The following is a 72,089-nucleotide window of genomic DNA, read 5'->3' on the forward strand; positions in this document are numbered from 1 at the left end:
ATTCAACAAATGTGCAATTTCAAGAAGAAATTTTCTATTTTTTTCTTACCAATATAATTATTTAGTTTCATTGCCTTTAAAAATTGCAAGGAGTTTTTTAAATACTTAGAATTTCAAAAAAAAATTAATTTACCTCTTATCATTAAATACCTGTTTTCTCATTTTGAAATAGAATCTTAGTAATTCATGTGTCTTAAAAATAAGATCCCCTATACAAATTATGCATAATATAATCAAATAACTTTTATATTGAGTAATATAAATATGATAATTCTGTTTCTTCAGTATTAGAAATATAGATATTGCTTTAAATAAGACGGTTGCTTCAATATTTACTGCAGATCAGAAAATTAATAAGCATGTGGAATAGCTGTATTGGTGTTAAATACTTTCATGAACTCGAGTCAACACTTCAAAAATTTCAATAATCTCATAGGAACTAAGTTTTTTGAGTATATGATATAAATATGCATAACAATCTAGATAAAAAGATAAAATATAATGTACACCAAAATCAAACGTGAGTTTGTGTCAATAACTCACATTACGAAGCTGACAATTAGGTTTTGACAGAGTACTTAAGAGTACTCTGTCAAATTAAGAGGCATGATCAATTCATGATGATTCATCACTTCTGGAAGAGATATTTAAGATTTTAAAAGGCTTATTTTAAAGGACCACCCTGTTTCAGAAGATAAATTTAAAACTTTCTTGGATTTTATTATTATAATGACAGAAACACTTTAATAGATTTCATTAATCAATATAATTTTATGGTTGATTATATAGTTTTGAAAATCAAGGCTAATTTTAATTGTAATTAGATCCAAAAAACTCTACTTTTTTCTCTACATTCATTCAAATAAGATCATTATCAAGCTTCATGATTATCACTCAGCTTTAAAAGAAAGGTGCACAGCTCCTGATTTCTCAAAAGTCATTGAACAATTTCATCCATTCAACAAATATTTATTGAGCTTCAAATATGCACTGGGTGGTATATGAGAATTGCTAGAAATAAGAAACATTTATTTTCTTTAAAAGTATACTATTTATTCTGAAGATGAAGAGGCTCCCCACAGAAATCTGCCAGAGTTGCAAAGCTAGTAAACATCTAAATGTACACAAACCTAATAAAGCAGTTGATATAAACCATGAGAAATCTTTATCTTGGCTTATTTGAATAGCATCCCAGTAATTCCAAAGTGACCTAACCATCCAACTCTTTAATCCAACCACATAGATTCGAAAACTCACATGGCTTCCTAGGAAGAATTTCTACTCCCTACTATCTAAAGGATTTAAAGACCTGATTGGGCTCTGGCTACACTACAACACAGTCAGACTGACTAACTGGATCAAAAATAGACCCTAAAGCCAGAAGGGGTGTAACCAAAGGCCTGCAACATGATCCCACACATTGGAGTGTGCTTTACAAGAAGCGATTTTTTTCAAAGCCTTTATATATCAAGGGATCTGCTCATCCTAGTAAATAAGCTCAGATATCAGCCTATCATTTGTTGCCTGTCTTAATAATTCAGTGTCAGTGTTGATACATAGCATGCCAGAGTATAACAGACTGTTATCTATGTCTGATAAAATTTTCTTCAAACCATAAAGATTGTACAAGATGCAAGATTCATGTACAATTGAATCTGTACACTGGCAAACTGAAGAGCATGAAATGATCCCTCTCCACCTCAGCTTTCTTCTAAATAGAGGTCACTAAGTTTACTCAATTGTAAACTCTAACAGCATTGTAATGGGGGTATGAAAGAATGCCTTCAATTGCTGCAGGATGTCAAGTGTGCCATTTTAACTGTTACAATTATCTAGTGTGCATTCAAACAGAAATCCATGTAAAGAGAAAGAAAGATTTACATATTTAGGAGGGCTCAAAAGGAGATTCAAATTATAAGGCTGATTGCAACTGGTCTCGTTGATTATGGATAAGGATGGATTTAAATAAAACACCGTCTATGCTAACTCCTGTCCTGAGATCTTTATCAAGGCATGGATGAGCAATTTTTCAGGCAAAGCTCATTATTTAAAAACCAGTATGTGGTCACTTGCTATATAACAAAGGCATGAGAACAATGATAAATCCTTGCAGGTTTGACATTCATTTCTAAATGAGCACTCTGACACATGAACTTGATCTAAATGAGTAATGGATACATGATCACTGTATTATAATGAGGCTCATATTTTACAATTCTATATACTTTACCAGTGGTGAGTTTCTAAATTGGCTGAGTTCCATTATTGGAGAGTGTTGTTGAGCACCAACTGGATTTATAGAAAATAGAAACAATTTCCAAAACAAGTTGCACCTACATCTGTTATGCCTGCAGCAATATAAGTACAATGGACTTGAGTTTGGCATCAATGACCACTACTGGGTGCCAAGCCTAGCCATGCACACCTGCATCTCAGCACTTACAGGCACTGTCTTTGTCAAATATTTGGCCCAATAAATCTCTGAAAAGCAAAAATGGAAACTGTTTGGGGTAATATACAACATCTGAATTGAGAACACAGGGAGGTTCAAAACAAAGTTGTTGAAAATGAGAAAGGTTTAATGATTCAAATGAAAAGCTCAATTACTTTTCAATGCACAGACCTTGCTTTTCAAGGTGAAATTTTGGCATTTTTTTTTTGTATTTGAAGTAACATGTCTGGTTTTTTTACTGATGAAAGCTTAAATCACATCAAGATGAGAGAGAATGAGAAAGTGCTGTCTTTTAAGTTCAAACTTTATGTTGCTTTCCCAGAGAGGACTAAATTTGGTTCAGAATGGTGATATTAGATAATTCTTTTAAAATTTTCATGCCTTGTCAAAAGGGGGCCTCTCCTACTTCCATGTAAGCAACCAAATCATAAATTATGATTTGAAAACCGAGAACACCAAATAAAGCCCACTGGAAAATCGCACAATGGTACAATGTAATATGAATATGTATGGGGTTTGAAGTCTAGTTTGCCATTCCAACTACACTATGCTCTATGAACATTTTGTGTTATTATGTGTGCCCTTAGACATCCTGAATTGCAATCAAAATGGTAACCAAATAAAGTTTTCTGTTTGGTGCTTTCCAGTTGAAAAAAATTACAAAATTAAGAAAATAACCCATAGTGTGTTTTGCACAGTCCAGTTTTGCTGATACCATCAGCAAAATCTTTAGAATAGTAATTAAAATTCCAAATGCTTCAAACAACTGAACATATCTTGGTTTAGTTATTTTCTAATTATGAATGTAACAAGTGTAAGATAATTGAAAGATGACCCTTAGGTTTAGCTTGAACACAGTATTTCTCAGGGGACTTGATAGATTTTAATGCTTCAATGAAACTGATGACCCCTATATAATGAAAAGGGAAAACTGACCAATACCAAGAGTAAAGTCTTTCAACTTACATCCTAAATGGGCATTAAACACTTCCAAAGGCTGGCTGGCAACCAAGAATAAAATGACTAGAGTAGTTTGAACTTTCCCAGTCTGTAATGTAAGTCTGCCCACTCTTGTGAGGTATCATCCTGATGAGTACTACTGTCAAACGAATTTCCTTGACTCTTGCAAAATACTGAGCATAATCTTCAGTAAACTGAGCATTCTGGTTTGGTGACTCAACTTGCATTTCACTAAGGAATAACTGGAAAAAATATATATGTTTATGTCCCCTTATGTGCTTCCCTCATGATGCTCAGCAAAAGAATACTTTGATTAAAATAATACATCTCCAAAAGACTCTTTATAATTGAGTGAGTCTAAGAGGCCGAGATTAACTCTTTAATAATTTCAACAAAAATCACCTGGGAAATGTTTTCTTCCTGGTGTATCTGGACTCTCCAATACTTAAGGTATTAAGCATTATTAGTGCAAAAGAAAATGACAATAGTTATAAACATACAGTTTATACATATACACTGTTTGATTTTTTCAAGTATTATTCTTAAACACTAGGTGGATTTTCCTGTATAATTATACTATTATCCTCATTTTATGGTGAGAAGGCAGATTATCATAGTAGAAAAAGTGTGCATAGTCAATCAGGCTATGGTTCATATTTAATGCTTACTAACTGGGTGAATTTGGGCAAGAAAAATTAATCTTTCAGAGATTATGTTTCTTCATTTATGAAACAGGATTTCTATGTGAAAAATATATTCAATCATGGAAACAATGATAATAACCATATTAATTACATGACTCCACTACACCAATCACTGTGCCTAGACAATTTGGGATATAATGTATTAATTGGGAGAATAGTATTTGGAGTTAGATCTGATTTCAATTCCTAATTCTACTACCTGCTAGATGTGTAATACTGGGCATATTACTTGTCTTCGCTGAGCTGCAATTTCCTCAGCAACAATATGAGAACACAAATGCTTATCTCATAAGGAGGTTGTTTTTATGATCAAATAGAGTGCTTAAATTGTAATCTTTCACCTTCCTATCACTGTTTATTCTCTCAACCTGCTTTTACTTTTTCTTCATAGCATTTGTCATTATTTGATGTTATATCACATATTTTCTTATTTGTTCATTTTATTTTCTCCCACTAGCATATAAGCTTTGGGAAGAAAGGGACTTGTTCTGTATCACCATTTCAACAGCATCATGGTTTAGCTCATGAAAGGTATTCAAATATTTATCATATGAATAAATTCAGAGGTTTGGTACCCCTATATCAAGAAATAAGAATTCAATAACTGTTCAATGTTTTATATACATGAAGAAGGTGTCTTGTGTAAGGATGCACATATCCTCAGTGACTGAAATAGATTAGGATGAAGATTTATCTTTTTCTGGTCCTTCTTTATACTATTCCAGGGGTTCTTCAAGTACATTTCCTGGGCAATCAACATCACTATCACCTTGGAACTGTGTTTAGCAACAAAATTCTCAGGATCCAACTGATACCTATTGAATTAGAAATACTTAGGTCTGGGTCAAACAATGTTTGTTTTAGTAAGCACTCTTAATAATTCTGATTCATGCTAAAGTTTGATAACCACTGTATGTATAAACTCCGACACTTTCCAACACCCTGGCTGCTTTCTAATAACAAACCTTCTTCAATGCTAAATGGAAAAAGTGATTATCATTAAGTTTAGAGCAAAGATTTATTACTTGTTATAAATGTTAATTTATTTAACTTTAAATAATTTTTTTCTATTGGCACCAAACAAAAAGAGGTCTAATTTTAGCTAATCCTTGGTTTCAGCAAAGCCAGAGAGTAAACTTCTGCAAGACTATCCCACATAGATTTGGCCTTTAAAGTTGATTTAGAAGTCCTTCCACAATTCAAGATAAATACCATAAATCATGAGAATCAATTTATTTTTAGATCCTACTTAATCAGATATTCCATCTGGATTCAATATTTTTAAAGACCTTCTCATGTAAATAATTTACAAGAACTACCTTGGTTTAGCTTCTCTGCTCAATGATTCCTAGATTTTGGGTTGGTTTTGTTTCATCTTGTTTTTTCTTTAAAGATAAAAAAGCAGCCTGAGGATCTTAAAATGTCAAAAGGTAAGAAAAAACACACTTACTGATTGATTGTCAGCTCTGATTCTATGGGGGAAAATAAATATTTTACTATATCTTATTCTTCAATTAATTGTGCTGTAAAAATTGGTTGTGCTATATTATTCTTGAAAATATTAAATAACAAGAAAGCAAGGTAAAATTTAGAATATTTTCTCTTTCTGAAGATAATTCAAGCCTTCATTTATTAGGCTTTTTATCCTTTTTCCTTCATAAATCTTTATCTTACATTGACATCATAGCGTGTTGCAGAAATTCAACAATGAATTTTCCACTTTCTTGCAATTAAGAATACCACCATGTTGGAGAGCATAGTTTTTATTCTAGAGACCAAAAAAAGAGAATAATATTTTTGTCTGTGTAGTTAATGCTTTCAATAATGGAAAGTTACAATTTACAATTTTCTCCTTGAACAACAAAGTGTATTTATTTTTATTGGAACAATTTCCTTTCATGTAAAGGCTGAATCAGTTTGTTCTTTGGGACGTGTAAAGCAGATTATAAAAATTACGTGAAGAAAGTCAGATAATTCAGGTTCTCAACCTAGAGATCAATAGAAGAAAATATCTTAATTAAATCTGAATTAATACCTCTTCATTCTTGATGGGCATGGTGGCTCATACCTGTAATCTCAGCAAATTGGGAGGTTGAAGTGGAAGGATCACTCGAGGCCAGAAATTTCACACCACTCGAGGCAACATAGTAAGACCCTGTCTCTACAAAAATTTTAAAACTTAGTTGGGTGTGGTGGTGCACACCTATAGTTCTTGCTACTTGGGAGACTGAAGTGAACTAGACGGCAGGAGTTCAAGGCTGCAGTAAGCTTTGATTGTGCAACTGCACTCGGGCCCAGGCAACAGAGCAAGACCATGTCACTAAAGAAATTAATAATAAATAAATAATAAAATACCTCTTCATTCATGATAATGGGACACTCCAACATAGTATATTATAGATTTCTGTGTTCACGCAACCTCAAGTATCAGTGTCAACTCTGCATTTGCTAGGTCAAGGTAAATGTGGCCTATTTTAAGTACAGAAGATTTCCAGAGATGATGATAATCTAAGCAGCTTGTTAGCATGAATGATTTGGTAATAGTAAGAATTTACCATTCCAGGTTTCTTGCACAAGCAATTAATTATCTTTGTATGCTAATCCACAATAAATCCTACCCCCTATAAACAATGAAAATATTTCTTCAACATGGTTGGCAACAGAGAAAAGCATGTAAATTTAAGACATTTATATCACTGAGGACCTTATTTTAAATTAAAAGCATCACTGAGAGGGGTAAGACATTAGGCTGGAGCAGTCACTCAGGAATACCCTAGTGAATGTTAGCCTTCTATGAGTATTACCTTTCCAGTGAGCTAGAAGAGAGGTGAAAAGGAAGAACTAGTGATAGCAGTAAGATTGCTTGGTAAATTTAAATCGATAGTAGTTGTTTGTGATGAAATATCAAATATGAGTTATGAAATTGCCATAATGTTGAGAAAATAAGGAGTACCTAGGGAAAAGTGGGCTTTGAATATTTCCATACATGAACAGTAGTAGTCCTCAGGAGACAGTTATTGCATAATATGCATATAGATAAGTGCCTGGGCTGACAGGAATTCTTGCCTAAATGCCATTGTGCTTTGGGAGCTTGGGAGAAATACCATAGAGGAGTTAGAAATAAATAATATCGCCTCTGCCCTCATTTAATGCTTTGTTTCCAGATGGAGAAGGGACAATCAGCTCATTGCTGTAGTTGGCCAAACAAGATCAGTAAAATGTCATCTGGTTTACACCAGATCGATGCTATCATGGTGACCTCTGCTGTGGGAAATGTTAAAAAAAAAAAAAAAAAGTGAATCCAAATTTCAATCCCTGCACTTTACCCTTTTAGTTATCTCAGATCAATAACCATTCATTGGCTACTGTGATTCTCACATGGAGGAGGGAGCTGCACATTTTTCCTAATGACAGCAACCATTAAAATTTAGCTGTAAACAAGTTAGTGTGATGGAAAAAGAACATTACAGCACCACAAAACATTTCAACATTGTATTGTATGTCTTTGTGACACTACTATATTAAAACTTGCTTACATTTTATGATAAGAACAGTGGTAATAACATGTTGCAAGATGTTTTTCTAAAAAGGAGAAATAAATATGCATTTTATTTTTTAAATCTCTTTGTCCTATGACAAGTCTCAAATTCAGAAAGTGAAGAAATTGGTATTCCAACACCGGTACTGTCCTCTAATAGTTATTCAGTTGCATTTTGTTTAGTAGGTAAAATCAGAAGGAATGGAAGAGGGAATATCTTGTCCTTTTAAATCATTAAATACCTGGCTTTATGTCTTTCCTAATTCTATTAATATATTCCTAGGTGGTTTGGAAAAACGACTTGCAAAACAAAATTTAAATGATTCATTTTTTACTAAATAAGGAGAGGAAGGTATAAAAGGAGATTGAGTAACATAGTGGTATACATACATGCTCTCTATTCAGACTTAACCTCTGATGTCTCAGAAACTCAGAATACCTGAATTTACACTTACTTTACTAGCTAATTCAATGTCCAATTGTGTATATGGAGTAACTGATTTCTCAACTTCTACATATTTGCATGTAGTTCTTACAACAAACAAAAACTAGATGATCAGTACTATTTTTTTCTTTTCCATGACACAAAATTCTAATATGGCGATTCAGTTATTGTACAATGAGAACAGAGAAGATGTATCAAGTTATTTTTGTACAAGGTTCTCCAATTATTATATTCACTTCTGGTGGTGTGGTGTGATGTGTAGTGGTATATAATAGAGTGGTGAGTTTATTGGTCCATTTTGTTTGAGTAAAAGAATAGTTTTAAAAGATCTAGCAAGAGGTATAAACTAAACATGGTTGACAAATGAAATGGTAATAAATGAGACTGATCTAGTAAACAAAGAATTAAGTCATGAGGGAGGTGAAATTAAAGAAAGATAATTTAGAGGAGTGAGATGATTCATGTTATTGGATGACAAGTAGGGCATCATTATAATGTAGTGGAGAAAGCACAGGGGATTTGAAATGAAAGGGATCTGTGTTTGAATCCTGACTTTTTTCATTTTACTAGCTGTGTCAATGACAATATACAAAACTTCTACTGCTTCAATTACAAAGTGGCGAGAATAATCATTACCATGGGTGATTGTTGTGATATTGATGGCTGTTATATACAAAGTGACTTATTCATAGGAGATTTTCAGTAAATGGTACCAACTATTGCTGTTATGTGACAAAATTTGGAGCAAAATTTCCAAATGGGTGAGTGCTTAGCATAAATCATGGATGTTTCCTTGTTGTCAAGGAAAAGGCAACCCTCAGGATGTGTGGTTAGAAACCTTAGGTTAAATAATTATATTATATAAATTGGACATCATTATTTTGAATTTTCTGATAGAAAATGGATAGTTATGCAAAATGCCACATTATTCTGGCAGATCTGTGGAAGATAAACTTATAATAATCTTGTAAGGAATTTGAAGCAATTAAAAAAAATCTTGGTTTTGCAGATGCTGGCAAGGTTGCCGAGAAAAAGGAAGGCTTATATACTGTTGGTGGGTGTGTAAATTAGTTAAAGCATGGTAGAAATCAGTGTGGCAATTCTTTAAAACCAAAAAAAATCATTGGACCCAGCAATCCCATTACTGGGTATATACCCAAAGGAATAAAAATTATTTTATTATAAAGACACACACACGTATGTTTATTGCAGCACCAGTCACAGTAGCAAAGACATGGAATCAACCTAAATGCCCATCAATAGTAGACTGAATAAAGAAATTGTGGTACACATAAACAATGAAACATTATGCAAACATACCAAAGAATGAGATCATGTCCTTTGCAGCACCATGGATGGAGCTGGAGGCCATTATCCTTAGCAAACTAGTGTAGGAAAAGAAAACCAAATACCACATGTTCTCACTTATAAGTGGGAGCTAAATGGTGAGAACACATAGACACACAGAGGGAAACAACACACATTGAGGCCTTTCTAGGGTGGAGGGTGGGAGGAGGGAATGGATAAGGAAAAATAACTAATGGATACTAGGCTTAACACTGGGTGATGAAATATTTTGTACAACAAACCCCCATGACACAAGTTTACTTATATAACAAACTTTCTTTTTTTTATCATTATTATTATACTTTAAGTTTTAGGGTACATGTGCACAATGTGCAGGTTAGTTACATATGTATACATGTGCCATGCTGGTGTGCTGCACCCACTAACTCGTCATTTAACATTAGGTATATCTCCTAATGCTATCCCTCCCCCCTCCCCCCACCCCACAACAGTCCTCAGAGTGTGATGTTCCCCTTCCTGTGTCCATGTGTTCTCATTGTTCAATCATTCTCAGTAAACTATCGCAAGGACAAAAAAACCAAACACTGCATGTTCTCACTCATAGATGGGAATTGAACAATGAGAACAAACTTTCATATGTATCCCTGAACCTAAAAGTTAAAAAATGACACTTGGTTTTGGAGACCAGGGAGATGGGTTTGTATTCAACATTTACAAGCTTAATTGTTAAGTCTCTGTAAGCCTCAAATACTCCATTTTAAAAGTGGCAATATGGTACTTGTAAAGAATCAATGAAATAGCATAATAAAGCACCCAATAGAATGTCTGATATATAGCATATTCACAATAACTGTTGATTTCTACTCTCACGCCCTAACATCATCACGTTTCTACGAAATCACAATGTATGCCCAGGAACTATGTATTAAATATAGCTAATTTTAACGTACCTTGATAATTGAAATATCCATGACCAACAGAAACTCCTGAGACTAGAATAGGAGACATATTTAAGAGTCCAACAATAGCATCAGAACTACTAATGGGGAAAATAATTTGTTTCTGTTGTGTAGAACACAGAAAATCCATCAAGTTATCTTCGTGTTTCTGACTATTTATTTATTTATTTATTTATTTATTTTTATTTTGAGATGGGGGTCTCACTCTTTCGCCCAGGCTGGAGTGCAGTGGCGAGATCTGGGCTCATTGCAACCTCTTCCTCCCGGGTTCAAGCGATTCTTCTGCCTCAGCCTACTGAGTAGCTGGGACTACAGGCGCGTGCCACCGCGCCTGGCTAATTTTTGTATTCTTAGTAGAGACGGGGTTTCACCATATTGGCCAGGCTGGTCTCAAACTCCTGACCTAGTGATCCACCCGCCTCGGCCTCCCAGTGACTTTTTATATAAAGGGTAAAATGACATGACAGTGTTTAAAAAATTGGATTCTGGATATCTAATACAGTAGATATTAGCTGAAAAGTAACAAAGGCTGGAAAGCTAAAATAAAAGAGTGTGGCACCCTAAGATAATTTGAGAAGGTTTCTTTACTTGGCAAGAAAAAAAGCGTGTTAGTTCATTTTCATACTGCTATGAAGAAATACCCAAGACTAGGTAATTTATAAACAAAAAAGGTTTAATTGGCTCACACTTCCACATGGCTGGGTTGGTCTCAGGAAATCTACAATCATGGTGGAAGATACCTCTTCACAGGGAGGCAGGAGAGAGAATGAGTGCAAGCAGGGGAAATGCCAGATGTTTATAAAACCATGAGATCTTGTGAGACTCACTCATTATCACAAGAACGGCATGGGGTAAACTGCCCACATCATTCAATTACCTCCACCTGGTCCTGCCCTTGACATGTGGGGATTATGTGGATTGCAATTCAAGCTGAAATTTGGGTAAGGACACGGAGCCAAACCATATCAAGAAGGAAGACTTTCTACAAAAGTAGAACTCTAGAAAGGCAGAATATCCAACTGAATGCCATAGAACGAGAGTCATGGAAACAGAACTTTTACATTAGTGTCCTTTTGTTCTCACTACAGGTTCAAATCTGAAGGCAAATTTTATTTGATTTTTAAATTTTATTTTCAAATTGTATTCCTAAGAATGGATGACAACAATCTATAATCATTCAGAGAAAAACAATGTCAACCTACAAACATACTTTCTCTCCTAGGTTATGTTATTTGTGGAAAATAATTTGCCGAGCACAAAAAATTGAACCATTTATTTATCACTTCGTGTATCTTCAGTTTTAGGTTTCAGAAAATCAAATTCAAACTGGTTTAGGGTTTAGATGGAAATTTATAACACTAAATTCCTTTTTAGAATAGTAGAAAGGGAGAAAAGAAGGAACAAGATGGCAGAATAGAAAACTCCACAGATCACCCTCCACGCAACCCCTGGCAAGGACACAAAGTTTACAACTAACTGTACAGAAAAAAATACCTTCATAAGAACCAAAAGTCCAGTGAGCATCCACTGTACCTGGTTTTAACTTCATATCACTTAAAGAGGCACTGAAGAGATAGAAAAAACAGTCCTGAATCTCTGATGCCACCCCTCCTCTCCCCTCACCTGTGACAGAGTAGTGCAGAGAACATCTCTGGGTGCTGAGGGAGGGAAAGCATAGCAATTGTGATGCACTGAACTCGCTACTCTTTTGTTAGAGCAGAGAGAAGAACTGGACAAAACTCAGCTGACACTCATCCTTGGAGGAAGCATTTAAACCAGCCCTAGTCAGAGGGGAATCACCAATCTTAGCGGTCAGAACTTGAGTGCCTGCAAACCTTGCCACAGAGGACTACAGTACTCTATATCTTCAAATAAACTTGAAGAGCAGTCTAGACCATAAGGACTGCAACTCTTAGGCAAGTCCTAGGGCTGAACTAAGCCCAGAGACAGTGGACAGGGGAGACACGCAACCTACTAAGAAACCAGTTGAGACAGCCAAGGGAGTGCTGGAATTGCCCCTCCACACTGCAGACTGCACAGCTCGCTGCTCCAAAAAAAGACAATTTCTTTCCACTTGAAGAGAGGAGAAGGAAGAGTGGGGTGGACTTTGTCTATTATATTAAATACTAGCTTATCCACAACATGATAGGATACCAGTCAGAGTAGTGAGACCCCTGTCCCAGGTCTTAGCTCCCAGATGACATTTGTAGACACATCCTGGACCAGAGGGGAAACTGCTGCCTTGAAGGAAAGGTCCCAGTCATGGCAGCATTCATCGCCTGCTAACGAAAGACCCCTTGGGCCCTGAATAATCAGCAGTGATACCTAGGTACTACATTGATGCCCTTGGCTGAGCCTCTGAGACTTGCTGGCTTTAGGTGAGACTCTGTAAATTACCAGCTGTGCTGGCTGCATGAAGAAACTCCATCTGCTTGAGAAAAGTAGAGGGAAAAGTAAAGGTGACTTTGTCTTGCACCTTAGGTACAAGCGTGGCCACAGAAGGGTAGAGCATCAAAAGATTACTTGGAGTTCCTGATTCCAGGACTTGATACTTGGATGGCATTTCGGGACCTTCCCTAGGCCAGAGGGGAGCCAGCCGCCCTGAAGGGTGAGTCCCAGGCCAGGCAGCATTTATTACAAGCTGACTTAAGAGACCTTAGGCCTTAAGGGAACATTGGCTAGTAGTCTGGCAGTATTCCTCATGAACTGGAGTGGCAGTGGTTATAGGGTGAGGCTCCTCTCCTTTTGGAGAGGACAGAAGAGTGGTAAGGGATGCCTCTTAGGTTTTGAGTGTCAGCTCTGCCTCAATACAATAGAATATCATATAGACTTCTATGGGTTTTGAATCTAGTCCCTGACTCCCAGACAGTACCTCTGGACTCACCTAGGGCATGGGAAACCTTGCCTTCCTGAAGGGAAGGACACAGGCCTCGCTGGCTCTGCCACATGCTGATCGTAAAGCCACAGGGCCTTGAGTGAACATAGGCAATAGCCTGTGAGTGGTTATAATAAGCTTTGGGTGAGACCCAGTGCTGTGCTGGCTTCAGATCTGATCCAGTGGTGTCATAGTGGTGGTGGCCACCGGGGTGCTTGTGTAACCCCACTCCCAGCTTGAGGTGGGAGAAAGTAAGGGAAGAAAACAAGACTCTCTGCCTGGTAATCCAGATAATTCTCCCAGACTGTATTCAAGACCGTCAAGGCAATACCTCTGCAAGTCTGCAAGAAACAAAGCATTATTGGGCTTGAGGTGCCCCCTAAAGCAGATGCAGCTTAGATCACCACAACCAAGTCCTTTCAAATATCTGGAAAGCCTTCCCAAGTAGGGTGGGTAAAAACAAGCTCAGACAGTGAAGACTACAATAAATACCAAACTCTTCAATGCCCAGACTCAAACAAACATCAAGATAAGCCAGGAAAACATGACCTCATCAAATGAACTAAATAAGCCACCAGAGACGAATCCTGGAGAAATGGAGACATGTTACCTTTTAAACAGAGATTTCAAAATAGCTGTGTAGAGGAAATTCAAAGAAACTCACGATAACAAAGAGAAGGAATTCGTAATTCTATCATCAGATACATTTAACAAAGAGATTAAAATAATTAAAAAGAATCAACAGAAATTTTGGAGCTGAAAAATGCAGTAGGTATACTAAAGAATGAATCAGAATCTTTTTATAGAAGAATGGATCAAGCAGAAGAAAACGTTAGTGAGCTTGAAAATAGGCTACTTAAAAACATAGAGTCGGAGAAGGCAAAATAAAAAAGAATAAAAAACAATAAAGCACTGGCTCACGCCTGTAATCCCAACACTTTGGGAGGCCCAGGTGGGCAGATCACGAAGTCAGGAGATTGAGGCCATCCTAGCCAACATGGTGAAACCGCGTCTCTACTAAAAATACAAAAAAATTAGCTGGGCATGGTGGCACATGCCTGTATTCCCAGCTACTCGAGAGGCTGAGGCAGGACAATCTCTTGAACCCAGGAGGCAGAGGTTGCAGTGAGCCGAGATTGTGCCACTGCACTGCAGTCTGGGCGACAGAGCAAGACTCCGTCTCAAAAAGTAAATAAATAAATAAATAAATAAATAAATAAATAAATAAATAAAGCACACAAAAAAGTGTCTAGAAAATAGTGTCAAAGGGGCAGATCTAAAAGTTATTGGCCTTAAAGAGGTGGTAGAGAAAGAGATAGGGGTAGAAAATTTATTTCAAAGGGATAATGACAGCGAACTTCCCAAACTTAGAGAAAGATATCAATTTCCAAGTACAAGAAGGCTTTTGAACACTAAGCAGATTTAACCAAAAGAAGACTACATTAAAGAATTTAATAATCAAAATTCCAAAAGTCAAGGATAAAGAAAGAATTCTAAGAGCAGCAAGAGAAAGGAAACAAATAACTTAAAATGGAACTCCAACACATCTGGCAGCAGATTTTTCAGCAGAAACTTTATAGGCCAAAAGAGAGGGGCATGACATATTAAAGTGTCAAAGGAAAAAACTTTTACCCTAGAACAGGATATCTGGTGAAAATATTGTTCAAACATGAAAGAGAATTCCCAGACAAACAAAAGCTGAGGGATTTCATCAACACCAGACCTGTCCTACCAGAAATGCTAAATGGAGAACTTCAATCAGACAGAAAAGAACATTAATGAGCAATAAATAATCACCTGAATGTACAAAACTCACTGGTAATAGTAAGTACACAGAAAAACACAGAATATTATAGCACTGTAACTGTGGTATGTAAGCTACTCTTACCCTAATTAGAAAGACTACATAATTAACCAATCAAAAAGAATAACAACAACAACTCTTTTCAAGACAAAGTACAATAAGAAAAAAGTATCAACAATAAAATTCAAAAAGGAAATGAAGCTAAGGCATAGAGATTTTATTAGTTTTCATTTTGCTTGTTTGCTTCTTTATACAGTGTTAAGTTATCAGGTTAAAATTATGGGTTATAAGATAGTTATTTGCAATCCTCATTGAAACTTCAAACCAAAAAACATACAATCGCTAAACAAAAATTAAAAAGCAACAAATTAAATCATATAACCAGAGAAAATAATCTTCACTAGAGTAAGACGGAAACAAAAGAAAGAAGGAAGAGAAGACTACAAAACAACCAGAAAACAAACAACAAAATGACAGGAGTAAGTCCTTATCAATATTAGCATTGAATGTAACTGAAGCAAACTCTCCAATCAAAAGACATAGACTGGCTGAAAGGATGAAAAAACAAGACCCACTGATCTGTTGTCTACAAAAAAACACACTTCACCTACAAAGACACATATAGACTGAAAATAAAGAGATTAAAAAAAAAACCACTGCAGCTTCACGGAGGTATCTTCCCTTCTCTCTCCCAATTTACTTCAATCCACAAATGACTGAATATGTATTTGTTGAGCACCTGGCCTGATGTGTACTCTACATTCCATGTCAGTGAAAACCAAAAAGGAGCAGAAGTCACTATACTTTTATCAGACAAAATATATTTTAAGAAAAAATCTATAGAAGAGACAAAGAAGGTCACTATATAATGATAAAGGGGTCAATTCAGAAAGAAAATACAACAATTTTAAATATGAATGCACTCAACACTGGAGCACCACTATATAAAGCAAGTATTATTAGAGCTAAAGAGAGAGTTAGGCCCCAATACAATAATAGCTGGAGACATCAACACCCCCCTTTCAACATTGGAAAGATCTTCCAGATGGAAAATCAACATCAGACTTAATCTGTAATATAGCCCAACTAAATCTAATAGATATTAAAGAACATTTATTTACCATCTTTTCCTCAGAATACACATCCTTTTCCTCAGCACATAAATCCTCCTCAAGAATACACCATATGTTATGGTGTATTCACAAAACAAGTCTGAAAACATTAAAAAAAGATATAATATCAAGCATCTTTCCTGATCACTATGAAATAAAAATAGAAATTAGTAACAAGAGAAATATTGGAAACTATACAAATACAGGGAAATTAAATTATATTCTCCTGAATGACCAGTGGGTTAATAAAGAAATTAAGAAGGAAGTTGAAAATTCTCTTGAAACATATTATAATGGAAACACAACATACCAAAACCTATGGGATACAGCAAAAGCAGTAGTAAAAGATAAGTTTATAGCTATAATCACCGATATCAAAAACAGAAAAACTTCAAATGAACAATTAAATGATGCATCTTTAAAAATTGAAAAAGCAAGAGGAAACAAAACCCAAAATTAGTAGAAGAGAAATTATAAAGATCAGAGAACAAATAAATAAAGTTGAAATGCAGAAAATAAGACAAAAAATTAATAGAACCAAAAGTTTGTTTTTTGAAAAGTTAAAGAAAATTGACGAAATTTTAGCCTGATTAAGAAACAAGAGAGAAGATCCAAATAAAATTAGAAATGAAAAAGGAGATACTACAAGTGATACTGCAGAAATGAAGGGATCATTTGTGGCTACTATGAGCAAATACATGCCAATCATGTGGAAAATCTAGAAAAAAATTGACAAATTCCTAGGCACATACAGCCTATCAAGAGTGAGTCAGGAAGAGATCTCATACCTGTACAGGCCAATAACAAACATCAAGATCAAAGCCATAATAAAATGTGTTCAAGTAAAGAAAAGCCTGGGATCTGATGGCTTCACTGCTGAATTCTACCAAAGATGTAAAGAAGAACTTATACCAATCCTACAGAAACTATTTCAAAAAATAGAGGAGGAGGAAATACTTCCAAACTCATTCTACGCTGCCAGTATTACCATGACACCAAAAACAGACACATCAAAAAAAAAAAAAACTACAGGACAATATTTCTAATAAATATTGATGTAAAAATCCTCAACAAAATACCAGAAAACCAAATTCAACAACTCATTAGAAAGGTTATTCATCATTACCAAGTGGGATTTATCCCTGGGATGTGATGATGCTTCAACTCAATCTATGCAAATCAATTAATGTGATACATCATATCAACAAAATGAAGGATTAAAAACGATACGATCACTTCAATTGATGCAGTAAAAGCATTTCATAAAATTCAATATCCCTTCATGATATAAACTCTCAAAAAACTGGGTTTAGGAGAAACATACCTCAACATAATAAAAGCCATATACAACAGACCCACAGCTAGTATTATACTGAATGGATAAAAACCAAAAGCCTTTGCTCTAAGATCTGGAACACAACAAGGATGCCCACTATTACCACTGTTACTCAACATAGTACTAGAGGTACTAGCTAGAGCAATCAGAAAAAAACAAAGATAGAAGGGGCATTTAAATTTGAAAGGAAGAAGTCAAATTATCCTTGTTTGCAGATGGTATAATCTGATATTTAGAAAAACTTAAGGGCTCCGTGAGTAAACTATTAGAAATAATAAACAATCTCAGTAAATTTGCGGAATATAAAAGCAATATAAAAATTTGTATATACCAACAGTGAACAATGTGAAAAAATAAAAATTAATCCCATTTACATTAGCCACACATAAAATTAAATACCTAGAAATTAACCAAGGAAGTGAAAGATCTCTGTAATGAAAACTATAAAACACTGATGAAATAAATTTAATAGGACACAAAATATGGAAAAAATTCTATGTTCGTGAATTGGAAGAATCAATATTGGTAAAATGTCTATACTACCTATAGAAATCTACTGACTCAATGCAATCCTTACCAAAATACCAATGAAATTCTTTACATAAATAGAAAAAACAATCCTAAAATATATTTGGAACTACAAAAGACCCAGAATAGCCAAAGCTGTCCTAAGCAAAAAGAACAAAACTGAAGGAATCACATTACCTGACTTCAAATTATACTACAGTGCTATAGTTGCCAAAACAGCATGGTACTGGCACAAAAACACATAGATGAATGGAACCGAATAAAGAACCCAGAAACAAATCCACACATGTACAGTGAATTTGTTTCTGAGAAAGGTGCTAAGAACATACACTGGAAAAAAGATGGTCTCTTCAATAAATGATGCCGGGAAAACTGGATGTTCATATACAGAAGAATGAAATTAGACCCCTATCTTTTGACATCTACAAACATTAAATTCAAATGGATTAAGGACTTAAATCTAAGACCTCAAACTATGAAACTATTACAATAAAACATTGAGAAAAGTCTCCAGGACATTGGTCTGGGCAAAAATTTCTTGAGCGATACCACAAACTCAGGCAACCAGAAAAAATTTAATGTGACAAAAGAGGTCACATAAAGTTTAAAAACTTAGGCACAACAAAGAATACAATCAAAGACATGAAGAAACAACCCACAGAATGGGAGAAAATATTTGCAAACTATCCAGCTGAAAAGTAATTCATAATGAGATTATATAAGGAGTTCAAATAACTGTAGGAAAAACATCTAATGATTCGATCAAAACATGGGCAAAATATTTGAATAGACTTTTTTTAAAAGAAGACATACAAATGTCAAACAGGCATATGAAAATGTGCTCAAGATAATGGATCATCAGAAAAATGCAAGTCAGAGCTATAATGAGATATCATCTCATCGCAGTTAAAATGACTTATATCCAAAAGACAAGCAATAATAAATACTGGTGAGGATGTGTAGGAAAGGGAACTCTTGTACACTGTTGATGGAAATGTAAATTAGTACACCCATTATGGAAAACAGTTTAGAGTTTCTTCATTAACCAAAAGTTGAGCTACCTTAGGATTTAGCACTTCCACTGCTGGGTATATACCCAAAAGAAAGTAATTCAATATATGAAAGTGGTATCTGCCCTCCCATGTTTGTTGCAGCACTGTTTACAATGGCTAAGATTTGGAAGCAACCTAAGTACTCATCAACAGATGAAGGATGAAGAAAATGAAATACATATACATATTGGAGTACTAGTCAGCCATAAAAAAGAATGAGATCCTGTCATTTGCAACAACATGAATAAAACTGGAGTTTATTATGTTAAGTAAAATGATCCAGGCACAGAAAGACAAACACCACATTTCTTTCACTTATTTGTGAGTTCTAAAAGTAAAAACAAATGAACTCATGGGCATGGATGGTAGAAGCATGGTTACCAGAGGCTGGGAAAGGTAGTTAGGGCCTGGGGAGGGGGAGGTGGGGATGGTTAAGGGATAAAATAAATAGTTAAAAATAATAAATAAAATGCACTATTTGATAGCACAATAGGATAGCTATAGTGGATAATAACTTAATAATACATTTAAAAATAAAGAGTATAATTGGATTGTTTTTAACTCAAATGATAAATACTTGAGGGGGTGAATACCCCATTCTCTATGATGTGCTTATTTCACATTGCATTCCTGTATCAAAACATCTCATTTACCCCATAAATATATATAACCACTATGTACCCACAAAAATTAAAAATTAACAAACAAATAGAAAATAAAAAAATAGTAGAAAAATTGCAAGCTAAAGACTTCACCTTCTACTTTAGAAAACTAGAAAAAGAAGAGGAAAATAAACCCAAAATAAAGCAAGGAAGAAAATAGTAAAGATCAAAACAGGAAGCAACAAAATAGATAGCAGAGAAAGATTTTTAAAAATCTCCATTTAGAAGACGAATACAATTGATGAAAGTCAAGTTTAATATAACATGACCAAGTGGTATTTACCCCAGGAATGCAAGATTGGTTTAACATAAGAAAAACATATTACCATATTAAAGGAAGCAAAATCATATTATTACTTTAATAGAATCAGAAAAAGCATTTGAAAATATCCAGTAACCACTACTGATTTTTTAAAAAAAGACTTTTCGGCCAATTGAGAATTTAAAAAAAAAATGTCTTTAACATGATGAAGAAGGGCATCTTATAAAAACTTTGCAGCTAACATTGCATTTAATGGTTAAAGACTAAATCATTTCATTCTAAGACCAGGAATGAGACAAGATGTCTGCTATCCTCACTTCTATTCAACATTGTACTGGGTGTTCTTGTCAGAAAAAAATAAGGAAGAAAAAGAATTAAAAATAATACAATATTGGAAAAGAAGAAGCAAATCTATCTTTCTTTGAAGATGATATGAATGTCTCTGTAGAAAAGCTGGTGGCATTCACACAAAAGTAGCTACTAGAACTAGTCAATTAATTTGGTAAGGGCACAATGTGAAAAAATCTATTGTGATCAACTGCCAGACTGTTGGAGTGAGAAGTACGACATACTGTCTTACCAACAAACAATAATTTAACTGGAGAAAATGATTTTTGAATTATTTAATATTTCCAAAAATTGTCCTAAGAGCATACAGATGGAGAAACATGCATTCAAGAAAATCTACTAGATATTAGTAAAATAGTGAGAACTTTTCCAGTTTAGCCATGGACAATTCATTGCCTCCATCTCCAGCTCCATGTTATACACACTGTTCCCCATGCTTTTGTAGCCAAGAAGATGGGGCTTGCTCTCCCCCTATTCCAAGGTCTAAGGCTACATTTTCTCTTAGGAGGGTGTAGGTCATCGGCATTTCCCACCTTCTGGTTCCATGTTGCAGAAGCCCTATTCCAGGCAAACCCAAACAAGAAGTCTGAGGGTCTCTTCTTCTGCAGAAACTTCACTTGGAAGGTGAGAAGCTCTGCCTCAAGGCACAGCAGACAGACAGGACTGGACTTTAATCACCCCAACCCCAGATCTCTGACAAAGTAGAGGTTATATGCTTGGAGAGTCAAGACAAGAAGACCAAGGTTTATCACAATCCCCAGCATCTGATCAAAGAGCAGGGCGACACTTTAGTAGAAGCAGGTTGCTGTCCCCACCCCCAGCTCTTGTTCAGTGGTGCAGAGATTCTTCCTAGGAGGAAAAATAGGCCATAAGGAAAAAAGAACTCTGCAGTTATGCCTGAGAGGACTGACTTTATATGGAACCGAGGAGGGAGAACTTCATGCTTAGTGGCATTGTCAAAAACAATGCAGATCTTAGTTGAGAGCAGTTACAAGGGCAATCCTATCTCCATTATACTAGTAGCAACAAGTCAAATATCATGTGAACAAGAAGTTTAACAGAGGGAATCATAAAGACAGCCAAGAAAAGCCCTCCTGGGACCACAGGCAATGCTGGGAGTCAGGAAGTCTGTGCGCAAGTGATAGCTAGGCGTCCACTCAGGGCCAATAGAAAAATTATGTGGGCAGACTTGAAAATATTTCCCAAGTCACACATAGATCAATCAACGAAGGTTGGAAAATCTCCCTGGCACTAGGCACTTAAGCCACAATCATTTATCAAACAGTGCCTGAACAATAAGCTCCTTGAATTCAGAAGCAACTTCAAGAAAGCCAAATAAAAATATGAAATCAGATGCATCCCTGGCTGTTTTGAAAACTGTGTGATGCCTGAAGTTGCACCCTTTCATGAACAAATAATTTATTGGCCTATTACTGAACATGGGGCAAAAACCATAAACACCCTGAATAGCATTCTCCAACCCACTCACATATCCAATAGTAAAGGACAAAAATATAACAGAAAGGCAGCTTAAGCAGAACCTTTGACCAATAAGAGGCTTATGGTGACACAGTGCTTAGGTAACCAGGATAAAATATAAAAACAAGAAAAAACATTTTGAACATGGTTGTCAGAGGCCACACACTGTGAAGTAAATTGATTTCACAAAATTAGTTAAGCCAAGTCATTAAACAAATAAATAAATATCCAATCTCACAATAACAACACTCCCCAGTGGGGAATGGGAGGGACCAGTATTCAAGTTACTAAAATATCCAGTATTCAACAAAAAAGTATGAGGCATGAAAAAGAAACAGTAAAGTATGGCCCATACAGAGGAAAAAGAAAAAAAGTTAATAGAAATTGCCCAGTGAAGAAGTCTAGATGTTGGGCTTAGAAGATAAAGACAGCTATCAGGTGTCATAAATATATTAAATGAACTACAGGAAACTATGTCTAAAGAAGTACGGTTTGAGAACAACGGCTTAGCAAATACAGAATATAGAGACAGAGATAATGCAAAACAATCAAATAGAAACTCTGCAGTTTAAAAACTAAATGAAAATTCACCAGAGGAGCTCAACAGCAGATATAATTATACAGAAGAATCAATGAACTGCAGCCTGGGAAACATGACAATGAACTGCAGCCTGGGAAACATGATAAGACCCCTTCTCTACAAAGAAAATTGAAAAATATTAGACGAGTGTAGTGACATATGCCTGTGGTCCCAGCTACTAGGAGGATGAGGCAGGAGAATCACTTGAGCCCCAGAGGTCGAGGCTGCAGTGATGTGTGTTCATCTCTCTGTACTCTACCTGTGTGACAGAGTGAGACCCTGTGTAAAAAAAAAAAAAAGAATCAATGAACTAGGTAAATCAATTGATATGTTAAAACAGAAGAAGAAATGTAATGGAAAGTGAAGAAAAGATATTATTGTCAAACTTTTGAAAACCATTATGTACAGTGTTAAACAAAATTACATGAGGTCATTGTTTTGGACCGAGCTCATGTAATAGGCCAAAACAGACCAGATCACATCAAAATAGAGTCACTCATGCTAAATGTGACATAATCAAACTGAAACTTTAAGGAAGCAGCTAGATCCTAAAACAGACCAGGTTTTGTTTTTCTCCTGTAAACAGGAGATTCTGACACAAGGAGGTCCTCTAACTCTTATTAAAGATTTATCTAATGTCCTTGTTCTCACCTTATAAAAATCCATTGTTCTGCTATTTTCCAATGGAATTTGAAACAAAATAAGTACATTTACAATGGTGACAGTCTGACAGAGTGACATCAATGCCTAAACATTTGGTCAATATATCTAAATTGAGAGGATGACCAAAAGGGGACAACTAGTAAATTAAGTTTAGCCTAAAGCTGCCTCCTTACATATTCTAAGATCAGCCTAAAGGTTTCTTTGTACATTGAGGAGGGTAACCTAATTGTATGTGTAAACAGACTGTAACTTACGCCTGTGTTAAGCACTGAGTTTTGCCAATCAAAGGCAGCCAGTTGTTCAAATCATGTTCAAATAAGGCAAGCAGCAGGCTGAAACCAATCCCACTGTTTCTGTATGTTACTTCCATTTCCTGTACGTCACTTTGCTTTTCCTGTCCATACATCTTCCATCACGTGGCTACACTGGAGTTTCTCTGAGCCTAGTCTGGTTAAGGAGGCCACCTGATTCATGAATTGCTCCTTGCTCAATTAAACTGTGTTATATTTAATTTGCATAAGGCTTTCCTTTTAACAGATTTCACATGGAGAAACACATTGGGTATTGTAGTGATTCATTTGTGGGAGAATTAATGAACAGTCTCCTTGGTTAAAGCAAGCATAACTATCTCATTCTTTGATATATTTTATTTTAGTTGTTTTGGATCATGGGAAGCCGGGCTAAGGAGCATACTTCAAACTCTCGGTATTATCCTCCTGATAGTCATAATAATAGTCTGCCTGGTGCACTGTACTCTCTCTAAAGTTTTGAATGTCTGCATGCAATCATCTAGAATGTCAAATGGACTCTCTTCAACTGTAACGACAAAACTCAAAGAAATGCATGACCATGAGAATACCATAACCAGTGAATTATCTGCTGAGACCAGAAACTCAAAATGAGGGTAAACTGAGAGTGGTGTGAAGGCTCTAAGTTTGGTCACACTCTCACCTAAGTAAGAACTGGAACAGGAGGGGGAAATTGTTAAACAAAATTAAGAGAGGCCATTGTTTTGGATGGAGCTCATGCACTAGGCCCCAGCAGATCAGATCCAACTGAAATGGAGTCACTTATGCTAAATAGGACACAATCAAACTGAAACTCTGAGGAAGCAGATAGGTCCTAAAACTGACCAGGTTTTGTTTTTCTCCAATTTAGATATGTAGCACTGATAAAATTTGACTTGAGCCATGAAGTTTATTCAAATTGAGTATCTAAACAATTTCAGTACTGGATGATTTAGCATGAAAATCTGGCAAAGTATTTTGTTGAAGTTTAAATACTTTGCCAAATTTTCCTCTGGCTTTGCAGTTTTATAAACCAGTCAGTCTCTTCATAAGAGTTCCAGGAATCCTTACCCAGTCCAATTAATATGATCCTAAAGTTATCAGAAACCTGTGTTTCAGAGTGCTTGTCAGGGTCCTTTTCATCCTTTTCATGAACCTCCTTGAAGACACAATAATCTAGCATTTTGCTTCCTTGTGAAGTTTTCAGAAATGGCATCAGAATAACCAATTAATAAGCAATTAACTGTGGAAATAAAATAGTCATAAAGGTACAATTGACAAGGAAATTTGGTTATTTCTGTGGCCTACAATAATTTAGCATAGCCATGATTCTGAGTGACAGCATATACCCATGCACATCAGAATTTTTAGGAATCTTATATAATATTGGAACATATATTAGTAACATATTCATTAAAATATAACTCAAAGAAGGTTTAACATTATTTTTTATTTGACAGTGTTTCCCATGAAATCTAACATATTAAATAATCCTGTTTATCTATCTTTTGAATGCTCCATGGCCCTCTGTAGCATTCCAAATTTAAAGGTCAAAAAATGACTTAATTTTGAAGTCAAAATTTCATTTGGGGAAGCCTGTCAAATATGTTAAAGGTTTAAAACACTTAACCAAAATAGGATTGTAGGTCACCAAGAAACAATAGACATTCATTTAGCTAAACTGAAAATAAGATTTTTAAGAGTAAAAACCTTTACTCTTGGATCGAGGAGACACAGGTTTCTAAACAATCAAAGCACCTGAGAAAGACAGCATAAGACAGAAATTGTCTCTTTTCCTCTCCACTCACTTTTTTATTTCACTTTGTAATTTACTCAAAAGGTAAACAAAACATTTTACTTTCTTATTACAAACGCATGAAATCTTTGTTCAAAAGATAAAACCAAATTTTACTTTTGTATGAGTATAGTATCAATACTAAGGCTAATTTTAATAAAACCTTATAAATAAATATCAAATCTGTCATCTTTTGACTACATAAGATTTCCATAAATCTTATATACTCTCATAAATTTTTAAAACTCTCCTTTTAACTTTATATATTTTAGTTTTATCTGTATCATTTTTATCCATTTGATTTGAAATAATCTTTAAGTAACTTCAAACTAGACGAAATTTTTTAACAAACACCCATTTTCATGACTTTATAATTTCCCTCACCAAAAGCATTTCTTGCTTTTGTTTATACACTATGCAGAATTTTCTTATGTCTAGCAGTTTTAATTAAATATATTAACTACATTAACTCTTAGTAACCATAATTTCTAGTGAAATTTCTAGGAAGTAATTTTGAACTGTTTTATATCAGTATTTGTAGAGAAAAAGCATTTCAAAACTTATTTGAAATTTATTTTTGTAAAGTTTTGTTAACAGATCTAAATATAATTAGCTTTTACATACAATAATAAAATAACCTTGCAAGGTATATAAACAAACTCATATTTAATAAGTAATATTTCAGTATTTTAACTTACAAATGACTCAGACATTTTATGATTATCTGTTACTTAATTTAACATATCATGACTTTAATATTTTAAATTACTGAAAAGAATCCTGAAAAATATGACGCAGGTATCCTCCCTAATGTCTTCCCCAGTCATCCTTGGTCTTAAGTAGCCATGTGGCATCCAAAATGGTTAGGAATGGCAGGACCTCTCTTAGTCGTGAATTTATACATCTGGTGTACAGCTGACAACAGGAGACAGAGCTGTGAAACTGATACCTGGAAGATCAAACCCCTCTCAGAATAGCCAGGAGGCAAAGCTGGGGCAGGGAAGAAGGAGCCATATTGGGCTTGATTCTGACTTGTAACTGCTGGTTTAGACACTGAGAACGTATCTCCAGACCTCACTATAGCCACCTATACAGGCCCCTGAATCCAGAGGCTCAAAACCAAAAACTCACAGTCATGTCAAGAAAGTATCAGATTATATTTAATTGATAATTTAAAGCCATTTTACTTTACCAACAACTTAAAAAACTAGCTTTATATACCAAATATTATCATATACGCATAACGTATACAGACATGACAACACACAAACTGAAGCAGATCTTATAGCTTTCATAAAGGGTTCTTGTTTTCCCACTTTTGAATAGTTTTTCACCTCATTCAATCAATATTCCAATTACATGTTTCATTGCTCTAAACAATAGTTAGCTAAGCAATCCTAAATTTGCATTTCCAAAGAGACCATTCTTAGGTGAAAAAAGGTAGACAATTTATATCTCAAAAGCACGGAGCTAAGACCTCAGGCCTAAATATTGTATCATCATTTGCTCAAAACAACTAGAAAATGGGGTAAGTAAAATTTTAGTTAAGACAAGATGGCCAGAAAATCACCTTAAACAATGTTATGACTTGATGTGTAAATTTGAAACAATGATAAGCGTTAGAATTCTAATACCTTTACCATTAAGGGTATTAGAAACTCTTATGGGTAAGGGTATAAGAAATATAGGAATTTATATCTATAAAGGAAATCTCCACTTGTCGAATACTCTTACAAGTGGAGATTTCCTTTATAGATGTAAATTTCTTTTTCAAAAGGGCTTAAAGATAGCCAGTTAAATAGCAGAGGGTGTATTTTTGTTTGATAGGTGGTCTTTCTAACTTTGCTAGTCATTCTTAGCTACAATTACTGAGTTCAGAATGGAGCCCATTAAAGAATAGGGCAAATAAAGCATTCTCTATGCCAGGATGTAACATGGATAGATTTGAAAAAGAAGCAAGCTTACTTTATCTGAGGACCTATCTTTTATAAGCACTTTATCTAGGATAGCTTTCTTTTCATCTTTGGGGAGGGATAGTAACTAAGCCAAAAGATTAGCATTTAATTTTTCTTCTCAATTAGTCACTTAAGCTTTTTACTTGCCTTTTATAAAGTATTTTTTAAAGCAGTAAAAATATTGAAATCTTTTTAGAAGCTTTTGCACATGAATAGGCATCCCTGAATGAGATTAATTCAGGAGCCCTTATTTTCAAATGCACTTTTTAAAGTGCAGTGTTGTTCACATGAAGTGCTCCAGTATAATGTTAAATTACATTTAGTAAGATTTTGCCTTTTATGTAAGTATTTACTGCTTCCAGGGACTAACACTTACACATGTGTAAGCCAGAAGATAGAGTACTCAGTTCTTTAAAAATTAAGGACCTCATTTTTATTTGAATATTGACTTTGGCTCTCAGATCTCTTCAATCAACTTAGCTAATATTTTTTTCCCAACTCAAGCATGTAAGAAAAAGAAACAAGGGGGTAAAACACAAAAGTCTCTGTGAATTTCCAAAAGGTAAAGTTTATACACCCTGTAGGATTACTATTTACTACACGTTTCTGTCTGACCCTGTCAGATATTTGAAGCCTCTAACTGGATTCAAGCTAGTTAATTACTGGATCAAATTCTATCCTGGACCCAGTCCAGTTTCTGTTGTAACTTTTAAACCCAGTTTGGAAAAGAAATTTGCTCAAACAAACTCAGATATCTCAAACACAAATTGGTGGAGCTTCAGAATCTAAAATAATTTATCCACAATCCCCCATTGCTGCAAAAAAGTAAGGAACATACTGGGCCTGGCAAGTATCTCATTTGATCACCCCATGCTCCTAGTGATTGCTATAATCTTTATTTCAGATCCCACTTCTGACACCATCTGTTAAAAGAAAAACCTTAAGTCAATCAAATTTAACAGAGTTTAATTGAGCAAAGAATAATTCATGAATCAAGCAGCCTCCCAAATCAGAGTAGGCTCATAGAGACTCCAGTGTGCCACATGATGGAAGAAGATTTTATGGACAAAAAAAGGAAAGTGTTGCACAGAAAATGGAAATGAGATAAAGAAAAAGCAGAATTGGTTACAGCCTGGGATTGCCTTATTTAAAGATGATTTGGGCAGTTAACTGCCTTTGATTGGCCAAAACTTGGTGATTGGCACACGAATAGGTTACAGTCTGTTTACACATCTACTTAAGTTACAGTTCACTATGTACAGAGAAACCATTAGGTAGAACTTAGAATATGTAAGGAGGCAGCTTTAGGCTAGAATTAATCTAACAAAAGTAAACTTATACGAGCAACAGCTGGTCTCTCCTTAAAAACAATAGAGATTAGAGTGAGTTGGACAACATATTGAAAGTGCTGGAAACAAACCAAGAATAGTATATCCAGAAAAATTATCTCTCCAAAATAAAGGCAAAATAAAGACATTCCTAGAGTAATAAAAGCAAGAAAATTTGTTGCCAGCAGATCTAGCTTTAAAAAATTAGTAAGGGAAGATTTCAGGCTTAATGCAAGTGATGCCAAACATTTATTCAAATCCACACAAAAACCAAAATGCACCAGCAAAGGCAATTAAACAAGATGCTATAATTGCATATTTATTCTCCTGTCTTAACAGATTTAAAAGAGTAACTTCATAAACAATAGGTACTAAATTGTATTAAAAAGCTGAAAACATATAAAAATATATATTTGACAATAAAACAACAAAAGAAGTAGGTAGCAGAACAGCTGTATTGAAAGTAAAAAAATAAAGCAGTAACTCCAATCTACAGAACTAGAAAGGTTAAATAAGAAGGTTAATATAAAAAAATCTATAAATTTATATTTGTTTCCCTTTCTTCATTAAACTTATTCAAATTACATACAGAGAAATTATGTAAAGTAATAATAAGATATTATTGGGTTTGTAACATATATAATTATATATAGATAGCAATAATAACGTGAAAAGGGAAGTGAATAGAGCTATATGCTATTAAAGTTTTATTATTTCATTGGAATTGTTAGTATAAATATGAAGTAGATTTTGATAAGTTAACTTGTAAGTTCTAGAGCAATTACTAGGAATTAATTTTAAAATAAAATGTTACACTAAAATATTCACTTAATATCAAAGAAAGCAGTAAAGAAGGAAGAGAAGAATAAAAAGTGACATTCAATATATAGGGAAGAAATGATAGATATAAATCTGTGGGGAAAGTCCCTTAAAACAAAAGCCTGTCCAGAGGCTAAGGCATTAGGATGGCTACTAAGAAGAGGAGAAGGACAAAGGAACTCTCCAAGGGAAAGAGTATCAGAGAAGGACTTATGTGTTTATGTGTTTTAACTAAGCCGCATAGCAGGAGTCTGTGTGTCAGAGAGCTCTGAAGGGCAACAGCCTCTTTCGAGTTTTCATGTCCTGGGGCTTATCTTATCTGCTGCTAGCAGATGTTGGGTGCAGTTTTGTGGGCTATACAGAGCAGACAGTCTCTAAAGGGCTAAAAATGTGTTTATTTAGACTGCGTTTGAAAATCACTGGATTTGTACAAATTTGTTTGGTGCCAGTGGCCTTTTGAGCTAAAAGCTAACATGTCTCAGCCTGCAGTGAAGAAATAAACAACCTAGGGGCCAATGCACAGAAACCACCTTTGTTTCACTTATATAACAATAATTTATTCAAAAGTCAGGAATTAATCAGAATGGATTTTTTTAAAAGACAAGATTCAACTATATATTACTTAGAGGAGACATTATTTAGATTCAGACATACAAATACTTTGAGAGTAAAAGTGAGTAAAAATATATTTTATGCAAACAGCAATCATAAGAGAGCTAGAGTGATTATAATATAAGACAATAGAGCCTTTAAGACAAAAATTATTACTAGAGATGATAAGAGAATCAACCCATCCACAGAAAAAAGAATGATAAACCTATATTCACCTAACAACAGGGCCCCAAAATACCTGAAGCAAAAATGAACAGAATTGATGGGAGAAATAGACAATGCAGCAACTCCAGCTAGAGTTTGAGACTTTATTCCCCCACTTTCAGTAATGGGTAAAACAACTAAATGGAAAATCAGCAAGAAAATAGAAGACTTGAATGAATGCCACCGTAAATCAAGTAGATCTAGCAGATATTTATAGAACACTGCACCCAATAACAGCAGAATACATATTCTTCTCAAGTGGAAATGACTATATGTTAGATCAGAAAATAAGCCTCAGTGAATTTAAAATAATTGAAATCAATAACAGAAAGAAAATTTGGAAAATTCATAAATATGTGGAGGTTAAACAACATACTCTTAAATGGCCAATGAGTCAAAAGAAATCACAAAAAATTACAAAATACTTTGAGATTAATGGAAATGAAAACACAACATAACAAAACTTCCAGGGTGCATCTGAAGCAGAGCTTATAGGAAAATTTTTAGCTGAAAGTGCCTATATTAAAATAGAATAAAGATATCAAATCTATAACTTAACTTTCAAGCTTGACAAACCAGAAAATGAAGAACAAACTAAACCCAATACAATCAAAAGGAAAAAGAAAATATACTAGTGCAGAAAAAAAGAGAATATAAATAGAGAAAAATCAAGAAAACCAAAAGTAAGTTTTGAAAAAATCAACAAAATTGACAAACCCGTAAAATATTGCTGAACTTCAAAAATATTATGCCAAGAGAAAGAAGACAGATACAAAAGTAGCATGTCACATTATTCCATTTATGTAAAATATTCAGATCAGGTAAATGTAAAAATAGAAAACATAATAGTACTTGCTTGGGGGTAAAGGGAGAGAGGAGTGGAGAGTGGGGTTTTATTTTGGAGTGATGAAAATATTTTGGAACTACATAGAAGAGGTGGTTGTACAACATTGTGAATGTACTCAATGCCAGTAAATTGATCACTTTAAAATGGTTGTTTATTTTATATGAATTTCATCTCACATTTTTTAAAAAAGAAAGAAAAACCAAAAACTTTTAGATAGATTGACAAGAAGAAAAAACAATATTAAATTCATACAAATCAGAAATGAAAGAGGGAATATCACTACCAGCCTTATAGAAATTAAAAAAGATTATAAGGAAACATTAATACTATGAACAACAAAATATATGCTAACAAATTAGATAAATTAAATTGACAAATTCCTAAAAAGACAAACTACTGAAGGAATAGAACATCTATATAAACCTATAATAAGTAGAGAGATGAGCTTTGTAATTTTTAAAAACATCTTAGAAATAAAACACAAACCTAGATATATTTACTGGTTACATCTACCAAACATTTAAAGAAGAATTAATACCAAACTTTCACAAACTCTTTCAAAAAATAGAAGAGGAAAGAATGCTTCTCAAATCATTTTATGAAGCCATTATTACCCCAATACCAGAAGCAGGTAAAGATATAACAAGAAAATAAAACTAAACACCAATATGCCTTATGAATATCAACACAAAGCATTCAACGAAATACTAAGAAAAGTAATTGAACAACATTATCAATATGATTATACACCATGACCAAGAGAAATATTCAAATTTCCAGATTTCAAGAGGTACTAAACAGCTGCAATATTTAAGAGAGTGTGGTACTGGCATACTGATAGACATATAGATAAATAAAATGGAACTGAGAGTCCAAAAATAATATTAATGTGTCTATCTACGATCAGCTGATCTGTCTATTATCAACAAAGTTGCTAAAACAATTTAATGGAGAAAATAGTGAAAACAGTCTTTTCAACAAATGATGCTGGGGCCACTAGATACCAACACGCAAAAGAATGAGCTTGAACCTTTTCTTTATGCCATCCATTAAAAATTAATTTAAAATGTATCATACACCTAATGTAAAAGTTAAAACTATAAAACTCGTAGAAGAAAACATAAAAGTAAATCTTCACAACCTTGGATTAGGTAATGGTTTATTAGATACAACACCAAAAGCACATACACACAAAAAGAGATAAATTGAGCTACCTAATAATTATTGATAAAAAGTTTAGCACTGAAAATTATTGATAGCATTAAGAAAGTGAAATGACAGCATACAAAATGACATGAAATATTTGCTAATCACATACCTGATAAGAAGCTAATATTCAGAATATAAAGTATTCTTAGAACTCAAAAATAAAACTATAACAAATTGAGTAAAAAAATGGTTACCAGAGGCTGGGAAGGGTAATAGGGGATGGCGGAGTAAGGATGGTTAAGCAGAAAAAAAAAATAGAAAGAATGACTAAGTCCTATTATTTTATAGCACAATAGGGTGACTATAGTCAATAATAACCTAATTGTATATTTTAAAATAAAAAATATAATTGGATTATTTGTAACTCAAAGGATAAATGCTTGAGGAAGTGGATAACCGTTCTCCATGATGTGCTTATTTTACATTGCATGTCTATATCAAAACATCTCATATACCCAATAAATATATACACCTACTAGGTACCCACAAAAATTTAAAAAATAATAAAAAAATGGTCTAATGTTCTAAATATACATTTCTCTAAAAAAGATATTAATAGCAAATAAGCACATGAAAATTTGCTTAACATCATTAGCCATTTGAGAAATGCAAATTAAATCCACAATGAGATGCCACTCTACACCCACTAAGATGGCTATAATGAAAAAAGACAGAAAATAACATTTTGCTATGATGTGGAGAAATTGGAGCCCTCATACATTCCTGGTGATATTGTAAAAAGGTGTATCCAATGTGGAAAACAATTTTACAATTACTGAAGAAATTAAGTGTAGAGTTACTCTATGACCCAGCAATTTCACTCTTAGGTTTATACCCAAGAGAATTTAAAACATATGTCCATGTAAAAACATGTACACTTTCATATAAATGATCATAATAGCCAAAAGTGGAAACAACACAAATATGAATCAATTGATTAGTGGAAAAATAAAATGTGGTGAATCTACACAATTGAATATTATTCAGCCATAAAAGTAAATGAAGTACTGATACATGTGAAAACATGAATGTACCTTGTAAACAGTATGCTAAGTGAAAAGTAGCCACTCACAAAAGACAATATATTGTATGATTCCCTATACATGAAATGTCTACAATAGGTAAATCCATAAAGAAAGAAAAATTAGTGGTTGCCAGGAGTTGGAGGGAGATGAGAATGGGGATGACTGCTAAGGAGTAAAGGACTTCTTCTTAGGGCAATAAAAATATACATAAATAAATTATTAGCATAAATTTCACTATTCATCTTTATATTTGTCACTGCCTATTTGAAATGCAAATTGAAGAATATTTAAGTGATGTTCAACATTACTGAACTAAAACGATTCACATTTCATAGCATGTACATTCATACGTATTTTGTTCTTACCATAACAGTAGAAATGCTGCACAAAACTGACTCAACTCTTTGTATTTCATGTATTAATATACACAGTTTTCCCAAACCTCCACCTTTAGCATACTGATTAATAAAGGGGACTAAAAAGAAAATAAACTATGAATTTTCCAATCTTATTTTTTCTTCTATGTAATCATCTTCAGAATGGTTGGCTAATACAGAGAAATAACATGAATGTGAAAGAATATAATAGGATTCCTTGGTCTTTAGTGTTTCTTAAAATTGCATTGCCCTCTTCTTGTGTTAGAAGGAATTTCTGGGCCGGGCACAGTGGCTCATGCCTGCAATTCCAACACTTTGAGAGGCTGAATGGGGAGAATTGCTTGAGGCCAGGAGGTTAAGACCAGCTTAGACAATACAGCAAGACCCTGTCTCTACATTTTTTTTTATTTAAATAAGTAATTTCAGTATCAAAAAGAAAACATGGCTTATTGGAGTTGTCTGTGCTCTCTCTTTCTCAGTCATAGATGTAAACATGCATACTTTCTCAATCTCAGCAAGGGTTCTCCAGAGAAACAGAACCAGTAGGAACTAACAGAACTCAGGCAGGAGTTAGTGCTTCAGACTTGAGGAAGATTTTCTTTTTTTTTTTTTTTAATTTTTTTAACTTTTTAAACTTTTTAAAAATTTTTTTTTATTATTATTATGCTTTAAGTTTTAGGGTACATGTGCACAATGTGCCGGTTAGTTACATATGTATACATGTGCCATGCTGGTGTGCTGCACCCACTAACTCGTCATCTAGCATTAGGTGTATCTCCCAATGCTATTCCTCCCCCCTCCCCCCACCACACAACAGTCCCCAGACTGTGATGTTCCCCTTCCTGTGTCCATGTGTTCTCATTGTTCAATTCCCACCTATGAGTGAGAATATGCAGTGTTTGGTTTTTTGTTCTTGCGATAGTTTACTGAGAATGATGATTTCCAATTTCATCCATGTCCCTACAAAGGACACGAACTCATCATTTTTTATGGCTGCATAGTATTCCATGGTGTATATGTGCCACATTTTCTTAATCCAGTCTATCATTGTTGGACATTTGGGTTGGTTCCAAGTCTTTGCTATTGTGAATAGTGCCACAATAAACATACGTGTGCATGTGTCTTTATAGCAGCATGATTTATAGTCCTTTGGGTATATACCCAGTAATGGGATGGCTGGGTCAAATGGTATTTCTAGTTCTGGATCCCTGAGGAATCGCCACACTGACTTCCACAATGGTTGAACTAGTTTACAGTCCCACCAACAGTGTAAAAGTGTTCCTGTTTCTCCACATCCTCTCCAGCACCTGTTGTTTCCTGACTTTTTAATGATTGCCATTCTAACTGGTGTGAGATGGTATCTCATTGTGGTTTTGATTTGCATTTCTCTGATGGCCAGAGATGGTGAGCATTTTTTCATGTGTTTTTTGGCTGCATAAATGTCTTCTTTTGAGAAGTGTCTGTTCATGTCCTTTGCCCACTTTTTGATGGGGTTCTTTGTTTTTTTCTTGTAAATTTGTTTCAGTTCATTGTAGATTCTGGATATTAGCCCTTTGTCAGATGAGTAGGTTGCAAAAATTTTCTCCCATTTTGTAGGTTGCCTGTTCACTCTGATGGTAGTTTCTTTTGCTGTGCAGAAGCTCTTGAGTTTAATTAGATCCCATTTGTCAATTTTGTCTTTTGTTGCCATTGCTTTTGGTGTTTTAGACATGAAGTCCTTGCCCATGCCTATGTCCTGAATGGTAATGCCTAGGTTTTCTTCTAGGGTTTTTATGGTTTTAGGTCTAACGAACGTTTAAGTCTTTAATCCATCTTGAAATGATTTTTGTATAAGGTGTAAGGAAGGGATCCAGTTTCAGGTTTCTACATATGGCTAGCCAGTTTTCCCAGCACCATTTATTAAATAGGGAATCCTTTCCCCATTGCTTGTTTTTCTCAGGTTTGTCAAAGATCATATAGTTGTAGATACGCGGCATTATTTCTGAGGGCTCTGTTCGGTTCCATTGATCTATATCTCTGTTTTGGTACCAGTACCATGCTGTTTTGGTTACTGTAGCCTTGTAGCATAGTTTGAAGTCAGGTAGTGTGATGCCTCCAGCTTTGTTCTTTTGGCTGAGGATTGACTTGGCGATGCGGGATCTTTTTTGGTTCCATATGAACTTTAAAGTAGTTTTTTCCAATTCTGTGAAGAAAGGCATTGGTAGCTTGATGGGAATGGCATTGAATCTGTAAATTACCTTGGGCAGTATGGCCATTTTCACAATATTGATTCTTCCTACCCATGAGCATGGAATGTTCTTCCATTTGTTTGTATCCTCTTTTATTTCCTTGAGCAGTGGTTTGTAGTTCTCCTTGAAGATGTCCTTCACGTCCCTTGTAAGTTGGATTCCTAGGTATTTTATTCTCTTTGAAGCAATTGTGAATGGGAGTTCACTCATGATTTGGCTCTCTGTTTGTCTGTTGTTGGTGTATAAGAATGCTTGTGATTTTTGTATATTGACTTTGTATCCTGAGACTTTGCTGAAGTTGCTTATCAGCTTAAGGAGATTTTGGGCTGAGACAATGGGGTTTTCTAGATATACAATCACGTCATCTGCAAACTGGGACAATTTGACTTCCTCTTTTCCTAATTGAATACCCTTTATTTCCTTCTCCTGCCTAATTGCCCTGGCCAGAACTTCCAACACTATGTTGAATAGGAGTGGTGAGAGAGGGCATCCCTGTCTTGTGCCAGTTTTCAAAGGGAATGTTTCCAGTTTTTGCCCATTCAGTATGATATTGGCTGTGGGTTTGTCATAGATAGCTCTTATTATTTTGATATACAACCCATCAATACCTAATTTATTGAGAGTTTTTAGCATGAAGGGTTGTTGAATTTTGTCAAAGGCCTTTTCTGCATCTATTGAGATAATCATGTGGTTTTTGTCTTTGGTTCTGTTTATATGCTGGATTACATTTATTGATTTGTGTATATTGAACCAGCCTTGCATCCCAGGGATGAAGCCCACTTGATCATGGTGGATAAGCTTTTTGATGTGCTGCTGGATTTCTTTTGCCAGTATTTTATTGAGGATTTTTGCATCAATGTTCATCAAGGATATTGGTCTAAAATTCTCTTTTTTGGTTGTGTCTCTGCCCGGCTTTGGTATCAGGATGTTGCTGGCCTCATAAAATGAGTTAGGGAGGATTCCCTCTTTTTCTATTGATTGGAATAGTTTCAGAAGGAATGGTACCAGTTCCTCCTTGTACCTCAAATAGAATTCAGCTGTGAATCCATCTGCTCCTGGACTCTTTTTTGTTGGTAAGCTATTGATTATTGCCACAATTTCAGCTCCTGTTATTGGTCTATTCAGAGATTCAACTTCTTCCTGGTTTAGTCTTGGGAGAGTGTATGTGTCGAGGAATGTATCCATTTCTTCTAGATTTTCTAGTTTATTTGCATAGAGGTGTTTGTAGTATTCTCTGATGGTAGTTTCTATTTCTGTGGGATCGGTGGTGATATCCCCTTTATCATTTTTTATTGCGTCTATTTGATTCTTCTCTCTTTTTTTCTTTATTAGTCTAGTGGTCTATCAATTTTGTTGATCCTTTCAAAAAATCAGCTCCTGGATTCATTAATTTTTTGAAGGGTTTTTTGTGTCTCTATTTCCTTCAGTTCTGCTCTGATTTTAGTTATTTCTTGCCTTCTGCTAGCTTTTGAATGTGTTTGCTCTTGCTTTTCTAGTTCTTTTAATTATGATGTTAGGGTGTCAATTTTGGATCTTTCCTGCTTTCTCTTGTGGACATTTAGTGCTATAAATTTCCCTCTACACATTGCTTTGAATGTGTCCCAGAGATTCTGGTATGTTGTGTCTTTGTTCTCGTTGGTTTCAAAGAACATCTTTATTTCTGCCTTCATTTCGTTATGTACCCAGTAGTCATTCAGGAGCAGGTTGTTGAGTTTCCATGTAGTTGAGCGGCTTTGAGTGAGATTCTTAATGCTGAGTTCTAGTTTGATTGCACTGTAGTCTGAGAGACACTTTGTTATAATTTCTGCTCTTTTACATTTGCTGAGGAGAGCTTTACTTCCAAGTATGTGGTCAATTTTGGAATAGGTGTGGTGTGGTGCTGAAAAAAATGTATATTCTGTTGATTTAGGGTGGAGAGTTCTGTAGATGTCTATTAGGTCCGCTTGGTGCAGAGCTGAGTTCAATTCCTGGGTATCCTTGTTGACTTTCTGTCTCGTTGATCTGTCTAATGTTGACAGTGGGGTGTTAAAGTCTCCCATTATTAATGTGTGGGAGTCTAAGTCTCTTGTAGGTCACTCAGGACTTGCTTTATGAATCTGGGTGCTCCTGTATTGGGTGCATATATATTTAGGATAGTTAGCTCTTCTTGTTGAATTGATCCCTTTACCATTATGTAATGGCCTTCTTTGTCTCTTTTGATCTTTGTTGGTTTAAAGTCTGTTTTATCAGAGACTAGGATTGCAACCCCTGCCTTTTTTTGTTTTCCATTTGCTTGGTAGTTCTTCCTCCATCCTTTTATTTTGAGCCTATGTGTGTCTCTGCACGTGAGATGGGTTTCCTGAATACAGCACACCGATGTGTCTTGACTCTTTATCCAATTTGCCAGTCTGTGTCTTTTAATTGGAGCATTTAGTCCATTTACATTTAAAGTTAATATTGTTATGTGTGAATTTGATCCTGTCATTATGATGTTAGCTGGTTATTTTGCTCATTAGTTGATGCAGTTTCTTCCTAGTCTCGATGGTCTTTACATTTTGGCATGATTTTGCAGCGGCTGGTACCGGTTGTTCCTTTTCATGTTTAGCACTTCCTTCAGGAGCTCTTTTAGGGCAGGCCTGGTGGTGACAAAATCTCTCAGCATTTGCTTGTCTGTAAAGTATTTTATTTCTCCTTCACTTATGAAGCTTAGTTTGGCTGGATATGAAATTCTGGGTTGCAAATTCTTTTCTTTAAGAATGTTGAATATTGGCCCCCACTCTCTTCTGGCTTGTAGAGTTTCTGCTGAGAGATCCGCTGTTAGTCTGATGGGCTTCCCTTTGAGGGTAACCCGACCTTTCTCTCTGGCTGCCCTTAACATTTTTTCCTTCATTTCAACTTTGGTGAATCTGACAATTATGTGTCTTGGAGTTGGTCTTCTCGAGGAGTATCTTTGTGGCGTTCTCTGTATTTCCTGAATCTGAATGTTGGCCTGCCTTGCTAGATTGGGGAAGTTCTCCTGGATAATATCCTGTAGAGTGTTTTCCAACTTGGTTCCATTCTCCCCGTCACTTACAGGTACACCAATCAGACGTAGATTTGGTCTTTTCACATAGTCCCATATTTCTTGGAGGCTTTGCTTGTTTCTTTTTATTCTTTTTTCTCTAAACTTCCCTTCTTGCTTCATTTCATTCATTCCATCTTCCATCGCTGATACCCTTTCTTCCAGTTGATTGCATCGGCTCCTGAGGCTTCTGCGTTCTTCACGTAGTTCTCGAGCCTTGGTTTTGAGCTCCATCAGCTCCTTTAAGCACTTCTCTGTATTGGTTATTCTAGTTATACATTCTTCTAAATTTTTTTCAAAGTTTTCAACTTCTTTGCCTTTGGTTTGAATGTCCTCCCGTAGCTCAGAGTAATTTGATCGTCTGAAGCCTTCTTCTCTCAGCTCGTCAAAGTCATTCTCCGTCCAGCTTTGTTCCGATGCTGGTGAGGAACTGTGTTCCTTTGGAGGAGGAGAGGCGCTCTGGTTTTTAGAGTTTCCAGTTTTTCTGCTCTGTTTTTTCCCCATCTTTGTGGTTTTATCTACTTTTGGTCTTTGATGATGGTGATGTACAGATGGGTTTTTGGTGTGGATGTCGTTTGTTTGTTAGTTTTCCTTCTAATAGACAGGACCCTCAGCTGCAGGTCTGTTGGAGTACCCGGCCGTGTGAGGTGTCAGTCTGCCCCTGCTGGGGGGTGCGTCCCAGTTAGGCTGCTCAGGGGTCAGGGGTCAGGGACCCACTTGAGGAGGCAGTCTGCCTGTTCTGAGATCTCCAGCTGCATGCTGGGAGAACCAATGCTCTCTTCAAAGCTGTCTGACAGGGACATTTAAGTCTGCAGAGGTTACTGCTGTGTTTTTGTTTGTCTGTGCCCTGCCCCAAGAGGTGGAGCCTACAGTGGCAGGCAGGCCTCCTTGTGCTGTGGTGGACTCCACCCAGTTTGAGCTTCCCAGCTGCTTTGTTTACCTAAGCAAGCCTGGGCAATGGCGGGCACCCCTCCCCCAGCCTCGCTGCCGCCTTGCAGTTTGATCTCAGACTGCTGTGCTAGCAATCAGCGAGACTCCATGGGCATAGGACCCTCCGAGCCATGTGCGGGATATAATCTCCTGGTGCGCCGTTTTTTAAGCCCGTCGGAAAAGCACAGTATTTGGGTGGGAGTGACCCGATTTTCCAGGTGCCATCTGTCACCCCTTTCTTTGACTAGGAAAGGGAGCTTCCTGACCCCTTGCGCTTCCCGAGTGAGGCAATGCCTCGCCCTGCTTTGGCTCATTCACGGTGCGCACACCCACTGACCTGCGCCCACTGTCTGGCACTCCCTAGTGAGATGAACCCGGTACCTCAGAAGGAAATGCAGAAATCACCCATCTTCTGCATCGCTCATGCTGGGAGCTGTAGACCGGAGCTGTTCCTATTTGGCCATCTTGGCTCCTCCTTGAGGGAGATTTTCTTCTTCTCCAGGAAACCTCGGTTTTTGCTTTTAAGGCCTTCAAGTGATTGGATGAGGCCCACCCAAATTTTTCAGAATACTTTGATTTGCTTAAAGTCAACTAATTGTGGGTGTTCACTATTTCTACAAAATATCTTTATAGAAACACCTAGAACAGTGTTTGACTAAATAACTGGGTACTCTCATTTGGCCAAGTTCACACAGAAAATTAACCATCAAGACCACCGGTTATCAAGTTGGTGTTTATACTTCTATCTTTATACCATGCTTACTCTCCAAAAATATACAAGGATAAAGTCATATTACCACTTAATCTGATACATCTATCCTGTTTACAACAGAAAGTGCACTAATCCTTTCTCTAAAAAGAGGATTCAAAGTCTTTGAGTGATGTTCACTCTTCTCCCTTGATAACCTGAAATTTAAATATGATGGTGTAAAACTAACTATTGTTAATATACATTGAGAAGACCAGGCCCCTTCTTCATTTAAGGGGTTCTGTATTGGTAAATAGGCTCACATCTTTGAATTGACTAAAGGGTCACAATTCTCTGCTTTTATGATTCAAGTGAGACTTTTACTCACTTGACCTAGGACTTTTCTGCTTATACAGATAATGTAAGAATTTAGTAGACTTCTCATCTATTTCACTTCTAGGAAAACCATGAAAAGCTAATCAGTGTCATAGCACTCTACGAGTTAGATACTTTGATCACTGTTTTAATTCTACCATTCATTGGAATAACTGTGCCCACTTTGTTTTGGGTGGTTAGGTGGGCAGCCTTTGGTCTTTGCATCACAAGATGTGATTATCCCTATGGCATTTAAGGATCCCTGTTTGATGGCAAAGCTTCTTAGTGTAAATCCTGATGTATACAGAGGAGTGACTATAGAACACTTCAAAGCTGGTGGGACTTCTCTCACAAATTTATTTCTCACAGTTATGGTAAAAAAAAGTAAACTCTAGACACTCCAGGGTGACTTAGTAAGTCTTAAGGATAAATCTACTCTAACATTCCTGTCTCCTTATGCCTTTGTATATACCCTCTTCTACACCATAGCAATGCAGTTCTGGCAATACAATTTTATTTCGTGTAGGCCGTCTTTTGGTTGATGTTCCAGCCTACCAACTGTACAAACTGACCTTTCTATCCCTTCAAGCTACAACAATAAATTCAGAATTTGTGCTTATAGGTACCATATTTTAAAAATTGGCCTAATCTCACTTTATGTTCCTTCCATCATTATCTCTAATATTCACCTTTTAATATTAATCCCTAAATTATTTCTAATATTCACCCTTTAATATTAATCCCTAAATATATTACCCAGATTTATGCCTGTATAATTTGGAAAAATCTTGCAGTTCTTTTGACATGTTGCATACCTCCTCATGGGTCACACTTTGTACCTCACCCTGTGGGACCCACTGGAACTTGAGTCTAGTGATAGATTCAGAAACAAAGACAGGTGGCAAAAGTAGGCCCTTAAGAAAATTAATAGAGCCTTGTGGCCAGGTGCGGTGGCTCATGCCTGTAATCTCAGAACTTTGGGAGGCTGAGGTGGGCAGATCATGAGGTCAAGAGATCAAGACCATCCTGGTGAACATGGTGAAACCCCGTCTCTACTAAAAATACAAAAATTAGCTGGTCATGGTGGCGCATGCCTGTAGTCCCAGCTACTCAGGAGGCTGAGGCAGGAGAATCACTTGAACCCAGGAGGTGGAGGTTGCAGTGAGCCGAGATCGCGCCACTGCACTCCAGCTTGGCAACAGAGCGAGACTCCATCTCAAAAAAAAAAAAAAAAGAAAAAAAGAAAATTAATAGAGCCTTGCAAGGGGAAGTCATTACAGGTTTTTCAGGGAAAGCAGGGTTAATCTCCTTAGACAGGGGTGGAAAAGCTTCTTGTATTACTAATGAAGACTTAGCAGAATTTAGAGATTTCTTGTCCCCGGCTTTACTGAAACCATCCTATATATCCCCATTCCAAATTTCTGGATCATATTCTTTCTCAATCAATGCCCTTATTGTAAGAGAAGACACCTGTGATATTGGGAATTCAATTTGCATTGTAATTTAGTCGCTTGCAAAATATTATCATGCGTTTGGATTTCAGAATTTTTAGACTTGCAGCTACATGATATAAGGGTTTTCTTTTGGGACGTAGAATATTTCACATCATTTTCGTGGCACTTTATCAGGTAATTTGAAGCCATGAGTTCAAATTTAAAAGGCTTTCCTTCCCACAGTGTCTTTATTGCAGTTAGGAACAACCAGCCAATCTTACTATAATCCTTAGTTTGGTTAAAATATTCTAAGGTATGAAATCATCATCCAGAATCTTAATTTTTGTAAGTATTTGATTCAAAGTATCTCATAGTAATATTTTTATATCCCTATTGTCATACCAGACCATGGACTACCAGTGTCCTCTTTACCACTGCAGATAGTGAAGGCAGCTTTCAGTGCCTTCAAATCTAATCAGATTACAGAACCAACTCCAAAAAAGTTATTAAAAAATTTGAAATTCATCCTTAAGATTCTATCCTCCAGAACCACTCTCAGTACCAAAATCTGTATCAGCCAGGGTTCTCCAGAGAAAGAAACCCAATAGTATATATATATATATACACATATGTATATACATATCCCCCCGAACACACACACACAAACACACACAAAGAGACTAATTTTTAAGGAATTGCCCCATGTATGCGATTATGTAGGCTTCTAAGTCCAAAATCTGTAGGGCAGGGGAGCAAGCTTAAAACTCAGGCAGGAATTGATGCTGCAGTCCTGAGACAGAATTTCTTCTCCAAGAAACCTCAATTTTTGCTCTTAAGGCTTTCAACTAACTAGATGAAGGCAACCTAAATTATTGAGAGTAATTTCCTTTACTTAAATTTAACCACATCTACACAACTTAAATGCAAAACTTAGTGTTTTATTAAATTATTGGTACTATAGCCTAGATAAATTGACACATAAAATGTGTCATATACCATGACACATAACTCGTACTCTCTTTGGTTCTTGTTGATCCCCCCAACATTGTGAATCAACTGTAATAAAATGAATATTGGGTATCCTGAATGATCTATCCAAACAGAGCAACAAAGAATGGCAAAACATATATTGCATTTATCTCATGCTCTATTGTCTTGTCAGACTTCATTTACAAAATATAATTTCAAACAATAAATTATTAAGAGTTTCAATACAGTGACAAACCAAGCATGAGGCTTTTCTGGCACAGAGCTTTGTGCAACAGCACAGTTTGTATTTCCATGAAGCCGATGCAGTTTAGGCAAGCTCTGAAATCAGGGCTTAGCCTGGGAGGTTCTTGGCTTGGCCCAGGAAATAATTCAAGGGTGAGCCAGTGGTATTACACAGCAACTTTTATTGAAGTGGCAGTGTGCAGCAGCAGCAGAGGTACTGTTTCTTGCTGAGCAGGGCTACCCCATAGGCAGTGTACCCAGAGTATCAGCAGTTCTGCAGTCATATTTATAGCCACATTTAATTATATGCAAATTATTTGTATACGATGCAGAAATTTCTAGAGAAATGGTGGTGACTTTCAGGTTGTCAGGTCATTGCCATGGAAAGAAACAGTAACTTCCGGGTCTTGCCATGGCAATGGTAAACTGACATGACACACTAGTGGGCATGTCATGGAATGTAGCTTCTGCTCCATCCCTGTTTTAGCTAGTCCTCAATTTGTTCCAGTGTCTGAGACCTACCTCCAGAATCAGGTCCCACCTCCTACCTCATTTTCTGCTCAGAGATGAGATACTCCTCCTTAATCTTAAGGGTGCTGCAGAAGTATAGGAGTCCATCTTCTGTAATTGTTTCCTGCTGATTTTATGTGCTTATACCCTGCCTAGCACCAGAAGGATAAAAATCTCTGGATGCCTGATCTAAGGGGCCCAGAGGCAGGATGCTTTCATTCTTCAGGTCAGTAGGTGGGATGAATTAGGAGCCTTGTGCCAGGATTGTCTTTACCCAGAATCACTGTAATCTGGAATACACAAACTTTATTAAGAGGTTAAAAAACAAGGAACAAAGATTAATATTAACAAGACAGAGATCAATCATCCTATGAGAGATAAAAAGCAAGTAAGACTTGGGAATGCACTTTTGATAGTTGATCAGATATAGTTGAGACCCTGGTTGTGTCTGCGTAACCAGGTAGCTTGCTCATAGATATTTTGAATGTTAATCTCAAACTGTCCAGAGTTGTTAATATATGTACAGCAGGTTTTATTAATAACTGCATAGATTCTACCTCATACAGCTAGTAAACAATCCAACATTAGTCTGTTATTGAGAACTACATTTGCCAAGAGTCTCTGGACTCAAATTCCCTATGCCTGACCTGTGTTGGTGGCTAAGAATTCTAGGGTTTGAGTCAAGTTCTTTAGGGTTGACTCATGGAAAGCAAAGCTGCCCCAGAGTGCTACTGCTGCTAACCACAATTAATTCTATTGCTCACTTACTTCTGGTGTTGTTGGGTCTTATTGGGTTATAGACTGTGACCCCTGGAGGGGCAAAGGTAGCTGATGTACATTCACTTCCTGTTACGAGTTTTTGATATACAAGAGAAAGCTTTTCTTTCTCCTGAAAGAAAAGGTAACTCCCTGGGGAGCTGGGAGTGGTTATGGGGTGTGATTTCTTTTCATTGATGGCCACAAACAAAAATGAGCATAGTTGAGGGACAGAGAGAGGATCTAAGGGATATGATTCTTTCTTTCTTTCTTTCTTTCTTTTTTGAGATGGAGTTTTGCTCTTGTTGCCCAGGCTGGAGTGCAATGGTGTGATCTCAGCTCACTGCAACCTCTGCCTCCTGGGTTCAAGCAATTCTCCTGCCTCAGCCTCCCAAGTAGCTGGGACTACAGGTGCCCGGCCCGGCTAATTTACTGCCAAGTTGGGTCTTTAGAGGTAATTTTCCCCTATTCTAATGGTAGTGGTTGAATAATCTTTGTTTTCCAAAAGGAGGTGATACTCCCACCTTCCCCCACTAGGCAGTTGTTTTTCCTCTGTATGTTCTGAACAAGGAAAAGTCACTATATATGGCTTACATGTGGAATCCTACTTACCACACTGCAGCCTTTGGAACTTGGCAACTAAATTTTATCAGAGTATCACAGGGAAACTTCCAATTTTGTGTCATTAACACAACAATGAGTGCAAAAAGTGGAATGACCAGTGCATTGGAGGTATAGATACCCAACTTCCTAGGTCCAGGTAATAGTGGTGGGGGTGTTCACATGGTATCTGTTAAGTGGGGGAACATTCTACTTAACAAGTAGGAGTTTGGGTGCTTTAGGATTACCATGGTTAGTTAGGGTGTTTGTGGACACGGCCACAAGATTTTCTGGATAGGCCAGAAGATGGAACTCTGTATCCTGGGGACGTCGATGACAAATCTAGCAACTATGAAGATAATTCTCTGATTCTATAATTTTTGAAATATTTACTATAAAGTTTTAGTCCCACTCAGACTGGAAAAGGGTAATTGAGAGAGCAAACAAGATCAACAGTGGCAGCATAGTGTCTGGTTGGGCCTTAGAGTGGCCTTCACACCCAACAAGGACAAAAGAGATGTTTCCCAGGAGGAGGTGACTAGCTAAAGCAACAGAACACAAGTATTACAGTCAGGAAGAAAAGAAAAATTAATGCTCCTATTTTCACCCACAGCATCATGTTACCACTTCTGGCTGACTGTTGACTATTTTAAATAGGTAGCAGAGGTCCTCTGAAGGTTTACAGATGTAGGTCATAGTGTCCTCCCTTTGTACCTGTGACTCATAAGAATCAGGTTTAATCCTTGATAAGTGTACCCAAGTAGTGATTTCCTGAAGATTAACAGCAGTGGCAGTGCTTAACAATACCTGATAAAGGCCCTCCCGTTTTGGTTGTAATTAATCCTCAGAGGATTCTTCTTTTTACATTTTTTAGTAAGACTAAGTCTCCTGGTAGAATAAGGAAGCTATTTTTTTTTCCATTGTGGAGAAGGGCAATATTTTATTTTTATATTGGAGGGCCTTTTGTACCTGGCCTAAATTCTAAAGGGGAGAGGAAAGATTTATATAGCTAATTACTACAAACCAAGACCAGAGCATCTGAACACACAGAATCCATAAAGTTAATTTTATAACTTTGTTTCTTGGCTCCTAGTCTTTGGGTCCCACGCTGTTCAAAAGGTGTTCAAGGGCCAAGGGGTGCCACCCACCTCCACTCTATTCAAGCCCAGTATATCCAAGTGGCTACATGTTCCCTGACTACAAGTCCCCAGGGCACAGGGACACAGTGGACTCGGGACTTGCAGAACACCACCCCAGCATTGGCACAGGACAAATTAAAAGCTTAAGCATCAACTCTGCCTTCTGAAGCAAATGCAGAAATACAAACAAAAATATCAAAATCTATAGCCCCCAACAGACTGAATGAATGTCCCCACTCCTGGCCAAAGGGAATAGAGTTGGGCAAGCATGCACCAGCCCCCAAAACTCTTCTAAGTGATAGAAGAGTCAAAAACTAAAAGATAAAATAAGGTTGCAAATCAAAAAAATAGCAAGAGCATAGAATTAGGCTATACTGGAGAAAAACACTGCTCCTACAGACCTCTAAGACAAAACACTCTAGCATCAGAACACAACATTCAGAATCAAAGGAGAAAAACTCACAGAAGCTGACAAAAGTGCTAAAGGAGAGAGTTACATGAATCTGAGGTTTCAAAAGAAATAGATTACAGAATTGAAAAGCAAAATTTCTGATAATTTAGTAAACTAATACCTTACAAAATGTCGTTTTAACATGTACACCATTCTTTAGAAAAATCTGTTATAAACAATTTCCTTTTAATTACAGCTAGCTTAATCACACACAAAATTCCTTTCAAAATTCCCCTTTACAAACCTTATCACCAGTTACACTGATCATCTACAACATGCTTGAACTTTGTAACTCATCCTATACTACCTCTTTCTTAAATAGCAAACCATTCTACTATAGAAGAATTATAGAAGAATTTACTATACAAGATCCCTTATTACACAAAATTACTCTTTCTTTATATCCTTCCTTGCAAAAATATATTTTCTATCCATAACTCCTCATGGTTTCCCTCACATTTTGAACTTGCCTTTTAATAATTTCCAAATATGACAAAAATATTTTTCCCAGTAAAGAATACCTTTTTTGGTAACTTTTATACAAACCTAGGATGCAAGAAATCCTGAACTGCCTACCAGACAGTGGCATTCTATATGTGAGAACCATTCTACCATTTTAAGGTTTTAAACTACACAGAAAGCTCACTATTTAAGCATTTATTCCATTCACATGTATTTAACTTTTTAAAATTTGAACAGTTTTATCTGGTTCACCTCCAAGAACCAAGATACTATGCAAAACTAGTTCCCATTTAAAGCCATTTTAACCACTTTAAAGCCTATGAACATCACTGATTTACCTAGATAAAAATCTTACAATTAAACTTTAGAAGACAGAATATTCTCTTCAAACTAATAAGCTTAGATTAGTCTTGTTCATGAATGCTCTTTTATTTATAATCTAGTTTGACTGCAAGCTAGACATGATATATATCACAATACCTGTATATACAACTAAACAAACGCATTAAATAAAATGACTTATATGTGCCAAATGGATTCAGTTATTTACAAAATTAGGAATCATCTACCTGGCCAAATTTTGTTTGCTCCAATAGGTATGGAAGACAGGAAGAGGCAGGGAAGGGGATCCCATAACATCAAATAAAGGAACAGGCAAACTGTGCTGCTCAAGGGGAGACCTCAGAGTCCCTGAGCCACCAGAAAGCTCATCCAGCAGTGGAGACACTGAAGAAAAATGTTCTAGTGGCTACTTGGCTGCCACTGTGGGAAGCTGTCTGCTGGGTAAAGGGTCTGAGACTCACAGTAAATGTACTTGAGCAATGCAGCTCATTGGAACTAGTGGAAGAAGGTTAGCTCCAGTATTGATGTGGAGCTTTCTCAATCTCTCTCTCTCTCTCTTTCTCTCTCTCTGTCTCCAGTTAAGACATTCTCATTGTCAATAGACCTTTTGTGTATAGTAGACACACTGATTCTGACCCAGCGACCAGCAAGTCAGGGCTCTTGTCTGGGTATCCCAGATGCCAATCTAGCTACACCTTCTTGGAATGGGTAATTCTGAGGTGGGAGGGGACTGAAAGCAACTGTTAACAATTGCACTTTTTTGGCTATTTTTGGGAGTGTTTTTCACCTCTTTTTTTCTGTCCCTATTTTTTTTAAATATTAACTTTTATTCCCTGTTATACATGCTATTTTTATTATTATTATTATAGTTTAAGTTCTGGGGTACATGTGCAGAATGTGCAGGTTTGTTACATAGGTATACATGTGCCATGGTGGTTTGCTGCACCCATCAACCCATCACCTACATTAGGTATTTCTCCTAATGCTATCCCTCCCCTAGTCCCCCAACCCCCAACAGGCCCCAGCGTGTGGTGTTCCCCTCCCTGTTCCATGTGTTCTCCTTGTTCAACTCCCACTTATGAGTGAGAATATGTGGTGTTTGGTTTTCTGTTCTTGTGATAGCTTGTTGAGAATAATGGTTTCCACCTTCATCCATGTCCCTGCAGAGGACATTAACTCATCCTTTTTTATGGCTGCATAGTATTCCATGGTGTATATGTGCCACATTTTCCTTATCCAGTCTATCACTGATGGACATTTGGGTTGGTTCCAAGTCTTTGCTATTGTGAATAGTGCTGCAATAAACATATGCGTGCATGTGTCTTTATAGTAGAATTATTTCTAATCCTTTGGGTATATACCCAGTAATGGGATTGCTGGGTCAAATGGTATTTCTAGTTCTAGATCCTTGAGGAATTGCCACACTGTCTTCCACAATGGTTGAATTAATTTACACTCCCAACAGTGTAAAAGTGTTCCTATTTCTCCACATCCTCTCCAGCACCTGTTGTTTCCTGACTTTTTAATGATAGCCATTCTAACTGGCGTGAGATGGTATCTCATTGTGATTTTGATTTGCATTTCTCTAGTGACCAGTGATGATGAGCATTTTTTTATAAATTTGTTGACTGCATAAATGTAACTTTAAAGGCATGTTTAAGAGTTGACTCACAGTGTTTTGAGGTCCCATTGCTGCTTTTTGTAGCTTCCTCCTAATTTCAGGGGCACATTGAGTAATAAAATATATACCCTAGAGGGTCTGTCCTTCTGAGAAGTTTGGGTTTGCATTAGTCTATTTATTGAATGCCTCAACTAAATGCTCCTGAAACAGAGTGGGATTTTTTTTACCTTTTTTCCTGAGTTATTTCTCTAACCTTGTCATAATTATCTGGCTTAACTACACACTTTCTCCTCCACATTTTTTCCCATGGAACAGCAAGCAGATGACAATACTTGTAAGTCGTGATAAGTTAAATCAAAGAACATAATTAACGTAACAAATTCCTGTATAGGCTTTTCTGAATTCTCTGAAAACTGGCCATGTTTTTCCTCATACAAAGCCAAATTAGACATAGAAAATGACACATGTACTATGAATGTTCCCCTGTTTCCATTAGCTACCTCCTGCAATGGACACAGGTTTTCCTTTAGGGGCTGATGTGGGGACCCACCTCTGGTGGTATTGATTGGACTTACTTTCGTGGGGAGTGGAGGGTATATGCTGGGGATAGTTGGATAAGGGGGAGGGGTGCCCGATGACCCTGGGATGGAATTCTTCATCAGAGAACTGGTGGAACCCCCCACTCAGAATTAGGGGACTGAGGAGAATCCAGGGAAGAGGCAGGCCTTCTGGGGGCGGGGGGCAGCTGGGAGAGAATCCCTTAGGCATGTCTTTCTGGTGCCTAGAAGTAACATGAGCCAGTAAAGTGCCATGAAAACCTGTACATAAGGGACTTCTTGCCATTTTCCTTCTTTTTTACATAACAAGTCCAATTGTAAAATACTATTATAATGTACAGACCATGTTTAGGCCATATCTGTTGGTTTACTAACTTGTGTTGAACCCAAATGGTGTTGCAATAGAAAATGAGTTTATTTTTTCTTTCGGCCAAATTTGAATTTGCTACAATCGCCTATAAAACATCCTAGTGGTGAGTCTCTGGTATGCTTCTCACTGTCCCCATGATAAACAAGGATATTTTTCTGGACACAGAAGTCTTTTTAAGTATAGTGAGAGGGACATAAACTGAGCATGTGTTTTGTTTTGTTTTTTTCCTTTTATGTTGCCACTTCCTGCAGAGAAGTTGGACGTATAGGGAGCAAGGCATTACAAAAGTGGATTATGAGCTACAAATGAGTACTAGCATATTAATACTAAATTCCACAGAAAGCAGCAGTTGGGCAGAGAGAGGGGCTAAAAAATGGTGACTGTGGAAGGGAAGGGGGCAAACAGCATTGCCCAAAGGGAGATCTCAGAGGGCCCTGACTTGCCAGTAGTGGAAACACCAAAAAAAAATGTTTAGGTGGCCACTTTTCTACCTGGTCATCTGTCAGGCCAGGGGCCTGGGAACCCCCAGGTTCTTCACCCAAGGGGGATTGAGCAAGGCAGTTATATGTCAGCACACAGGGATGGGTCTGCAACTGGAAAATAATGACTTCTATCTTTAGGGCAGAAAAAGATAAGACCAATATTCTCCTAGCTGGAGGGGCTATAACTCACAAATCCTAGAGGAACTGTCAATGCTGAAAATCCCAGATCATCTGGGGGTGGCCAAAAATACCAACGTTGAAAACCTAGAATGCCTGAGTTTCAGCCAATGAGGGTCCCCTCACAGAATGCCAAAATCCCTGGGGCACCCGGTGGGCAGCCAACAGTGAACCCAAGACCATGTTGGCATCACAGAACAATGTGACTCTGGTGTCCCTGAGTCAACACAATGGGAGACCTCTCACAATTAAGTGTCCTGCCTTAAACAATTGTCTAAACATAGAACACAGTTAAGAGAAACTCAAAAGCAAACATAAAACTAAAAATGAAACCTACATTTTGTGACTAAAATTAAAACTACTGGTTGGTAGAAAAATAAAATGGAGTCAGAGGAGAAAGGACTGGGAGAAGGGGTGACAAGGTGCTTCAGGACACCCAAATGACAGGGGAATTTTAACTGACCACTTAGCCAAAGGCTTTTATTTTATTTTCTAGTTCTCCCAATATTAAAAAGGAAGCAGAGAAAACACTCACCCATCCATAGGAACCAAAATGGCACCAACCAATCTTTCATGTGTGACCCAAGTGAAGATCTCTCTAAGTTCCCTCAGCTTGGGTGGGGTTGGCTATTGTACAGCAGGGGCAGCACAGAGACTGGTAACCCACTGGTCTGCTGGTTGGAGCAGTGGGTCTTACATGAGGCAGTGGTACTATGGCCACTTGCCCATCTGCTCGGCTCCGTCACCTGACAGAGAAAATTATGGCTCTGAAAAGAGCCTTTGGTTAGCATTACAGCTCTGTATTGTTAGCAGCTCTTTATTGTTAACAGCCTTAGTGTTACAGTTCTTGCAGCCTCTATCACAGACTGCTTTGCCATCTCTCTGCTCTTCATCTCACTGAACTCCCACTGTGTGGCCTACTGCCATCTCTTGTCATCTTTCACCAATTGCCACCTCTCCACTGATCATTGATTGCTACCATCTCTGCTGTCTTGCCTCTCTGCTGATCATTGCTGTCTCTGCTGTCTTTGTCCCTTTGTTAGTTGCCAGATGATACAGGGCAGGAGAGCCCTGATATTGGGACTTAGCCCAGGAGGGTTCTTTGCTTGACCCAGGAAAAATTCAAGGACAAGCCAGTGGTGTTAGACTGAAACTTTTATTTAATCAGCAGTGTATAGCAACAATGTACTGCTCCTTGCAGTGCAGGGCAACCCCATAGTTAGTGTGCCCAGAGTAGCATCTCAGAGGCAGTTCTATAGTCATATTTGAACCCATATTTAATTATATGCAAATTAAGGGGCAGCCTATGCAGAAATTTCTAGGAAAAGTATGGTAAATTCCACTTTGTCAGGTCATTTCCATGAAAAGGGGTTGTAACTATTGGGTCTTGCCATGGTAATGGTAAACTGACATGGCACACTGGTGCGTGTGTTTTATGGAAAGTTGCTTCTGCCCTGTCCCTGTTTTTGCTAGTACTCAATTTGGTCTGGGGTCCAAGCCCTGCCTCTGAAATCAAGTCCCACCTCCTACCTCAAAGCCAACACTGGCTAGACATCGTTGAGTTTGAGAATGTGTTTCCCTAGAACTACACAGCTTTGTAGTTCAGTTCTTCAGGCTTCATTTTGATGTTTTCCTTTCATCTTAGTCTCTAACTTGTGATAATTTAAAACAATAGCCTTGGGTGGACAAGTGCCAATAATTAGCTACATGCTTGTGGTTGCATCTCAGGTACCTCTTCAGTATAAGTCAGAGGTCCCCAACCCCTTGACCATGGACTGGTACTGGTCTGTGGCTTCTTAGGAAATTTGCTTCACAGCAGGTGAGCAGCAGGTGAGTGAGCAAAGTTTCATCTGTATTTACAGCTGCTCCTAATCACTTGCATCACTGTCTGATCTCTGCCTCCTGTCACATTAGCAGCAGGATTAGATTCTCATAGGACCACAAACCCTAACGTGAACTGCATATGTGAGCGATCTAGGTTGCCTGCACCTTATGAAAATCTAATGCCTGATGATCTATCAGTGTTTCCTATCACATCCAGGTGGGACTGTCTAGCTTCAAGAAAACAAACTCAGGGTTACCACTGATTCTGGTGAGTTATATAATTATTTCATTATATATTACAAAGTAATTATAATACAAATAAAGTACACAATAAATGTAATGCACTTGAATTATCCCAAAATCATCCCCCTCCTTGGTTCCATAGAAAAATTGTCTTCCAGCCAGGCACGGTGGCTCATGCCTGTAACCCCAGCACTTTGGGAGGCTGAGGCAGGTGGATCACTTGAGGTTGGGAGTTGGAGACCAGCCCGGTCAGCATGGTGAAACCCCATCTCTACTAAAAATACAAAAATTAGCCAGGCATGGTGGCAGGTGCCTGTAATCCCAGCTACTTGGGAAGCTGAGGCAGGAGAATCGCTTGAACCCAGGAGGTGGAGGTTGAAGTGGGCCGAGATCATACTGTTGTACTCTAGCCTGGGCAACAGAGTGAGACTCTATCTTAAAAAAAAAAGAAAAGAAAAATTTTCTTCCAAGATACAGGTTTCTGATGCCAAAATGGTTGGGCACCACTGCTATAAGTGATTAAGTTTTCTCCATATTGTTTCATGGCTTAGTAGTGCATTTCTTTTTAGTGCTAAAAAATGTTCCATTTTTAGGATATACCGTACTTTATCCACTGATTTACTCAATTACATCTTGCTTGCTTCCAAATTTGGGCAAATATTAATTAGGTTTCTATAAACACCTGTATGCAGCTTTTTGTGTGGATATAAGTTTTCAATTTATTTGGATAAATACCAAGGAGAAACACTGCCAGATCATATAGTACAAGTATGTTTAGTTTTGTAAGAAACTCCCAAACTGTTGTCCAAGGTGGCTGTAACATTTTACATATCCATGAGCAATGAATGAAAATTCTTGTAGATCTGCCTCCTCATGAAAATTTGATATTGTTAGTTTTGTATATTTGCCATTCTAATAGATGTGTAGTAAAATATCATTGCTGTTTTAATTTACAATCCCATAATGACATATGATGTGGGGCACCATTTCATATGCTCACTTGGCATCTGAATATCTTCTTTCATGAGGTATCTATTCAAGACTTTTGCTCATTTTTTAACCCAGTTGTTCATTTTCTTATTGTTAAGTTTTAGGAGTTCTTCGTATATTTTGGGTAGGTCCTTTATCAAATATTTCTTTTGCAAATATGTTATCCAAGACTATACCTTGTCTTCTCAATATTTTGACAGTGATTTTCACAGAGAAGAAATTTTTAATTTCAATGGAGTCTGACTTATCATGGAGAATGCCTTTAGTGTGGAATCTAAAAAGTCATCATTACACACAAAGTCATCTGGATTTTCTCCTATGTTGTATTCAAGGAGTTTTATACTCTGTGTTTTACATTTAGGTCTATAATTCATTTTAAGTTAATTTTCTGCAAGATGTAATGTCTTTGTTTAGATTCACTTTTTTGCACATGGATGTCCAGTTGTTCCAGCACCATTATTGAAAAGGCTATTCTTGCTCCATCATAGTCTTTGCTCCATTGTCATGATCAGTTGATTATGTTTATGTGAGTTTATTTCTTGGTTCCTTATTCCTTTCTGTTGGTCTATTTGTATATTCTTTTAACACTATCACACTGTCTTGATTACTGTAGCTTTATAGTAAGTCTTGAAGTAGAGTAGTATCAGTCCTTTGATTTTGTTTTTCTTGAGTATTGAGTTGACCCTTCTGGGTCTTTTTTCTCTGTATATTAACTTTAGAAACATTTTGTTGATATCCACAAAATAACTTGCTGGAATTTTGACTGAGATTGCATGGAATCTACAGATTAAGTAGGGAAAAACTGACATCTTGACAATATTGAGTCTTCCTAATCATAAACATGAAATGTCTCTTAATTTAGTTCTTCTGTGATATTTTTATCTGAATTTTTGTGTTTTCTTTATACATACATTGTATGTATTTTGTTACATTTATACCCATTTCTTTTTAGAGGCTGTTCATGAAAATGGTAAAGTTCTTTTAGTTTGAAATTCCCCATATTTTCAGTTATTTTGGAAAGAAATTGATGTTTGCATATAAACTATGTATCTTGAAAGCTTGCTATAATAATTTATTTTATTAGATCCAGAAAGTTTTTTGTTCTTACAGATTTTCTACATATATGATAGTATCATCTGAAAAAGGGCCATTTTATTTATTTCTTTCTAATTTGTGTGGGTTTTATTTCATATTCTAGTCTTATGGCATTAATTAAATTTCCAGTGTGATGGTGAAAGTGTGATGAAAAACTTTAAGAAGATCCAAAGAAGGTCATCATATAATAATAAAGGGGGCCAGGCACGGTGGGTCACGCCTGTAATCCCAGCACTTTGGGAGGCTGACGCCAGCGGATCATGAGGTCAGGAAATTGAGACCCCTCTGGCTAACAAGATGAAACCCCGTCTCTACTAAAAATACAAAAAAATTAGCCAGGCGTGGTGGAGGGTGCCTATAATCTCAGCTACTCCGGAGGCTGAGGCAGGAGAATGGCGTGAACCCAGGAGGCGAAGCTTGCAGTGAGCCGAGATTGTTCCACTGCACTCCAGCCTGGGTGACAGAGCTAGACTTCATCTCAAAAAAATAAATAAATAAAAGTAAATAAATAAATAAAGGGGTCAATTCAACAAGAGGATGTAACAATTGTAAATACACATGTACCCAATGCTGGAACACACACACACACCCCCACATATGAAATATTATTAGAGCTAAAGAGATAGACCTCAATAAAATAATAGCTAGATATATCAGCACCCCACTTTCAGCACTGGACAGATATAACAGACAGAAAATCTGCAAAGAAACATTGGACTTAATCTACACTATAGAACAAAGGGACCTAATCAATATTTATAGAACATTTTTTTCAATGGCTGGAGAATACACATTCTTTTCCTCAGCACATGGATTATTCTCAAAGATACACCATAGGATAGGTCACAAAACAAGTCTGAACACATTTTTTAAAATTGAAATAATACCAAGTACCTTACCTGACCACAATCGAATACAACTAGAAGTCAGTTACAAGAGTAATTTTTGAAACTATACAAACAAGTGGAAATTAAATGATATGCTCCTGAATAATCAGTGGGTCAGTGAATAAATTAAGGAGAAATTTGACAAATTTTTTGAAACAAATGATAATGAAAATGTAGCATACCAAAACCTATGGGATACAGTGAAAGCAGTACTAAAGGCAAAATTTATAGCTATAAATGCCTACATCAAAAAAGAAAAAAAATTCAAATAAGTATCCTAATGATGCATGTTAAAGAACTAGAAAAGCAAGAGCAGACTAATCCCCAAACTCGTAGAAGAAAAGAAATGATAGAGATCAGAGCAAAAATGAATAAAATTGAAATAAAAAATACAATAGATCAATAAAAAGGAAAATTGCATTTTTGAAAAGATAAATAAAATTGAGAGACCTTTAGCCAGACTAAGAAAAAAAGGGAGAAGATACAAATAAAATCAGAAGTGAAAAAAGAGACATTATAAATGATACTGCAGACATTTAAAGATCATTAGTGGCTACTATGAGCAACTATATGCCAATAAATTGGAAAATCTAGAGAAAACGAATAAATTCCTAGAATAAATGAATAAATTCCTTGTAAACCTATCAAGATTGAACAATGACAAAATCCAAAACCTGAACAGAACAATAACAAGTAATGAGATCAAAGCTGTAATAAAAAATGTCCCAGTAAGAAAAAGTCCTGGACATGATGGATTCATGGATGAATTCAAGCAAACATTTAAAGAAGAACTAATACCAATCCTACTCAACTATTCCAGATAAATAGAGAAGGAGAAAATGCTTCCAAACTCTTTCTCCTTTTTTGCCAGTATTACCCTGATACCAAAAACAGACAAAGACACATCAAAGAAAAAAACAAATAAAAAGTCAGGCCAATATCTCTCATGAATATTGATACAAACATCCTCAGGAAAATACTGGCAAACAGAATTCAGCAATACATTGAAAAGACCATTGCTTGTGACCAAGTGAGATTTATCCCAGTGATGCAAGGATGATCTAACATTCATAAATCAATCAATGTGATACATCATATCAACAGTATAAAGATTTATACTGTTATACAAAGTCATAAGATTTTTTCAATTGATGCTGAAAAAGCATTTGATATAATTCAACATCCCTTAATGGTAAAAACTCTGAAAAAACTTGGTTTAAAATAAACATAGCTCAGCCGGGTGGGGTGGCTCACGCCTGTAATCCCAATACTTTGGGAGATTGAGGCAGGTGGATCATGAGGTCAGGAGATCTTGACCATCCTGGCCAACATGGTGAAACCCCATCTCTACTAAAATACAAAAAATTAACCAGGCATGGTGGCACGTGCCTGTAATCCCAGCTACTTGGGAAGCTGAGGCAGAGGAATCGCTTGAACCTGGGAGGCGGAGGTTGCAGTGAGCCGAGATCGCCACTGCACTCCAGCCTGGTGAGAGGGCAAGCCTCCGTCTCAAAAAATAAAAAAAGGATAAATAAATAAATAAATATAAAAAAATTAAAAATAAACATACCTCAACATAATAAAACCCATAAATGACAGACTCACAGCTAGTATCATAATGAATGGAGGAAAACTAAAAGCTTTTCCTCTAAGATCTGGAACACAACAAGGATGCCCACTTATACCACTGTTATTCAGCATAGTACTGAAAGTCCTAGATAGAATAATCAAAGAAGAAAAGGAAATAAACAGCATTCTGGTCGGGCATGGTGGTTCATGCCTGTAATCTCAGCACTTTGGGAGGCCGAGGCAGGCAGATCACCTGAGGTCAGGAGTTCGTGACCAGCCTGGCCAACGTGGCAAGACCCCATCTCTACTAAAAATACCAAAATAATAACAATAACAAAAAATAGCCTGGTATGGTGGCACTCACCTGTGGTCCCACCTACTTGGGAGGCTAAGGCAGGAGGATCGCTTGAACCTGGGAGGCGGAGGTTGCAATGAGCTGAGATCCACTGCACTCCAGCCTGGGCGACAGAGCAAGGCTCCGTTTCAAAAAAATAAAAGAAAGAAAGAGCATTGAAATTGGAAAGGAAGTAATCATAGTATCCTTGTTTGCAGGTGACTTGTTCTTATATTTGTAAAGACCTAAAGTTAATACCAAAAAATTATTAGAACTGATAAATTCAGTAAAGTTGTGGAATACAAAATTGTCATACAAAAACAGTAGCATTTCTATATGCCAACAGTGAACAATGCAAAAAATAAATTTAAAAGGCAATCTCATTTGTAATATCTGCACATTAAATTAAAATTAAATACCTAGGAACTAACCAAAGAAGTTAAAGACCTCTACAATGAAAACTACAAAATATTGATAAAAGAAATTGAAACTGGCACCAAAAATGCAAAAATATTCCATGTTTATGGGTTGAAAGAGTCAACATTGTTAAAATGTCCATGCTCCCTGAAGCAATCTACAGATTCAATGCAATCCTTATCAAAATATCAATGACATTCTTCACAGACTTTTTTTTAATCCTAAAATTATATGAAACACAAAAGACCCAGAATAGCCAAAGTTATCCTGAGCCAAAAGAACAAAACTGGAAGAATGACATTAGCTGACTTCAAATTGTATTACGCAGAAATAGTAACACAAACAGCCTATCAGCATAAAAACAGACACATATAACAATGAAACAAAATAGAGAACCCAGAAACAAATCCACACACCTACAATGAACTCATTTTTAACAAAGGTGCCAAGACCATACATTGGGGAAAAGCCAGTCTCTTCTATAAATGATGCTGGAAAAACTGGATATCCGTATGAAGAACAATAAAAGTAGACCTCTATCTCTTACCATATACAAAAATCAAATCAAAATGGTTTAAAGACTTAAATCTAAGACCTCAAACTATGAAACTACTACAAGAAAACATAAGGGAAAATCTCCAGGACATTGATATGGGCAAAATTTTTTGGGTAATATGCACAAGCCCAGGCTACCAAAGCAAAAATGGACAAATGGGATCGTATCAAATTAAAAAGCTTCTGCACAGAAAAGAAGACAATAAACCAAGTAAAGAGACAGCCCTCAGAATGAGAGAAAATCCTTGCAAACTACTCTTCTGAGAAGGAATTAATAACAAGAGGCTCAAAAAACTCTATAGAAAAAGAATCTAATTATCCAACTAAAAATGGGCAAAATATCTGAATAGACATTTCTCTAAAGAAGACATAGAAATGGCAAACAGTAATATGAAAAGGTACTCAATATCATGGATAATCAGAGAAATGCAAAACAAAGTACAATATGATATTATCTACCCAATTAAAATGGCTTATATAAAAAAATCAGGCAATAAAAAATACTGGTAAAAATGTGGAGAAAAGGGAACACTTGTACACTTGTTGGTGGGAATGTAAATTGGTACAACCATTATGAAGAACAGTTTGGCTGTTCCTCAAAAAACTAAAAATAGAGCAACCGCAGGATCCAGCAATCCCTCTGCTGGATATATACCAAAAAAAAAAAAAAAAAAAAAAGGAAAATAAGTTTATCAAAAAGATATCTGCACTCCCATATTTGTTGCAGCACTATTCACAATAGCCAATATTTGGAAACAACCTAAGTGTCTAACAGAAGTTTGAATAAAGAAAATGTGGTACTTATACACGATGGAGTACTACTCAGCCATAAAAAGAATGAGTTCCTATTATTTGCAACAATATGGATGGAACTGGAGTTCACTATGTTAAGCGAAACAAGCCAGGCATAGAAAGACAAATTTTGCATGTTTTCCTGTATTTGTGGGATCTAAAAATTAAAAGAGTTGAAATAATGGAGATAGAAGAAGGATGGATATTGTAGGCTGGGAAGGGTAGTGGGGTGATTTGTGGTGGAAGTGGGATTCTAATAGGTGCAAAAAGGTAGTTAGAAAAAATGTAAGATATAAAATTTGCTAGCAGAACAGGGTGACTATAGTCAATAATAACTTAATTCTACATTTTAAAATAACTAAAAGTATAATTTAATTGTTTATAACACAAAGGATAAACGCTGGAGGGCACGGACACTCCATTTACCACCATTTTTTTTCCATCAACTTTTAAGTTCCTGGATACATGCGCAGGATGTGCTGGTTTGTTACATAGGTAAACGTATGCCTTGGTGGCTTGCTGCAAATATCAACCCGTTACCTAGGTAGTAAGCCCAGCATCCGTTAGCTATGCTTTCGATTTCCCCGCTCTCCCCGGCAGGCCCCAATATGTGTTGTTCCCCGCTATGTGTCCATGTGTTCTCATCATTCAGCTCCATTTACCATAATAAATAATCAAATGATTATTATGTATTGCATGCCTGTATGCAAAATTTCTTAATTCCTCACAAGCACAGGCAATCAAAGCAAAAATGGATAAATGGGATCATATCAAGTTAACTATGGTATGAAAGTATCTCATTTACCCTATAAATATATACACCTAGCATGTAATCACACAAATTTAAAAGAGATAAAGTATGATGAAAAGAGACATCTTTTTATTATTCCTGAACTTTGCAGGAAATCTTCATGTTTTTCATCATTAAGTATGATGTTATCTGTTAGTTTTTTGTCAATGTTCTTTATCAAATTGAGGAAGTTCCCCATCCTATTCCTAGTTTGCTTAATTTTAAAAAATCATATATAAGTGTTGATTTTGTCAAATGTTTTTACTGAATTTATTGATATGATCATGTGATTATTTTTCTTTAGGCTGTTGATGTAATTGATTACCTTAATTGACTTTTGGATGTTGAACTAGACTTGCATACCTGGGATAAATCTCACTTGTTGGTCAGGTATAATACTTCTTATACATTGTTGTATTCAATTTGCTAATTTTTAAGGATTTTTGCATTTATCTTTATGACAGATATTGCTGTGTAGGTTTTTCTTGTAATGTTTTTGGTATTAGGGCAATACTAGCCTCATAATATGAGTTAAGAGGTATTATCTCAGCTTCTACTGTCTGGAAGAGAGAATAGAGTATTTGGTATAATTTCTTTCCTAAATATTTGGTAGAATTCACCAGTGGACCCATCTATATGGCTCACTGCTTAATGTTTTGGAGGGCTAATAATTATTGAGCCAATTTCCTTAAATGGAACAGGCCTTATTCAAGTTGTCTATTTCTTTTTGTGTGAATTTGGGAAGGTCGTGTCTATCAAGGAATTGGTCCAGTTTATCTAGGTTATCAAATCTTTGGATATATAAATTTCGTAATAGTTTTTGATTACTCTTTTAATGTGCATCTGCATGGGATCTGAAGTGATGAGCCACTTTTTTATTTCTGATATTAATAGGTTATGTCTTCTCCTTATGTTCTTAGTTAGCGTGGCTACAGGTTTATCAATTTTATTGATCTTTTCAAAGAAACTGCTTTTGCATGTGTGGCTTTTTCTACTGATTTTCTATTTTCAGTTTTTGACTTCTAATCAAATGTTTATTATTTCCTTTTTCTGCTTACTTTGAACTTAATTTGCACTTATTTTCCTACCTTGGAAGCTTGAATGATTGACTTTAGATCTTTCTTGATTTCTAATATGTGCATTAAATGATGTAAATTTCCTACTAAGCACTGCTTTTGCTATATCTCACATATTTTAGGAAGTTCCATTTGAATTTAATTCAGATTGAGTTTTAATTTCTTTTGAGGTTTCTTCTTTGACTTATGTGTTATTTAGAAGTGTGTTGTTTAATTTCCAAATATTTGGGAGTTTTACAGCTATTTTTCTATTAATAATTTCTAGTTTACTTTCATTGTAGCATGAGAACAGACATTATTTATCTTCTTTTTAATATGTAAGAGTGTGTTTTATGGCCCAGGATTTGATTTATATTGTGTATATTCCATGTGAGTTGGAGAATAATGTACAATTTAATGGTTTTCACTAAAATAGTGTATAGATTGCGATTATATCGAAATGATTGATGGTGCTATCGTGTTCAACTTTGTTCTGATTAATTTCCTGCCCATTGAATCTGTTCATCTCTGATAAAGAGATGTTAAGATTTCCAAATATAATAGTATATTCATCTGTATCTTCTTACAGTTTTGTCAGTTATTGCATCATGTATTTTGATTATTTATTGTTATGTGTATACACTTTAAGAATTGTTGTGTCTTCGTAGAGACTTACCCTTTTCATTGTTATTTAATGCCCTTCTTTATCCTTGATAACTTTCTTTGCTCTACATTCTGCCCTGCCTAAAATTAATATTACTGTTTCAGCTTTCTTTTGATTAGTGTTAGCATAGTATATCTTTCTCCATCTCTTTACTTTTAATCTATATGTGTTTTTATGTTTAAAGTGGGTTTCTCATAGGCAACAATATAGCTGAGTCTTGTTTTTAATTCATTCTGATAAGGTCTGTCTTTTAATTGGGAGATCATTGGAGTTAAAGGTGATTATTAGTATATTTAGAATATTATCTACCATATTTATTACTATTTTCTATTTTATCTCCTGTTCTTTGTTTCAATATTTTATTTCATACTTTTTCTGCCTTTGATAGTTTTAAGTGAGCATTGTATATGATCTCATTTCTTAACATACCAATTACATTTTTACTTTTATTGTTGTTGTTAATATATTTTTTACTATCATTTACAACTAATCCAAATCCACTTTATTTATTTATTTATTTATTTATTTATTTATTTATATTTTTGTAGAGATGGGGTCTCTCTATGTTGCCCAGGCTGGTTTTGAACTTCTGGCCTCATGTGATCCTCTGCCTCAGCCTCTCAAAATGCTAGGATTACAGGCATAAGCCACTGCACCTGGCCAAGTCCACTTTCAAATAACCCTACTCCACTACACAGGTAGGTTAATTACCTTATAATGACAAAATATTTCTCATTCTTTTATTTCTTATAACATTACCCTCACTTATTTATACACATGCATACATAAGCATATATATATATATATATATATTTGTTTTGCTTTGTTTTACCCCTTTTAGTATGCCTTGTAATCTTTTGTTGAAAGCAAGACATTATACACTGGGTAAAAGGAACTATTAGTAAATAAGCCATTCATAATGTATGGAAAGATGTGGCGGGGCAAAAGTGATATCGATTGAATGTTGTCTCCTCTAAATCACCTGTTGAATTGTAATCTTCAGTGTTCGATATGGGGCCTGATGTATGGTGATTGAACCATGAGGCAGTTCCCTCATGAATGGCTTCATGCCATCCCCTTGGTGATGAATGAGTTTACATGAGATCTGGTTGTTTAAAATGTGTGGCACCTCCCCCTTCTCTCTTTTTTCTCCCACTCTTGTCATGTAATATGCCCACTCCCTTTTCACCTTCCACCATAATTATAAGCACCCTTGGGCCTTTCCAGAAGCCAAGCTGATGTCAGCACTATGCTTCCTGTACAGCCAGCAGAACCATGAGCCCAATCAAACATGTTTTCTTCATAAGCTACCCAGTCTCAGGTATTTCTTTACAGTAATACAAAAACAGCCTAATACAGAAAATTGGTACCAGGAGTTGCTGTTTAAACAAAAATACCTTAGAATGAGGAAGAGGCTTTGGATCTGGGTAATAGGTCATGGTTTGAAGAGTCTGGAGGGCTCAGAAGAAGACAAAAAGATAAAGGGAAATGTGGAACTTCTTAAAGACGGATTAATTCATTATGACCAAAAGGTTGATAGTGATATAGACAGTGAAGTCCAGGCTGACAAGGTCTCAGATGGAAATAAGGAACTTATTGGAAACTGGAGCAAAGGTCATCTTTGTTATGCATTAGTAAAGTACTTGGCTATATTGTGTTCATGCCCTAGGAGTCTATGGAAGTTTAAACTTAAAAGTGATGACTTACGGTATCTGGTGGAAGAAATTTCTAAGGAGCAAAGCATTTAAGATTTTGCCTGGCTGCTTCTAACAACCTACTCTCAGATGCAGGAGCAAATAAATGACTTAAAGTTGGAAGTTCTATTTAAAATGGAAGCAGAGCATAAAACCTTAGGAAATTTGCAGCCTGACCATATGGCAGAGAAAGCAAACACCTTTGCATTGGGGGAGAATCCAAACAGGCTGCAGAGAAACCACTTACAGAGATATTAGTATGACTAAAACAGAGCCAAGCGCTAATAGCCAATAGAATGCAAAAAAGTCCTTGAAGGCATTTCAGAGATCTTTGAGGCAGTCCCTTCTCTTATCACAGGCCCAGAGACCTAGGAGTAAAAAATAGTTTCGTGGGCCAGGCTCAGGCCTCTGCTGTTCTGTTCACCCTTGGGACACTGCTCCCAGCATCCAAGCCATTTGTGCTCCAGCCTCAGCTGAAAGGGTCCCAGATAAAGCTTGGGCTGCTGCTTCAGAGGGTGAGGGTGCAAGCTGTAAGACTTAGTGGCCTTCCTGTGATGTTAAGCCCGCAGGCTCACTGAATAAAAGAGTGAAGGAGGCTTGGCAGACTCCACCTATCTATCAGAGGATGTATGAGAAAGCCTGGATGCCCAGGCAGAAGACTCCTGCAGGGAAGGAACCCTCACAGAGAACCTCTACTAGGGCAGTGCAGAGGGGAAAGATGGTGTCAAAGGCCCCACACAGAGTCCCCAGTGGGGCACTGCTTTCTGGAGCTGTGAGAAGGAAGTCACAGCCTTCGGTATCCCAGAATGGTAGATGCACCAGCAGCTTGGGCTCTGCCTGTGGAAAAGCCACAGGCACTCAACTCCAATCTGTGGGAGCAGCCATGGTGGCCATATCCTGCAAAGCCTCACAGGCAGAGCTCCCCAAGTACTTGAGAGCCAACCCCTTGCTGCTGTGTGCCCTGGATGTGGAACACAGAGTCAAATAAAATTATTTTGGAGATTTAAGATTCAATGACTGCACTGTGGGGTTTCAGACTTGCATGGGGCTTGGTGCCTCTTTCTTTTGACCCATTTCTCCCTTTTGAAATGGGCATGTTTAACCAATGCCTATACCTCTTTGTATCTTCGAAGTAAGTAAGTTGCTTTTGATTTTACAGACTCATAGGTGGAAGGGTATTGCCTTGTCTCAGATAAGACTTTGGTCTGTGAACTTATGTGTTAATGCTGGGAATAGTTGAGACTTTTGGGGGCCTATTGACAGAGGATGATTGTATTTGGCATTGTGAGGAGAACGTGAGATTTGAGGGGCCAGGGGAAACATGATATAGTTTGGATGCTGTTCCCTCACAATCTCATATTGAATTGTAATCCCCATTGTTGGAGGTTAGGCCTGATAAGAGTTAATTGGGTCATAAGAATGGATCCTTCATGAATGACTTAGTGTCGTCCCCTTGGTGATGAGTAATTTTACATGAGATATGGTCGTTTAAAAATATGTGGCACCTCTCCCTTTGCTCCCATTTTTGCTGTGGAACACTGGCTCCCCCTTCACCTTCTGCCATGATTGCAAGTTTCCTGAAGTCTCACCAGAAGCTAAGAAGATGCCAGTGTAATGCTTCTTGTAGAGCCTGCACAACTGTGAGACAATTAAACCTGTTTTCTTCATAAATTACCCAGTTGCATATATTTCTTTATAGCAATGCAAAAACGGCCTAAGACAGGAAGCGTTCTACCATCCTATGATTAGGTTAAGTGAGCTTGTGTTCCTAGACTGAACTTTACAAGAGCTTCTCATCACCTCCATCACTCCTAGGTGGGACAGGATGTCTGGAGGGTGCTGGAATTGTGTATTTCTTTCCCCCATGTGGAAGGCAAGGACTAGTTGGAGTTGGGTCTGCCTTTTCCTCCAGGTTGGTTAGGCTATGATAAAACTCCAGCCAGTTAGGCTCTTGTAAAATGATTTTTCCTAAAGGGAAGCCATTTTAAGAACCGAATGGTCTGGCATATTTCAAAATTTTTCCCTTTTCTCCTGCTGAAAGCAACAGGGGATTTTTCTCTGATATCCTCTGTGGGGACTTGGTCAAACTCCTGGAGGTAAAACTCACATAAGTGTAGGGTCCCCCCCATGACTGGATCTTCATGGCATTTTTAACTCAGGGTTATTTATGCTGAGCCTCCAAAAATTTATCAATTACTGTTCAGGCTTTCCTACACCAGCACTAGTTCCCTGGATGTATCCGTTCCAGTAACTGTGATTCTCCGTATCTGCCTGTCTCTCCATTCATAAAGAAAGTATTTTGCCCTGCGACTGCACCTCTTTAACAAATCTAAGAAAAGTTAGTGTTTTTTTTTTCTTTTTAAGTTTGCTCATCTTTTCACTTGTTAGGATGAAGTGGTGACTTCTAAGCTCCTCACATGCTACACTGAAAATCAAAAGTCTGTAGATTTCTTTGGCATAAATTTTATATACAGAATACAAAAATTGTATATACATATAAGATTTTAGATGTACAGAAAAGTTGCTAAGTCATAACATAGGGTTCATGTATGCTTCAGACTCAATATTACCTGTTGTTAACATCTTACATTACCATTGTAGATTATCCCAACTAGTGAAACATTATTGATGGACTATTATTATATAACGTTTGAGCTTTGTACAAGTGCCCTTTACTTTTACCTAGCGTCCTTTTTATGTTCCTGACTCATGCAAGGGACCGCATTACATTTAGTAATCATGTCTTCTTAGGCTTCTTTCTTGCTGGGGAAGTTTATCAGTCTTTCCTCTTTTTCTTTATGACAGCATTAGGGTGTATTTATCACTGATTTTTGTAGAAAGTCCCTCAATTGGGGTTTGTCTAATGTTTTTCTCAATGTATTTTTGGGAAGAATAACACAGAGGTAAAGTGCTATTCTCATCAAATTATATCAAGGATGCGTGATATCAGCATGACTTACCACTGACGTTAACCATGATCCCCTCTCTCATGTATTGTTCTTCAAATTTATTGTTAAAAAGTTACTTCCCCTGCAACCCTTTTTTATATTCTATTCTCTGGAAGCAAGACCACATGCAATGGGGGATCGGAGGTTAAGCCCCACCTCTGGAAAGGAGAGTATCTACATAAATTATTTGGAATGTTACTGCTAGGAAGGTTTGCCTATTCTCCCACATTTATTTATTTATTCATTCATTTATCTACATCAGTATAAACACATAAAGATTTATTCTTTGTGTTACAACCCAATACTATATTATTTATTTTGTGGTAAAAATTGTTACAACTTTGATTATTGGAAGATCTTTCAGGTTAGCTCCTGTGTCCCTTTATAATGCCTCCATCTTTTTATTTTCTGAGTACTACTTTTCTTTCTGACCCTAAAAGATGTTTCAGGCTTATCTTGCTTATTTTATACCACAGCTGTAATATCAATGATTTCTTCTAAGATTTCTAAATTTTTTTATTGGGAAATGGTACCTAGAAGCCTAGATATGTGTACTGGAGTGATTAATACTACTAGAGTCATTGCTTTCAAGTCCTCTCAGTTGACACAGTTAGAAATATATATGTAAGGATACTAACCCACGTATACACACATATCTACCTTTATTTCCATATTTGTCCATCTGTATCTATTTAAGCTATACACGTTTACACTGATTCTCTTACCATATTGAAGTTTCATATGGTTTTTTCTAGCCTTAACCCTTCGCTTTTCTGGAACTTCTGTCTTCAACCTTGAGAAGTTTAGCTCCCACCATCTATTTCTTATTTACTTACAAGTTCAATCCCAGTACTTATGTAAAGCAATTACAGAATTGTTAAACTATAATTCTGCCAGAAACAACTTTACCAACCAGCCAATAGTGTTTTTGTAAAGTTGTTTTTGTATTTAGCCCTAAAGTTTGCAGTCAAATCACCATTTTTCAGCATTACTCCATTACATATGTCAACTTTTTGTTCCCTCCAACCCCTTCAGTGAGGTCATACTGTTACAATATAGATTTTGTATTTCATCCTTAGATTCCAAATCTACTGGTTGATTTTTTTTAATTTTGCATACATTGAAGTTCAGTCTTTGTTATGTAAAGTTCTGTTCTGTATTTAGACAAATGCATAGCATTATGTACTTACCACTTCAGTGTCACACAGAATAGTTACATTACCCTGACAATTATCCTGTGCATCCCTTTGTTGTCAACCCTGCCCTATGAAAAAAGGGGGGAAACAAAATGTTTTTTCTGACCTCATATTTTTGTCTTTTCTAGAATGTCATATAAATGAAATCATTCAATATGTAGATTTTTAGTCTGTTTTTTTTAATTTAGCAAAATGCATTTACGTTTCATTCACATTGTTGCATAAATTAATACTTGGTTCATTTTTATCACGAAATAATATGTTGTTTTTTTTTTTTTTTTTTTTTTCCATTTATAAAATTTTTTTTTTTTTTTTTTTTTTTATTATTTTTTTATTTTATTTATTTTTTATTATACTTTAAGTTTTAGGGTACATGTGCACATTGTGCAGGTTAGTTACATATGTATACATGTGCCATGCTGGTGCGCTGCACCCACTAACTCGTCATCTAGCATTAGGTATATCTCCCAATGCTATCCCTCCCCCCTCCCCCCTCCCCACCACAGTCCCCAGAGTATGATATTCCCCTTCCTGTGTCCATGTGATCTCATTGTTCAATTCCCACCTATGAGTGAGAATATGCGGTGTTTGGTTTTTTGTTCTTGCGATAGTTTACTGAGAATGATGGTTTCCAATTTCATCCATGTCCCTACAAAGGATATGAACTCATCATTTTTTATGGCTGCATAGTATTCCATGGTGTATATGTGCCACATTTTCTTAATCCAGTCTATCATTGTTGGACATTTGGGTTGGTTCCAAGTCTTTGCTATTGTGAATAATGCCGCAATAAACATACGTGTGCATGTGTCTTTATAGCAGCATGATTTATAGTCATTTGGGTATATACCCAGTAATGGGATGGCTGGGTCAAATGGTATTTCTAGTTCTAGATCCCTGAGGAATCGCCACACTGACTTCCACAATGGTTGAACTAGTTTACAGTCCCACCAACAGTGTAAAAGTGTTCCTATTTCTCCACATCCTCTCCAGCACCTGTTGTTTCCTGACTTTTTAATGATTGCCATTCTAACTGGGGTGAGATGATATCTCATAGTGGTTTTGATTTGCATTTCTGTGATGGCCAGTGATGATGAGCATTTTTTCATGTGTTTTTTGGCTGCATAAATGTCTTCTTTTGAGAAGTGCCTGTTCATGTCCTTCGCCCACTTTTTGATGGGGTTGTTTGTTTTTTTCTTGTAAATTTGTTTGAGTTCACTGTAGATTCTGGATATTAGCCCTTTGTCAGATGAGTAGGTTGCGAAAATTTTCTCCCATGTTGTAGGTTGCCTATTCGCTCTGATGGTAGTTTCTTTTGCTGTGCAGAAGCTCTTTAGTTTAATTAGATCCCATTTGTCAATTTTGTCTTTTGTTGCCATTGCTTTTGGTGTTTTGGACATGAAGTCCTTGCCCACGCCTATGTCCTGAATGGTAATGCCTAGGTTTTCTTCTAGGGTTTTTATGGTTTTAGGTCTAACGTTTAAATCTTTAATCCATCTTGAATTGATTTTTGTATAAGGTGTAAGGAAGGGATCCAGTTTCAGCTTTCTACATATGGCTAGCCAGTTTTCCCAGCACCATTTATTAAATAGGGAATCCTTTCCCCATTGCTTGTTTTTCTCAGGTTTGTCAAAGATCAGATAGTTGTAGGTAAGCGGCGTTATTTCTGAGGGCTCTGTTCTGTTCCATTGATCTATATTTCTGTTTTGGTACCAGTACCATGCTGTTTTGGTTACTGTAGCCTTGTAGTATAGTTTGAAGTCAGGTAGTGTGATGCCTCCAGCTTTGTTCTTTTGGCTTAGGATTGACTTGGCGATGCGGGCTCTCTTTTGGTTCCATATGAACTTTGAAGTAGTTTTTTCCAATTCTGTGAAGAAAGTCATTGGTAGCTTGATGGGGATGGCATTGAATCTGTAAATTACCTTGGGCAGTATGGCCATTTTCACGATATTGATTCTTCCTACCCATGAGCAAGGAATGTTCTTCCATTTGTTTGTATCCTCTTTTATTTCCTTGAGCAGTGGTTTGTAGTTCTCCTTGAAGAGGTGCTTCACATCCCTTGTAAGTTGGATTCCTAGGTATTTTATTCTCTTTGAAGCAATTGTGAATGGGAGTTCACTCATGATTTGGCTCTCTGTTTGTCTGTTGTTGGTGTATAAGAATGCTTGTGATTTTTGTACATTGATTTTGTATCCTGAGACTTTGCTGAAGTTGCTTATCAGCTTAAGGAGATTTTGGGCTGAGACGATGGGGTTTTCTAGATAAACAATCATGTCGTCTGCAAACAGGGACAATTTGACTTCCTCTTTTCCTAATTGAATACCCTTTATTTCCTTCTCCTGCCTGATTGCCCTGGCCAGAACTTCCAACACTATGTTGAATAGGAGCGGTGAGAGAGGGCATCCCTGTCTTGTGCCAGTTTTCAAAGGGAATGCTTCCAGTTTTTGCCCATTCAGTATGATATTGGCTGTGGGTTTGTCATAGATAGCTCTTATTATTTTGAAATATATCCCATCAATACCTAATTTATTGAGAGTTTTTAGCATGAAGGGTTGTTGAATTTTGTCAAAGGCTTTTTCTGCATCTATTGAGATAATCATGTGGTTTTTGTCTTTGGCTCTGTTTATATGCTGGATTACATTTATTGATTTGCGTATGTTGAACCAGCCTTGCATCCCAGGGATGAAGCCCACTTGATCATGGTGGATAAGCTTTTTGATGTGCTGCTGGATTCGGTTTGCCAGTATTTTATTGAGGATTTTTGCATCAATGTTCATCAAGGATATTGGTCTAAAATTCTCTTTTTTGGTTGTGTCTCTGCCAGGCTTTGGTATCAGAATGATGCTGGCCTCATAAAATGAGTTAGGGAGGATTCCCTCTTTTTCTATTGATTGGAATAGTTTCAGAAGGAATGGTACCAGTTCCTCCTTGTACCTCTGGTAGAATTCGGCTGTGAATCCATCTGGTCCTGGACTCTTTTTGGTTGGTAAACTATTGATTATTGCCACAATTTCAGCTCCTGTTATTGGTCTATTCAGAGATTCAACTTCTTCCTGGTTTAGTCTTGGGAGAGTGTATGTGTCGAGGAATGTATCCATTTCTTCTAGATTTTCTAGTTTATTTGCGTAGAGGTGTTTGTAGTATTCTCTGATGGTAGTTTGTATTTCTGTGGGATCGGTGGTGATATCCCCTTTATCATTTTTTATTGCGTCTATTTGATTCTTCTCTCTTTTTTTCTTTATTAGTCTTGCTAGCGGTCTATCAATTTTGTTGATCCTTTCAAAAAACCAGCTCCTGGATTCATTAATTTTTTGAAGGGTTTTTTGTGTCTCTATTTCCTTCAGTTCTGCTCTGATTTTAGTTATTTCTTGCCTTCTGCTAGCTTTTGAATGTGTTTGCTCTTGCTTTTCTAGTTCTTTTAATTGTGATGTTAGGGTGTCAATTTTGGATCTTTCCTGCTTTCTCTTGTGGGCATTTAGTGCTATAAATTTCCCTCTGCACACTGCTTTGAATGCGTCCCAGAGATTCTGGTATGTTGTGTCTTTGTTCTCGTTGGTTTCAAAGAACATCTTTATTTCTGCCTTCATTTCGTTATGTACCCAGCAGTCATTCAGGAGCAGGTTGTTCAGTTTCCATGTAGTTGAGCGGCTTTGAGTGAGATTCTTAATCCTGAGTTCTAGTTTGATTGCACTGTGGTCTGAGAGATAGTTTGTTATAATTTCTGTTCTTTTACATTTGCTGAGGAGAGCTTTACTTCCAACTATGTGGTCAATTTTGGAATAGGTGTGGTGTGGTGCTGAAAAAAATGTATATTCTGTTGATTTGGGGTGGAGAGTTCTGTAGATGTCTATTAGGTCCGCTTGGTGCAGAGCTGAGTTCAATTCCTGGGTATCCTTGTTGAATTTCTGTCTCGTTGATCTGTCTAATGTTGACAGTGGGGTGTTAAAGTCTCCCATTATTAATGTGTGGGAGTCTAAGTCTCTTTGTAGGTCACTCAGGACTTGCTTTATGAATCTGGGTGCTCCTGTATTGGGTGCATAAATATTTAGGATAGTTAGTTCCTCTTGTTGAATTGATCCCTTTACCATTATGTAATGGCCTTCTTTGTCTCTTTTGATCTTTGTTGGTTTAAAGTCTG

This window comes from Pan paniscus, chromosome X (assembly GCF_029289425.2).
Source record: "Pan paniscus chromosome X, NHGRI_mPanPan1-v2.0_pri, whole genome shotgun sequence".
In the NCBI taxonomy this organism is placed as follows: domain Eukaryota; kingdom Metazoa; phylum Chordata; class Mammalia; order Primates; family Hominidae; genus Pan; species Pan paniscus.